This window comes from Panthera uncia (genome assembly GCF_023721935.1).
Source record: "Panthera uncia isolate 11264 chromosome E2 unlocalized genomic scaffold, Puncia_PCG_1.0 HiC_scaffold_19, whole genome shotgun sequence".
Lineage (NCBI taxonomy): Eukaryota > Metazoa > Chordata > Mammalia > Carnivora > Felidae > Panthera > Panthera uncia.
In genome coordinates this window covers 31,639,200-31,692,435 of record NW_026057588.1, presented here as the reverse complement: position 1 = coordinate 31,692,435, position 53,236 = coordinate 31,639,200, and the positions used below count along the sequence as shown (strand labels likewise).

The 53,236-nt window shown below is 55.3% G+C and overlaps 1 protein-coding gene across 2 annotated transcripts; it reads right to left on the bottom strand.

Annotated features, from left to right (window-relative positions):
* Window positions 1-5,024: 5,024 nt before the first annotated feature.
* CPNE2 (copine 2) lies at window positions 5,025-52,240 on the bottom strand. 2 transcript variants are annotated; one of them, XM_049622193.1, is made up of 17 exons: window positions 52,159-52,240; window positions 36,576-36,790; window positions 33,614-33,793; window positions 31,831-31,905; window positions 29,905-29,976; window positions 28,949-29,032; window positions 28,584-28,673; window positions 27,184-27,282; window positions 26,548-26,634; window positions 25,025-25,084; window positions 23,069-23,202; window positions 21,771-21,818; window positions 20,892-20,946; window positions 15,446-15,497; window positions 13,948-14,081; window positions 7,042-7,278; window positions 5,025-5,728 (listed from the first exon to the last, which is right to left on the bottom strand). In XM_049622193.1, the coding sequence occupies exons 2-17, from the start codon at window positions 36,753-36,755 to the stop codon at window positions 5,621-5,623; spliced, it is 1,695 nt and encodes a 564-aa protein (XP_049478150.1). In that variant the 5' UTR covers window positions 36,756-36,790; window positions 52,159-52,240; the 3' UTR covers window positions 5,025-5,620. The 2 variants fall into 2 exon arrangements, with proteins under 2 accessions (XP_049478150.1, XP_049478152.1); XM_049622195.1 differs by lacking the exons at window positions 21,771-21,818; window positions 52,159-52,240 and having other exon boundaries at window positions 36,576-36,795.
* Between the last annotated feature and the right edge of the window lie 996 nt (window positions 52,241-53,236).

The window sequence follows — 53,236 nt, the reverse complement described above, 5'->3', positions numbered from 1 at the left end:
AGGTACTGTCCCACCTCGGTCTCCTAAAGGGAAGCAGGCACTTTCCCTCCAGGATGGAGTCAGATGAGGTATGAAGGCCTTATGGACCGAGGGAGGTATGGGCTTTAAAAAAAAAACAAAAAAACGGCTCCCCACTTCAGGAGAATGAATCTGTACGGTTCTCTCTTCCCCTGGGTTCCTACGTCAATTGTTTCTACTTCTCTGGGTGTGAGACGGAGAGAGACACACAGAGAATGTGTTGACACTGTGATGCTGGCAGGCAGAGAAGCTACTCAGTCTTCGTGTGGGCAGAGAGGCCCCTGGATCTCCTCCAACCCACTCCTTTTCCCCTTCCATTGCAGTGACACTCCGGGCCTGTTAGCAGATGGTGACTTCCCTTCACCCATAAGTGATGCCTTGTGAATTCTTCCTCCTTTTCAGAACCACTCAGTGCTAATTGTTCCCGTCGGTACAGGCGCATCAGCTTCATCCTAACAAACAAGACATTTAGGTAAAACTGTGTAGGCACCTTCTGCTTCTCTGCTTCATTGTTCCTGCGATCGTGCTGTCATTATTACAGTACGTACCCAGAGCAACCTCACCTCATTTCAGGAGGCAGACCAAGGATTCAAAATCACTGTCTTTGTGTGGTTTGACTTTTAGGAAGCCATTACTATAACTTGTGGCCTCTGTTGTTGTTGGAAGTTGACAAAATGTTACAGGGATTAAAACTGCACGTTAACTTGAAAGCTGATACATGTCAGAGAACAAGATCTTGCTTTTCCTGTACCGAATCTTGCACTCCCAGCCCCCTGCGCATTTACCAGCACAGCTAGATTGTGTTGAGAAAGTTGAGGCTCTTCAGATGGAGATTTCTGCTCTTGATGTCACAGGAAAGACTGAGAGTAACCGGTGGCACCTCACTGTGTTCATTGTACCTGTTGGTATAGAGTCCTGGAACAGAGACACACGCCCCATAGAAACTATGACTAGCAGAGCAGGCTCTGGTCTCCCCAGTAGAGGAAGCAGCCTTGGAAAGCATCCAGTGTAGACAGTGTGGTTTAGACCCAAAGAAGGATGGAAAAAACGGGCTGCTTTAATCTACAAAGTACAGCACTCAGGCCTTAATAGATAATTGGGGTTTTATAACTAGGTGACAAGGGATAAAGGCAAAGTGTGTGTATTGGGGGGCAGAGGGTGCTTACATTGTCCTGAGTGGTAGTAGTCTTACAACTCTTGAATCCTTCAAGGGAGAAAGCCTGTCTCTGAGGATCTCTATTGCCAGTTCTCTCTGGATGATCTAGTCTGTGTCACACCGTGCCCTCTCAACCAGTTCTGCTAACTTCTGACCCTGTCATTTGAGTGGGGAGAAAGCATGAAATTCAAAGCATTCATTTTTCCATCTATAAAAAAGCTGGGGAGCTGATGTGACTGGACCTGAGAGGTGGCTGGTGATCTGTTTACATAGGACTTCCCTGATCTCAAGACCCCAGGGGAGAAAAAACCTGGCTTCTCAAATTTAGACTGGGGTGGGGGTGGGGATCTCTAGCTTTCTTGAGACGTATCTTAGACCAGACATTGGAAGTTGGGCCCCTAGCTAGGGATGACCAGTGTCCGCTCTTTGCGTCCTTGTTCTTTCCAGTTTCCACCTTAGGTTCTTCCCTTCTGGCTACCTCCTTTCTACCCAGGACAAGCTGCTTTTGCCTAAGACTTCCCCCACTGCTTCTGCTTCTCCCTGGGAACGATGCCTAGTTCTCTCTTCCCTGGATGTACCATAGTGGTTTTGTGCTCAGAGCCAGACATTTTCTAGCTGGGTCACTGGGACAAGGTCCATAACCTCTCTGGGCCTCAGTTTCCTCCTCGGAAAATAGGAATAATGAGACCAGCTTTCTAGTGACGGTGAAAGATAATCTGGATTAGGTACTTAGTGTGGGATCTGGCACACAGCGCTCAGTAAATGGTAGCCATCTTCAATAGCCCTGTTACTGCTGGCCTCCCCTGTTTCGCGGTGGGCGTCCAGAGCTTCCGTTAGTGCTGATTTATGGCAGGTTTTCCCCATCCTACTGGCAGTACTTGGTTGCAGCTAAAACACTGACATGATGAAGGGTCAGATCTGGTCGTCAAAGCTCCAACCACCAGCTTCTGCTGTATGCTTCCCTCTCAGCTAAATGTTAATTGCTTAGGCACACCCGGTTCCTTGGCTCGGGTGTCCTATTCGTGGGTATATGGCTCAGCTGTTGTCTTAAGCCCCTTCCAGAAAAACAAAAAGGAGAGCTTAGTGGTGGTGCACCATTATTTGGACTTGAGCGTCCAAATCAAGCGTTGTCTTGATTTCCTGGCGTGCCCAGCCTACTTACACGTAACAGTATGGAATGTAAGTTCTACTTGGTGGGAGGCTAGAATCTTGGCAACTTCGTTGTAGTCACAGGGTGAACACAAGAAGCCAGTTGCACATTCGTGCCTTAGTGACGCTGGCAAGAGCTGGCATTTTGCTCCCTTACCTGCTGGAGCTATGGTTTAGGGAGAAGGGGAGTGTCCCAGCAGTGACAGGCAGAATGTGGCCCAGCATTAGCATTTCACAGAGGAGAAGGACAGCAAAACTCAGAGACAGCCACTACTCTGAGCTGTTGGCTGGATTCCACCCTTACTGTTTTAGTAACAGGCATGTCATTATGCCTTGTGTGGATTTGTTTCATTCATTCATTGTATACCGAGAGGCTGCTATGTGTGTGCCAGGCACTGGTTGGGACGTTTGTGGACCATTTTTGTGGACTGTAATATCTTTCATCCTAAAAGTCCCACGAAGCAGCCCTTCTCTACATTTTATAGAGAAAATCGAAATTCGTAGTGGTTCTATGACTTGCCTGTGACTGCACAGTTAGGTGACAGAACCAAAATTTGAATTTGAGCCTTTAACTCTGTGGTGTCAGTGAAAATTTTAAACAAATGCTAGTGCCCAGGCCTCAGCAGTAGTGATTCAAGGGTGGAGCGGTCTTTTAGATTTTGAAGTTCACTTTTTAGCTTGCTATCCATGTACCAAGAATCAAGTACCAGCATCACCGAAGCTCAATTTGTTTTTGAGATATAATTGACATTAGTTTCGGGTGTGCAGTTTATTCAGTACTTGTGTATATTGCTAAATGGTCTTTTTATTTTTCCTTGTGATGAGAGCCTTTAAGATCTAGGCTCTTGGCAACTTTCAGATATAATACAGTATTATCAACTATAGCCACCATGCTTTACGTTACACCCTCAGGACTTATTTATTTTGGCTTGTTTTTTTTTCTTTTTTGTTTTTGTGCGCCTGGTCAGGAGTTCGGGCGCATTCCTTTCCCCTGTGAACTTGAGCCAGCTGGGAGTAGAGGGCTTGCTTGACTGATTTACTCAACCTGGGCAGAGAAGGGGAAAGAAAGCAGAGATGTCAGGGTCTGCTCCCATGTGAAGCCTGGAGGTGAGTGAAGGCTGTGGCCACCATACCTGAGGTAGGTGGTCCATAAGAGTTTGAGCTTTTGAGATGGACCCCAACATAAGGCAGGGATTCTCTCACCAATCTGGTAAATTCTTCCCATGGGGAGGTAGAAGGGAAGGGTCTGCATGAGAAGTGCCCCCCACCCCTTGCAATATACGTGTCCTGTAAGGGCCAAGGAGGGGATGTGGGGCTGGGAGGAAGAAGGCTGCCCCCCTTTAGAGACCTCTGGTCAATGATAAATTGACAGATTAGGGGGTATATCTCAGGGGTAGAGGATTTGACTGCAGGACTTGACAGATTCTTCCAGGCTGGGTGGGTACAAACTTCCCTGGATGTGACATCCAGCTAGACTCATGTCAGCTTCTGAGCAGGTGGGCAAACCAGCAGACTTGTGCTATTTAGCACGCAGTCTTACAGCTGGCATAAGCAGGAGTTAGGCATGACCCAAAGGAGGCCAATACACTAGCCCTGGGATTCCATCCGTGTTGCCAGCTGGCCCCTGGGCCATTGTGCTGTGATTTCCCAAAGGTTCTTTGGGGAGCAGAGCTCCATGCGATCCTGCAGCCCTTTCGGAAGTGAACGTGTCCCTAAAGGATATTTCGACTTTTGGTGGCCACAGAACCAGCAGGGGTAGTGGAAGCTTAGAACGAAGATCTCCTTCACTCGCCCTCACCAGACAGACCTCGGTTCCCGAGCCTACCAGGTACCCAGAGGTAGGAACCTGCCTGGTGTGTGCTCTCAGGTCTAGCGGGGCCCAGGGAGAATGACCTGGGAGAGGAGGTCGAGATAACAGACCTCCCGGTTTCAGTGCAGAGGAAGGACAGGTTCATTAGCAACCGGACCAGACTCCCTTACAGAGTCAAAGGAAGTTGCAGTGGAGTCAGTAGAGGCTTTGGAATTGGCCAGATCCAGATGGAAGTTCTGGCTCTGCCTTTAATAGATTTGATTAGCTTCTCTGCTCATTTCCTCATCTCTGAAATGGTCCTAGGCAGGGGTGATTGGAAGATTCATCAAGATTATGCCTGTAAAGCTCTTAACATGGATCCAGAAACAGCGCTTAGTATAAATGTTGGTTGTTACTGGTTACACAGAAGCCTATGGCAGGGGCTCATGGAAACTCCAAGGCCGGAGGTAGACCAGAGAAAAAGAGGAGGACGCCTGGCTAGCTTCATGAACTTGGGCCTGCGCCAGGGTGTGGCATGCCCTAGAAACCAGTGGCTGCTGTCAGCAGGGACACAAGCAGCCCTGTTTAGCGTCCTGAGGGCAGAGGCTTTCACATAGAGCAGACCACAGCCCATCCCCCGATGCCTGGAGACCAGGAAGAGGAGCTAATGGACATCAGTGACTGCTATCCTGTGTGCCCGTGTGGTGCAACTCAGGACAGAGTGTAGACAGAGGAGGAAGGAGGGGGAGGGGTCAGTGGTAGTGGCTGGGCCTAAGTACCCAGAGACTGGTGTAGGCTCTGTATGGGCTTCAGTTACTGGTGGGGCCGGGCATTGTATCCATCCACAGCTATCTAATGTGCCAAGTTCTGTGCCACTTTAACAGAGGGATTACTGTTTGTGTGGAATGTGTGCCCTGCCCCCCCCCCCCCCCCTTAAGTAGAAATGATTGCACCATCTTGCCGGGCTTGTTGGGAGAAAGAGGTTTTCGTGTTTCCTTTCCCAGATCAGTGAGCCCATCAGGTCCCAGCTGAGGAAGGAGAGGACACAGGAACATCTGAAACTCCTTTATTACCCTGAGTATTACAAATAGAACACAGTCACAGTATAAAAAAACAGAGCAGGAATTAGGTGCAGGCAATGACACAAAGTATGCACTGGGGACACATTCCTTTCAGAGTCTGCAGCTAGTTACTTGGAAAAAGCCAGTTATGATTGTAAAAATTTTCTCTTTAATAACAGTAATTCCACTAAAATTATACAAAGTACATTCAATACTTAAGGGTAGGGAGGAAGCCAGTTTGGCCCGGAAGCATCATCAGTCGACTCCAACAAAGGAAGCCCAGCTGGGCTGGGGGAAGTTGGGGGTGGAGGTCCGGTTGTAAAAAAAAAAAAAAAAAAAAAAAAAATGGTTAAAAAAGCCACCCACAAGGAAGCAGGGTGAGCGTGCACGTTCCTGGAGAGGGCGGGAGGCCCAGCCGGCATGCTGCGGCTGGGCACGGGCTGGCGCTCAGGCAGGCTCCGAGTTGGTGGGGGGCAGGTTTTTATGCTTGAAATACTGCACAACTTGTTGGGGTAGTTCCGCCAGCACAGCTTTGGCCAACGTCTCTTTTGCCGCCTGCGGGGGGGGGGGGGGGGGGGTAAGGTGGAGAGGTGGAGAGGAGAGACAGGGTTACTGGAGGAAAGTCGTGAGGGGCACCAGGCCCAGACAGCTGCTAGAGGGAGAGGGTGTCCCTGGAGGACAAGAGCAGTCTGGAGGGCCAGAGTGGTCTATAACGCGCATCCCTTGTCCCAGCCCAGGCCTGAAACCCCACTGGCTAGCAGCGCTTTCCTTTATATGAAGTCTGATTCTTACCTTGAGCACTTGAGATGCCTGGGAGTAACATTTTAGGATAAATTTGTGTGTAGGAAGCTCCTGGGGAAAGAGATGGTGGAGGCGAGCTGCATAGCCTACTCCCCTGGCAGATATTTCCTGAGCACCTCCTTGGCCACCATAAATGGGCTGGGACTGGCTCACCGCTGAACACCCAGCTGCAGGCCAGGCATAGGGAGTCAGTCAGTGTCCTCAGCCTGAATGGGGAGCCAAGGCCCAGCATCGAGCCTCAGGAAGCTAATGCCCCAGAGGAAGGAGCTGGGCCATCTCAGGCAAACCCAGAGGACACTGGGCAGAGTTGTGAGCACCACTGGGTATAAAATATGCAATCGGTTCATGCTGGGACTAGTTTATAGGATCTGAGCCACAGAACCCCGAGAGGCCTTATGGCCAAGGGAACCTAGGCCCAGAGACATCAGGGACTTGCCCAAGGCCACACAGTGAGCTTCTGGTCAAATAAGAGTTGGGCCCCAGGCTGGCAGTACAGGGGTGGCATCTGAGAGACTGTTCCCTCTGGGATCCTGGTGGGCCCAACTGCCAGAGCAGTGACCTTGTGGGCAGACCTGGGGTCACCTGCAAATAGGCTCAGAGCCACCTCCAGGAACAAGGCGGGGCTACCAGTCCCCCTGTGGAGGCCATCCTAAGATGGGCCTCGTTTCTGCTGGCTGAGGTAAGGTTACCAGGAAAGCCTCTCTCACCTCTGGGCCTTTACTCTCACACCACCACCACCCCCCCACCCCTGCCTGGCTTGGACCCACAGGGATAACTCCCAACTTCTGGTTCAGGACCCAGGTTAGAGGGCAGGGCTTCCATGAAACCCTGCCCTGGAGCCCCAGTCTAGATCAGGCAATACCCCGTGTGTTCCTCGAGCTCAGGGAAGCAAGTGCTCATGTGATCACGGGGCCTCCTCTCGGGGCAGGCCCTCGGGCGGGGCGCAGTCAATGGATCGGAGGGTGGAGGAGCCTCAGGTTAGGCAGACACTCCCCAGACTTTCATCCTCACTAACTGGTTGCTGGGGTCCCGTAAGTGCCCCCTCCCCAGCCCAGACCCACACTCACGTTGCGGAACTCTCGGAAGGGCACGAACTGCACGATATCGCGGGCGGCCTCCTCCCCCGTGTGGGAGCGCAGTGTGCGGCTGTCCCCGTCTAGGAACTCCATGGCAGCGAAGTCGGCATTGCCCACGCCCACGATGATGATGGACATGGGCAGCTTGGAAGCCTGCACCACGGCATGGCGCGTCTCCTCCATGTCACTGATGACGCCGTCGGTGATGATGAGAAGGATGAAGTATTGCTGCGGGAAGGAGACAGCAGGTGCGCTGAGGCCTCTGCCCCCCGCTCCCCAGCCTCCCCCAAACCTTCGGACCCCTGGGAGGAAGGCAGCGCTCCATCGTCAACAGCTGCGTTCTTGGCAGTCAGGACCACGGCTGAGAAGGGAGACCCATGCTGGCCGACGGACTCGGGGGCCAGCCTCCCTGGCTCTGTTCCACCTGCGCAGAAACCCCCGCAGCCCGCTTGTGCCCGATCGGCACGGCTGGCCTCTGAGACGGCGCACTGGTCATGCAGGTGGGCGCTTCTGGCCCTGTGGGACCCTGCTCGTAGTGACTTGGGGTCACACGGCAGACAGCATCAAGCCATGGTGTTAATTCCGCACAGGTCTTTAAATTCCACAAACTGTACCCAGGAGGGAGTCTTGTTTGATTCTAGTGTGCCTTTAACGCCTACCATTTGCAAACCTTCCTTACCAACAGAGAGGCGGGAAGCACAGCCCTTCGGGGGACCATAGTTTCTAGCTAGACTTCACTATCAGGTCCGGTTTGTTGTGTTTATTTTTACAGTTACTCTCTACATATGGCAAGTGTAACTTTTCGCTTAGTTGGGCTACAAAGTTTCTTTATAAAATTACTTAAAAACACTAATTAGCATGGGTGATGTTGGCCATAGCGTGAACTGCAAAGGGCGGGGGTGGGTAGGCGAATGAGATTCAGGAAGGCTCACTGGCTGGTCTGGGCAGAGACCCAGCATTCTAAGCAGGCTGAGACCTCAGTTTCAACTTGGCCCTGACCTTAGCACCCTCTGGCCCCTTTTTGAGGAATGTGGTTTTCCTCCTCTGTAACATAAACAGAAAAGCCCTATGTGGCCCTAATATTCGGAAGCTTTTGCCTCCTAGCCTGATCCTCCGGATTCTCAGGAGAGGAAGTAGGGGGCCCAGACTCGTCCAGGTGATTGAGGGCAGACCCAAGCCAGATCTCAGATCAGGGCCTGGCCACCTTCTCACCCAGCAAAGCCATTTGCTCCCTGGGGAACATACAGAGGCCCCCTTGGATGCCCTGCTCTCCCCCTTGTACCTCACACAGTCGCAGTGGGAGCAAGTGAGCCGTGTGGAGGTGTAGACACACCATCCTAAGCCCCCTGCTTCCTGTGGCTGCCGTGCAGCACAGCCTGCACTGTGCCTTTAAGAGACCAAGCCCTTGGCTGGGGATACCTGTTGCTATGGAGATGACAGCCTAGATCCCTGCAGTGGAGGGCAGCTGCTGCCCTTCCCCCTCCCCTCCCCTGCCCCCCTCCCTGGTTGGGGGCCTTATAACCCCATCTACACCCTTGTTCCCCCCCACAGCCCACCATTGCTCCAGCACCCCTTCCTTAAGTGGCCCTCTGGCCCCCCTTCCATCCTGCAGGATAGTCCAGAGCATTATTTCCCAGGCACCTAACCTGGTGGGAGGGAGGATGCCTGGCCCCCGTCAACAGGTTCACTACTGGGGGCAGGACTGGCCTCCCACCCTCCTTCCAACGACCCTCCTGGCTTTCCCCTTTCAATCGGCCGCACCTCTACACTAGGAGATTGGAGCCTGTGGCCCCCAGGCCTCCTCCTCTAAGGAAGGCCTTAGAGCCTTCTTCCCAGGGAAGTGGGCGCAAATGGGGCCTGGGTTCCCGCAGGACCTCGAGTACCAACTCCCAGGGTGAAGAAGTCCCTGCTCACACGGCAACAGTGCTGGCCCTCCTCACCCTGTGCTTCCCATTTTAGAGATGGGGAGAGGGGCTGAGAGCGGTTCAGTGACTTGCTAAAGGCCTCACAGCTGGGAACGAGCACAGTGTGGGTTCAGACACCAGCCTGGCTGACTCTACAGCTGGGGCTCTTTCCACAGTGTCCTCCTCTACCACCCGCATTTTGTGGCCGAGCTTCTCCAGTAGTGGGCCCTGGCAGGGAGGCGGTTTCTGCACCCCCTCACCCCACACCGTGGGGTCAGACAGCCTTAGTGTCCAAGACAGCAGCCCAGGGAAGAGCCCAGAACCATGGCACTGGACATTAGCCCTTGCTAATGCACCAGCCCGCCATAATGCTCACGACCACGTGCTCGACCGCAGCTTCTGCCCAGCTGGGCAGGCCTTGGCAATGAACGTGCAGCTAACAAGTCCTGGGCTCCTCACCTACCCCAGGCAGAGTCAAGGTTGTCCAGGAGCCTCTTAAGCCACTACAACCCCAGGGGTCCACAGCCCCACCTCCAAGACAGAAGTGGGAGGGGGCTGTGGGAGAGGAGAATGAAGGGCAGAATCAGGAGGAGGGGGGAAGGAGGCTCTGCTGTCCCCACACAGAGCCCAGGTCTCCCCAACCCCAAGCTTTCCTACCTCCATGCCCTTCCTGGTGCCTCTCCTCCTGCCTGGCATACCCTTCCAGCCACAGCTCCAAGATCCATCTGAGCGTCCACACCTCCATCCCAAGCAGATAGAAGGCCCTTCTGGGCCCTGAGTTCTGCTTCCCCTGCCAGCATTACCCCTTGGGGAGGTCTCCTCTGGATGCTTCTCTCTCCCCCCACACTCTGAGGGCTCCATGCTCCAGAAACACACCAGTCAGTGTTCTAACCAAAATTAAAACCCCCACTACGACTCAGGGATGGAGTATCTTTTGCCTTTACCCAGAGATTCTTCAGGCTTCTGGAACTGTAAACAGTCACTTCCCCTAATGCATTTAATATGTGATCTGATTTGTAAAAAATCGACCATGACAGTTCCAGGCAGTCTGGGGAAGCTGCTCCCTGGCTTATTTCTGGAAGTTGGCTACAGAAGCTTCTGGTGGTGGGGGGAAATTCCTAGGATGACTGTGTCCCAGCTCCCCCCGCCACTGGGACAGCAGATACCTAGGTAGCCAACCAGGAATGGGCAAGACCCAGGGTTTATGGGCAGAGGGAAGGATGAAGGTCCCATGATAGGGTCCCACGATAGGGACCCACCTGGCCCCAGCTGAACCTCTTAATACCCTTCAGTGGCTCCCCACAGCCCTCAAGAGAAAATCCAGATTCCTCACTGGCTTCCAAGGCCCTGTGGTAGCTGGCCCTCATCCATCCCCATTCACCCCTCTTACGTCAACACTCCTTCCCTTCAGTTATGTCCAAACACGGCGCCTCCTGGCCTTTGCCTATGCTGTTCCCTCTGTCTGGGGCACTCCACTCATGGCTAACCCTTAAGCATCCTCCAAGCCTGGACATCACTTTTCCAAGAAGCCTTCCCTGAGCCCCCTTAGGTTAGGCGCACCTTTATGATCCTGTACCTCCGTCACCATGGGTTTGATCACCTTGCACCCGCAGCTGGTTTCCAGGCCAGGCTCCCCACTAGACTGCAAGCTCTGGAAGGGCAGAGGCCGTGCATCACAGTCTCCCCAGTGCCGCACAAAAAACATGATCCAGGAAGACAGGCTGTGTGTGTGTGAACGGGAGAGGACAGGCCTGCAGAGAGAGCTGCCTGCCACCACCTGCTCTCGAGTTCCTATACGTGGGTGTGCATACATCTAGGGACGGGGAAGGTGAAGCCACACCACGTATTGCCCCTAAAGCGGCCGTGCAAACGTGTCAGTTAATCCGCAAATTATTTCCGTTTGCCTTGGGTCTAATTGTGCTCAGTGCCATCAAGAGGTGACCCCAGAAGATTCAGCCGCCCACATTTCTTGAGTGCTTACTGTGTGCCAGGCACTGTGCTGAGCAATTTACGTGCCAAACTGGTTGAATTCTCACAGTGTTTCCATGAGGCAGCCACTGTTGCATCACCTCCATGGTACGGGTGAGGAAACAGGTTCAGAGAGCTTCGGCAACCGGCAACCTGCCTTGGGTCACACGGCCAGGCAAGTGGAGCAGCTGGGGTCTGAACGAGGTCGCCGGGCCTCTGGAGCCGGAGGCTGAACCATCAGGCGGCACCACCTTTGGAGCACAGTGAGATGTGGGACAGCAAGGCCAGAGGTGGAGAAGCCTGTCTATGTGGACGCCAGGGTGAGAGGGGCTGAGAGAGGCCCTCTGTCCCACCCCTGCTTAGAAGTGGCCCAAGTCACACCGGGGTGCGGGGTAGTGCTTCCATGAGGGGTGAGGGTGCCAAGAGGAGGCTGCCTCCCCAGGGTGGGAGGCCAGGGATGTGACAAAAGTGCCTGGGGTGTTGAGAAGATCAGGGGCTGGACAGAGAAAAGACCAAGTTTCCCCTCTGGGGAGCCGCCAGCAGTTATTCCCCAGGACACAAAGATCCCCTTCCTGGCCTCGCCCAGGGCCCAAGCCCCTGGCACACCCGGGACCTAGCAGACATAGGCACCTTTCCCCCCAGGACCACACGTCCTGCCCGGTCCTACCCTGGCTGCAGGGTAAGCCTGGCAAGAGCACTGGCTTCGCTCCTGCTACCATTTGCATTTCTTCCTTTTAAACAAGAGTGCGGGCCTGTTTTTCCATCCCTTTGAAAGCTGACTCAGGTGGACAACAGACTGGCGGTGACAACGGCCTGGTTCACAGACGGCAGGCCTCCAGACGGTGCAAGCCCAAGGGCTGCCTCTCGTCTGCCCTCCAACCCATTCCAGCCCTGCACCCCAGGAATGCAAAAGTAGTCCCTCCCAGGCCTTTCCCTGGTTGCGGTCTCATTCAGGTTGCCCCAGATCCTCAGGGCACCCAGGGGGGCTTTATTTCTCCCACCTCATAACGGAGAGAGGCTCAGAGCAGGAAGCGACTGGCCTCAGGGCCTCAGCCGCCAGCGGCCGGGCAGGACTGGCACTAGAGCAGACCATGCCCCCTGAGGAAGATGCCAGGACCGCCTTCCTTCTCCCCTGACCTGCATGCCGACCTCCTTCACGTTGTCCCGGCCTCTGGCGTCCTGTCTGCCTGGCCTTGCTCCTCCTGGGTGCAGGCATCGCATGATGTTGCTAATCCGAACACCACCTCCTCAAAGTAGGTCCTGTTAGTACCCCCATCGTACAAATAAGGAAACAGGCTAAGAGAGGTTACGTGATTTGCCCAAGTCACAACGAGGAAGGAGTGTGAGCGGGATTCTTCAAACCCTGGCAGCCTGATCCCAGAGCCCCCTGTGGCCTTCTGAACAACTAGACCGTGTCCTTCCGTCCTGCCCTCTCCGGGCCAGCCCTGGTGTCCTCTTTCTCGCTCTCATAACCTCCACCTCCTCCATCTTTACCACCACTCCCGAAGCCAACCTCCACCTCCCTAGTGACCAGGTAGGGCCTCACCCTCCCTTTCCCTTTAGGAGAGGCCCTGCTGGGTTCCCTCCTCCTGCCTCTCGAGTCCTGCATAGCGCCCAGTCCGAGGCAGGGCCTAGGACAAATTCATCCCCCCCCCCCCCCCCCCCCCGCCATGATGCTTGAGCGGAGGTGATGGCGGACACAACAGCAGCAGCCCGGGGCCGTGGGGCTGTGAGTCATGGGGAGAGACGCACAACGGACCAGGAAATGGAGACAGCTAAACAGATGCTGCTGCCATCCTCGGAGTCCAAACGAGAATAAACAGAGAAGGTGGGAGAGCAACCTCAGAGGGGTGGTCAAGGCCCGCCACAGTGGGGGCATCTGAGGGGACCCTGAGGAATGGGTGGAACCGGCCGGGCAGAGTGTCACCGGGGCAAAGGCTCTGTGAGGGGAACAAGCTTGTGTGTGAGCAACAGGCATGAGGTTGGTGATAGAATCATAAAGGGAGGAAAGTGTGGGGGAAGGGTAGGAGAGGAGGTCTCCGTGGAAGGGAGGGGCCTGGAGGGGCCAGATCTGACATTTGCTGTTAAAAGGATTCCAGGCCGGAGAATGAATTGTAGGGGTCAGAGGGGTGAGGGTGTGGCTGTGATGTCAGATGACAGAAGACGGTGGCCTTGGCCATGGGAAGAAGTCAAGAGAGAACCTAGGCATGGGTGCAGCTACTCTTTCCAAGGGGGAAGCCCAGAGAAGGGCAGAGGCTCATGAAGGTCCCCCGGGGGGAGTGGCCAGGCAGGAGTCAGACCGAAGTCTCCTGGGTGGCAGCCCAGGCTCCACCCCAGGGCTAGGAGCTGGGTTTCCAGCCGTGGCTTGAGCCTGACCGGTGGGCCTGGAGACAGGGCCTGGGAAGTACTACACAAGACACTGCCCTTGGGGTCGGGGGGGAGAAGACTTCCCACCAGTCAAGTCAGCGCAAATCCTGGTGGGGGAGGGAAGAGTGGACAAGGCGACCCTTGGTGACCCCAACACGGGCATTCGGCCTGAGGCTAGGGAGCAGGGAGAGGACCAGGGATGCAGGTGCCCACGATGGCCATCTGCCATGTACTCCAGATGCCACTGGCAGTGTCCGGCCAGGCCCTTGCCTCACCGCTGGGCCAGACAGTGGCCCAGAGGGTAGCTTTAGGGCCCGCAAGGACCACCATCCCTTGGTGTCCATGTATCCCAGGAATACCAAATACCCCCTGTGATCACAACCTTATTCACCACTAAGCATAAACAGAATCACTGTGTCTTTTTCAAGTCTGTGCTCCAGAAAGCCAGCACCAATCGAGTTGAGCTTGGTCCAACCCCCTTGCCAGACCTGCAGGTAAACTGAGGCACAGAAGGCAGAATATCCAGCTCCCCAGCCCTGTGGGGGCAGGTGGAGTTGGAAAGACAGGCCCCGGTCTGGCCCTCCCTCATGTCAGGCAGGGAGGGCCCAGCCAGTGCCCGCCCTCTCCCACACGTCCACGCCGGTGGCTGCCTACTCACCGTGGCTGTCTGCTGCTGTGTGGCCTGGGCTGCAAACCGAGCCACGTGGTTGACGATGGGTGAGAAGTTGGTGGGGCCGTAGAAGCGGATGTGGGGCAGGCAGGCCGAGTATGCCTGGGCGATGCCATCGACACCTGCCTCGAGGAGAAGACTGTATCAGCAAGGTTGCCCCCCCGGCCCTTCACCTACCCTCATCCCATTTGCAGACCCTACCTCTATTTCATGTTCACCCTAAATGCCCCTATGGTGGCCAGTGTAGGTCCCATGAGACTGGAAGCTCCCAGAGGGCAGGGCCAAGTATAAAGCAAAGAGTCCTGAATATGGAGTCAGGCGGACCTAAGTTCAAATCCTGCCTTGGCCCCTTCTTAGCTGAGGCAAGTTGTTTAATCTTTCTGAGCTCATGTCTTTGTCTGTCAATGGGACTGATAATCTTCACTCTTGGGCAGTTGACAAGAGGGGACCCAGCAGGCTCTTCCCAGAGAAGGAACTTGGCAGCCCAAGTCTTGAGGTCCATTCTGGACATGCTATGGCTTTGGCTGAGGGTTGCCGTGGGGAACTGAGATGCTTGCACGGCCCCTAAGAATATCCCACTGCCTGGTGGTCCTGTCCAGGAGGCCTTTGTCTGGGGAGGAGGTTGACCAACCCAATTTTGGACAAAGTCTCTAGAGACCTGCTCTAAGCGAGGCAGAGTCCAGGAACAGCAGAGGGCTACATTTTTAGCCAACACATAGATGCCCATGGCTTCTGAGTCACAGTATCATTTGCAAGCTGGTGACTTGACACCTTTCCCTTCCAAGTACAAACTGGGCCCAGCTTTGGGAACCCCCAGGGAAGGCAGGTGCTATACCCAAGCCAGATCCTAGGCTGGAAGGTCTCGTGATGGCAGGGACCACCCTCTTCCATACCCACCTGGGGCCCCCTTCCTCCTCCAATAGTTTCTCAAATGATTCTGGAGGCTCAGAAATTCTCTTAGGTCAAGGGGGCAGGGGTGAGCACAGGCACCACACTCACTGCCTGCCCCTTTCTCTCCCCCTCCCCTCTGGCAACCCTCAGTCCTTGGGTGCCAAGGCTCTTTGTGGAAGGCAGGGGGAGCAGGGTGGGGTTAGGGCTGGGTCCTCCCAGCAAGGGCGGGTGGGAGGCGAGAGGCAGGTATATAATTTGCCGCCCTCACCTCGTCCTGTTCTACACAGGGCTTCCTGTCAACGCTTCCCTTAATTCTCACCTGACCACCCAGTGAGGTGAGCTAAGCAGGTATCATACTCCCTGGGGCAGGTGAGGAGGCAGAGGCCCAGAGAGGTGCAGTGATCTCTCCAAGGTCACACAGCCAGGAAAGGGCAGCAGCTGGCCTTGAATCCAGGACCACCTGACTCCAACCTCCAGCTCTTCCCCATCTGTCATTATGAGCAAGCATGAGGGGGAGGGGAAGGGAGAAAAAGACAAAACCTATACTCTGCCCCTCCCTCTGCCCAGCGCAGATGCAGGTGGGCTTAGCACTCACCCGAGCAGAAGGGGTTGGTAGGGTTGAAGTTGATGGCAAACTCATGGGAGACCTGAAGTGCAGAGAAAATGTTGAGCCGGCAGCCTCCTGGCTCCAAGCCCCACCCACTGCTGGGCCAAGTCTCCCTCTGTGGGTACCTGGCTCTTCAAGCCCCATCCCCACCCCAGGTCAAGGCTATTGACACCCCCCTACATCTGCTTCCACCTTCCGGTGCTGGGGTTGAGCCACACAGAGAGGTCTGACTACCTTCACTTTGTAATGGGCACCACATCACCCCCATCTCTGTTGGCCGGGGGGGGGGGGGGGGGTCAGGCTGCTGCCTGTGTCTCCTTGCCCCACCAAGATAGTTCCTGAGTGGGACAGAAAGGCTTCTGAAGGCATCTAGGTGGACTCCAGGAGCATTTGAACTGAGCCTCTGTCACAGGCCATCACTGACGGTCCACTTTGTAGGGCCCTGAGGGCTTTCCCCTGATTTAACAGCAGGAGTGCTAACAAAGGAGCCTGTGTTATGCCAGGGAGCCAAACGGGATTAGCGATTAGCGGACAGCCTGCTCAGAGCTGGACTGGGGATGAGGAAGCATAATGGGACCAGAGGAACGGGGGGGCAGGGACAGCTATCACAGTTCCCCTGGGGCCCGGTCCCATTTCTCTGCCTCCAGACCCAGCCCCCAGCCCTGTGGGTTATTCTGCACACTCCCGATCCAGGAACACAGAGGAACAATAACTAGACCCCATTCGGGGCTGCGGGGGCTGCAGAACCCGGGCCTCTGATGGGGCCCTCCCCACTCTCTGTCCTGCTGCCCTCTCACAAAATCCCCACGCGGCCCCCTTCCCTACCGCATGCCACAACCCACGTTCAGAGTTTTGCAGGCATCCCCTCACTCCTGGCAATGACCCAATGGGGAAAGGCCTGTAATTACCCCATTTTCAGAAGATGAAACAGACACAGAGTGTTCTAGAAAGTTCCCAGGCTCTCACATTTACCGAAGGACAAGGTTGGGACTAGAACCAAGGTTAGGCTGCCTCCTGAACCCACTAACCTCAGAAGGCGTTCCTCTTGGTAGGCGTGCGGACAAGGACTCCATCTTGTGTCTGCACAATGACCTCCCTCGGGGCTACGTGTTCTAGGCCCCAAGGAGGTTAATGTACGCCCACATGGGAATGCAGGAGGGCTTCTTCTGATCTTTATAAAGTGGTGCACGAAGGCCCTACGTTAGCTAACCAGTAGAGAAGGCGCGCACACAGAGGGCCCCACTTTAGATAACTACCCTGTGACCTCACCACCACGCCCCTTGCTCTGTAAAAGCTGCGGCTGAAGGTTCTGCTGGCCCATCAGTAAGTTATCCTGAATTAAGCTGTGGAAACGGTAGGGAGTGGCTTGCTTCGTTTTTCCCTCTTAAAGTGATTTCTCAGTCCGGAGGATACTTTACCGACCCTCCTCTGCCTTCTAACACTCTTCCACCAGTTTTAAATTAGGAAGATGAAGAGGTCTAGGGGAATATCTGCCAGGTGAGAGCTTTAGTCTGGGCACAAACACTCCCAGACGACTCATTAGCTCCAAGACAATTAGCTCTATACAACGTGCATGTTAGAAGGCCCCCACCAAGTCCAATGTACCCATTTCACAAGTAAACAGAGGCCCAGAAAGGGGAAGCCAGGTGCCAAGGCCACACAGCAGAACAGGCCTAAGACCTGAGCCTCTCATGCGTCCAGTGGGAGTTGGAGTCCTGGCCTTGTGAGCCCTCCTGGGCCAAGAGGGGTGAGACTCAGCACGAGGAGTTCACCCCAGGTGGGCCCTGTGGGTGACTGGGTGGCCTGAGAAGACACTTCCCTGTTCTGGGCAACAGCTTTTCTGTTCTTTGCTCCCTCAGCCCTAAAGGCTGGCACGGAGCCAGTCCCCTAATGACCGTCTTGGGTCCTCTCCCTACCCTGGGACCCTCTTCATCCTGACCCCAATCTGGGCTCCTCCAGCTGTGGGGGCTGGAGGTCCTCATTGCCATGGCAACTTCATGAGCCTCTACAGAGATTAAGAGGGGGGCTTGTACCGAGGGGTTGAGAGAGGAAAATCGTTGCCAAGGAAACAGGCCTCTGTGGGCCAATGACTTCCTACAAAATCAGATTTTAGGAGATTTTAGAGACCAAGGGGGAAAGCCCCCTCCCGATAGGAATGGAGTAATATTCTGCTTTCTCGGCCACCCAGACTCTTGATTCTTCACTGCTTCCCCCCTTTCTTTGCAGGAGGGCTTGGTGGTCCAAGTGGATGGGGCTGTGGAGGTCACTCATCTAGCCCAGAGGTCCCTCAGGTCACCTAGACCAGCAGCTCCATTTTACAGGTCAAAAGACTGAGGTTCAGAATGGGTCAGGGCATGCCCAGGTGACACGAATGAGCCACAGCAGAGCTGGGACCAGATCTGGGAGACAAGCCTCAGCAGCCCAGCCCCCTCCTATGCTTGCTGCCCTGGTTTGCCTAAGAAATGCCTGTAAACAGGACAAGTTTCCTGGAGGCCATAAGCCAGATTAGGGGCCCCTGGGGGCCTGTTGGCCACAGGTCTTTGTCCTGGGACTCCCTGCTGCCTTGTGACAATCAGTGGTTCTGTTCACCAAGCCTGGCCCGAAGTCAGTGAGTTACTTAAGAGGCTGCTCCCTGTGGCCCTGGCGGGGGCAGGGCATGGGGGAGGGAGCTGAAGGGACCCCAGAGGGACTGTCCTCTCTGAGCCTCAGTTACCCCATCCTTACAGTGGGGAGAGTCATGGACTGTGCACTTCCCCACCGCAGATCTTCGCGTGCCCTCCTTCCCGCCTCATCCCTCTCTTCATCTGACCGACTCTGGCTCATTTTGAACGTCCAAGCCTTCATGTCATCTCCTCAGGAAAATGCTTCCTGAGTCCCTCCGCCACCATCCAGGGTAGGGGTCTGCTTGGGGCGCAGCTGGCCCAGCCCCAGGGAGGATCGAAGGTCCCAAGTGCACGTTCCTTCGAGCTTCTCACCCTCAGAGAACCAACACTTCTGTCTGCTCAGGCTGCTAGGCCGCCGATTCACTGTCAACAAGTTCTGCACTCCTCATGTGTGCCGGGAGCTGGGACACAGAAAGGAGGAAAGCGGGGGCCCTCCCGGACCGTGAAACCCTGGAGGGAGGCAACAAACAGGCCAACCCACACATACAGAGGCGACCATAAAGTTCTGTGAGGACAGTGCCTCTCACTGGACGAGAGGAGGGCCCCGCATGAGCTTCCTCGGGGAAGACCTCCCAGAGGGAAAGATCTCTTGGCCTCTAAGAGTGGGAAAGAGGTGAACAGGAGCAACAGGCCAGGGGAAGGCCAGGCGCAACGGCCCTGAGGTGGGGAGCAATGAAAGAAGGTTCAAGAGGCTGGGGCAAGGCCAGCTAGAATGAGAGGGAGGGAAGGGGCTGGGAGGGCCAGGCCTGGCATGTGCCCTTGCCCATCCTGGCTCCCACATCCCTCCTGGCGCCGCCGGGCCCTCCAGCCTGGCCAAGCCCGAGCCTCTCCAGAGCTGCCCTGTGACATTTCCAAGGAGGCTTTTGAGCGAGAAAACGTCTCATTCAGCCAGAGTTCTTTCAAAGCTGGCTCGTGTCCTAGCAACGGGCTCTTGCTGGGCCTGGCCGCACCAGCCCGCCCTGCCCCCAGTGGCATCACTGTCTGCCCAGAGGCCCGGCTTTGGTTCTGCAGGATCCTGCCCCCTGCACCCCCACACCGAACAGTGGCCAGGAGGCCACAGAGCCGCTCCCTAAAATCCTAGGTGAAGATGGTCCTCCCTAGAGAGGGTGGGAGGGTAATGCTCACTGGAAGCAGCGTGGGTCACAGCAGGGCAACAAGAGGGGGCACTAGCTGAGACACACGTGCAGGTTAGGAGCCCTCTGTGCCCGCAACAGCCCAGGCTTCTCACTTATGGAGAGGCAGCAGACCCTGAGAACAAATGGAAGCGTCCATTTGCCCAGCTGGAATCCAGGCTCCCTGTTGGGAACACGGCCTTGGGCAAATCACCTGAGCCTCCGTTCTTTCACCTGGAGAATGGACAGCACTCCTTCTCTTCATCCCTCCATCTGGCCCACTCTCACCCTAGCCAGTCCCCACTCAGCAGCCAGAGTGGGCCTTCAAAATGCCAACTGCTCTCTCTCTCTCAAAATAAATAAAAAATGTTTAAAAAAAATCTTTAAAAAGGGGTACCTGGGTGTCTAACTCTTGATGCTGGCTCAGGTCGTGATCTCACCGTTCGTGGGATGGAGCCCCACACTGGGTGCTGTGCTGACAGCACACGGCCTGTTTGGGATCCTCTCTCTCTCTTTCTCTCTCTGCCCCTCCCCCACTCGCTCGAGCCTGCATGCACGCTTTCTCTCTCTCAAAATAAAGACATTTTAACGTTTTTTATTTATTTTTGGGACAGAGAGAGACAGAGCATGAACGGGGGAGGGGCAGAGAGAGAGGGAGACACAGAATCGGAAACAGGCTCCAGGCTCCGAGCCATCAGCCCAGAGCCTGACGCGGGGCTCGAACTCAGCCCAGAGCCTGACGCGGGGATCGAACTCACGAACTGCGAGATCGTGACCTGGCTGAAGTCGGACGCTCAACCGACTGCGCCACCCAGGCGCCCCAAAATAAAGACATTTTAAAAAGTCTTCAAAATGCCACCTGGATTGTAACGCTCTACATGGACCCTCCAGTGGCTGCCCATTGCTGTTTAATTAGCATTTGAGGCCCTGAATGGCCGGCCCCCCACCCTGCTAGCCATGTCTCCCTCCACCCTCCACAAAGAGGCCATCGCGGCCACCTTCTTTCAGTTCCTCCAACTTGCCCTGTCCCCCCTGCCTCCCAGACTTTGCAAAGCTGGTTCTCTCTGCTCTGAACACTCTCTCTGCCCCATCACCAACCCCAATCACTCTGCAAACTCCTTCTTGACTTAGACCATGCCTCTCCAGGAAGCCTTCCCTGCTACCCCCAGGCCAGGCTGGGGCCCTCCTCTAGGCTCCTCCCAGGCCCAAGCTGCCCCATCTCAGCACTGATGACCTTCCAGTCCTGGGGGCTTCCAGAAGTATATAGGATACCCCGTTCAATTTGAATTCCAGATAAACAATGGATAACGTTTCAGGATAAGTATGGCTCAGGCAATATTTAGGACATAGTTATACTTTAAAAATGTGTTTATCTAAAATTCAAACTTACTGGGTATCCTGGATTTTTGTTTGCCAGATCTGGCCTCCTACTTGTCTTCTTAACCTGACCTGAATACCAGGGGTCAGAGACCATAACTGTCCCGCTCATTATAGCCTCCAGCGCCTCCGTGAGGTTCAGGCTGAGGAAAGAGTGTGAGTTTGGGGTAAATGCAGAGAACACAGGGCAGCTGGGTGGGCCTCCAGCAACTTCCAGATTCCAGAAAGGCCAGACACACAAATCCCATCTCGACCAAAAGGAAACAGTCCAGCTCCACTCACCTTCCAGTCTGGGGGTAACTGGGCCCCGAAGCCCAGAGCCGGAAACATCTTATCACTAATCAGAGACAGGAGAAGAAAACTACTGTAAGACATCAGGTCAGAGGGCTCACTGCCCCCACCCACCCCTCCCAGCTCTCACCCAGGGCTGGGCCCACTCTGCCTTGCACACCTCCAAGGACAGAAGGAAAAAGCTCACCACCTCTAGAACGAGCTCTGTGTGAATGATCTACTGAGCTCACACCCACCTCTAAGTACCTGGTGAACGTGAGGCTTGACCCTATCCACACCTGTGGCAGACATGGCTAATCAATCACAGCACTTCTAACCGGTGGGCCTGGATGCAGCTTTTAGGTCCTTCTCAAACTGGGACCTCAGGCATCCGCTAAACCACAGTCGTTACAGAAATATACTGCCTGTCTCTCAACCTCCCATTTCTGTCTGAGAAAAATTCTCCTAAATGAGAACCCTGGCTTAGTGTCAAGGCCCTTCATCATCCAGCCCTAGGACCTACTCTCATCTCCTTCCAGCTGCCCTCCCTCATACCCCACTGGCCCAGCCCTGGCCACTGGCCACTAGCTGTGTCCCAAACACACGGGGCACCTCACGCTCCAATTTCAATCATGTTATATCTCCTTTTGCCCCCAGCCTGTTCCCTGTGGCAAACTCCTACTCATCCACTAAGGCCCAATTCAAATGGCCCCTTCTCTCTGTGGGTTTCCCTGAGGCCTGAGAATGCCTCTCTTTGGTGCTCCCATAGGTCCTGCCTCACATGTAAACCGCTCTCTCGGAACTCCAGGGATTCGTTCCCGGTCTTCCTCCCCGCGTGGGAACTCCCTGAGGGCAGGGATCATGTCTCACCTGTTCATTCACTCAACTTACATATTGAGGAATCCCCTGGCTGTTGTGTGAAGGACAAACTGCCAGGTGCTAGGACAGAAGCAGGGAGACCAGTGAGGAGCCTACTGAAGTGGTCTGAGCGGGAAGGGATGCTGGCTTGAACAGGCTGGTAGCAGTAGGGGTGGGAGAAGGGGCTAGATTCAACTAGGTTTGGAAAGGATTTGCTGAAAGAACACTGGGGGAGATAAGGGAAGGAAAAAGTGAAGGGTTTTGGGTGAGTGGTAGTGCCTCTCACGGAGATGGGGAAGAGGGTGAGAGGGGTAGGGGCTGGGGCAGGTGCCCAGAGCTTACTGGGTCCTTCTTTGCTAAGTCCGAATGCCCATGAGGAGGCTCAGTGAAGGGACTGAGTGGGCAGCTGGATACAGGGGACTCCAGAGCAGCAACAGCAGGCTCCTCCGCCCAACCATGCAGATGGGGACTTTCACCTCCCTTGCCCTGTGGGCTATACCTCTCTTAATGTGGCCAGGGATCACAGCCCCCCACCCCCCACCCCGGACCTGGGAATCAGACACTGGTAGTAAGGCTGTCTCTCTCAAGGAGGCCAAGTGCACACAGGATTCCTGAGCCTGCTGTTGTTCCTGCCAAATCTCTGGCACCTGCACCTTCCTTCCCTGTTCCCTATGTTTTGGCTTCCTAGTCATTCTGCCCTCTGGCCTGGAGGTCCTAACAAGCACCACCTGTGGCAATGATGCCATAACCTTCAAGTGACTTCTGATCCTCCAAGGCCACACCCCCTACACAGCTTTCCTTCACTGACTTTCCACTGCCCCCCTCCTTAGCCCAAAGATCTCCAGGAAGCATGGCCATGGGAAGAGGGCCCACACGTGCTGGCTGCTCCTTCCAAGTTCCCAGGAGGAGTGAGACTATTAGGCCAGTAGGTGCCAGGCCCAGGAATCAGAATGTCTGGGTGCCAGTCCTCCTGCTCTGTGTGACTTCGGATACATTCTCTACCCCCTTCTCAAGCCTACATTTCCCCAGCTCTAAAAGGGAAAGTTGCAGCAATAGCAAACACGTTTCATTTTCCATCTTGATTCCTTTTCTTACTGGCTACTTGGGGTACCATATGGAGAAGGATTCCAGCGTGGATCTGGGCTCCGTAGGTAAGAGGTCAGCAATTGACTAGCGAAGTCTGCCGCAGGTGTGGGAAGGGGCAATAAGGCACGTCATGTGTTGGCCATTCCTAGGTTTGATGATCTTTGGGTCCCTTCCAGCTTTGATAAGCTGAGCTTCCTGGTTGGATGAAGCTGGAGCTGACCTTCATGGTCCCTCCCCAAGTTTACCTGTCATAGTCCTGAATGATCTGCCCGACAGCCCAGATGGCTGACAGATATTCGTTGGTGCCCATGGGGTTGATATAGTGCAAAGAGGAAGGGTCCAGAGGATTCCCATTGGAGGCTGTGAAGTCTATCCCAACCTGTAGCGTGGGGGTAAAAAAAAAAAAAAAGGCCACTCAGGGTGGTCACAGACCCTAGCTCCCTATCGCATCCCCAGGGAACAATGAGCCTGATGGGACATGGGGAGCCCACTCGTCTCCCTGTGCCAACCCACCCTTCCGTAAGATGGTCTGACACCTGGAAACTGTCTGTCATTCCTTTGGTTCCAGTGCCATTTGGTTCTAGTGCCATTTGGCTCCCTATTACTCAAGCATAAAGTCTATTGCCCAGATGTGACACAAAGCCAACTCATAGTCCCAAATTCCTTTCTCCCCCTCACTGTCACTACCCACACACTCATCTGTTTCCATTTCCAGGCCTTTATTCATGAGGTTCCCTCTACCTAAAGAGCCAGGCCATCTTTTCTCCCTAATTCTCCTTCATCATTCAGGCCCAGTTTGGATCTGCTGCCCCGTGGAAGCCTTCCCAGACACCCTCTCCCCTCCCCAAGCCGCCTCCACCAAGAGGCCCCGGGACCTAGGGCTGCCTCGTATGGCAGTGCCCATCTGCCCAGAGTCGGTGCTCACTGTAGGCAAGATACGTGCCCCTGAAGCCAGGTCCGGGACTAGGCACAGAGCACCAGGGAAGATGCTCCACAGGAGCTGGGGCTGATATCTGCTCTCTCAGCCTGCAGAGAACTCCAGCCCAGCCCCCGGAGGGCTAGCAGATGAGTGGGCAAGCCTGCCTGGCAAGGGGGGATTAGGAGAGGGATCCAGGGAGAAAGATGGCCACCTTAGAACTTGGTCATCGTGGGATGGGTTTGGCATAGAGGAGGTGCTCAGTATCCATTTGTTGAATGAACACACACACACACACACGAACAGGAGAGCCCAGCCTATTGGAATGAGAGGGTAGTGGTGACCAGTGGGGTCAGAGATCAACAAGGCCAATCCCATGACCCCATATACTCATGCAGATGACCTCCCGCCCCATGGAATCTAGAGGTGGTGGTGGAGAACAGTGAGGCAAGGCAGGGAGGTGGGCAAGAGCATGGGACCCCAGCAGGACCCCTGGGCCCCAAGGTCCCCTTTGGGTGAGGAGCATAAGACCAGATGGACAGGACAAGTCTGTGGGGCCTACACTCCAGGCCACAGGCAGAGGCACAGTTCATTTACTAAATACCTACTGTGTGCCAGGCACTGAGTGATTTGCTGCGGTTGGTACAGAAACAAAACAAAATCCCTGCACTAAAGGTACTCACAGTCTGCAGAGTGGGACAAACAGGGACAAGAGAAAAAATACTTATATAATTTCAGAGTGGCAAGTGTCCTGAAAATCAAAATAGGAGAAGAGACAAGAAGGAAGCAGGAAGCATCAGGGGAGGCTTCCCTGAGGAGGTGACCTCTACGCCATGGCCTGAAGGGTGGTAGGGCAGCAGCCATGAGAAGGTTCCGGAGTAGCGTTTCAGAAAAAGGAAACAGCATATGCAAAGCCCTAGAACAGAAAGGAGCGTGGCATCTTGGAGGAACAGTGGGGTCCTGTGGGCATGGAACCGAATGAGCAAACAGGAGGGGCAGCAGAGGAGACAGGAAGGCCTTCTGACCATTGAAGAGCTTCTTTTCCTGCTGAAGAGGTGTAACCAGCAATCCTCGGAGGGCTGGGCAACCATGCCCTGATCTCTAGCTACACTCTGACTCAGGCCCAATCACCTATGCCCTCTCCTCTGGGCCAGACACACCCTTTGCCCTGGAGAAGTCATTCCCGAAGTTTACCCCATGTCCCTCCTGCTACAGTGGTGACCCAAGCCCTTAGGGAGGATCCTCACTGGGGTTGGGTGGGGTGGGGTTGGGGGGAGAGACTTACCGTGAACATGAGCTGGCAGCCTCCCAGGATGTAGTCCAGGAAGGAGTAGTCCCGGTTTATCTGGAAGGGATCAGGGGAGTCACTGGGCCCCTGCTCTGCACCTGAGGCCTGGCCCTCTACCTAGTCACAATACCCAAGAATGACCTTTGGAGAGCTGATTGCTCTGTGCCCTGAAACCTTAGTAGAGTCAAGGAGGCCAAGAGAAGACCCGGTCTCATTATAACCAAACTCCAGTCTCTATAACAACACTCAGAGCAACAGTTCCAGTGGGTGAGACTGAGACACACACACACACACACACACACGCACGATGATTCCAGGCAGGGCCCAAGGGCCCAGTGTCAGTTATACCTACCAATTACACGGCAGAGAAAGTCTCAATTTGTTGCTGTTCAGTCCTTAAGCCCTCTTTAGCCCTGACCAAGCTCCGCTCCGAACGGAGACAGACCAGGCCTCCAGCTCAAGGCCTTCTGCTATAAATTAATAAAGCTGCTAAAACAGTGTTGGTTTTGATGGTCTTTGCTCCTTTTAGCAAAGGAGGCTGGCCTTCTAATTTTGGTGGAGTCAAAGGGGGGTTCCTTTCAAAATAAATGTATTTAAGTAAAAAAACAAAAACCAGCCAAAGAAACAAAAAATCGAAGAATGGGAGAAGAAGGGCTGATTACAAAAAGGAGTAAGTAAGGCAGGTGCCAAAAATCATGAAGGGGAATCTGAAGGACAGAAGCGTCAGGCACAAGGACCCAAAATCACGATGCTGTAACCTGACGGATCAGCTTTCACAGAGCACTTCCGCGTTGTGACCTCACTGAACAGTCGTGGAAACCCCAGCCTGTGACAGCGTGGACTCCAGACCGGGACATAGAAGCCTGGGGTCTGGGGTCAGCCAGCTGGCATGGAGAGGGCGCCAGGACTCACTCGGGACCTTCAGGCCCACCGACCAGGGCTCTCGCTGCCCCAGCCCAGGCTGTCTTCCTTAACATCCGGCCTCATTCCAGCAGATGCTTGGCTACCAGACATCCAGGGACAGCCCTGACCACTGCTGGTGTGAACCTCACTCCCCTTCTGGGCCTCAGAGGATCCAGCTCTACCACGGGAGTCACAGTTACCAGAGCCCTCGATGATGTTAGCAGACCCCCACCCGATGTCCCTCTGCCCCCGGGATGCCGAACACGCGGTGGGAAAGCCACCAGCATGGGAAGCAACTTCCCAGTGACCTTCCAACTAGCAGAGGCCCTGGAAGGTCATCTCATGCCCTCTCGGACCTCCTTATATCACAGGAATGTGAGCTGAGACCACCCTTCACATGCTTTACCTAGTTAACATCCCCATTCTACAGATGAGGAGACTGAGGCCCAGAGAGATTAAGCTCAGAAGATCGCAGAGCCAGGATGTGGCAGAACCAGGATTTGAATCCAGGCCTTTCTGGCTCCATCCCCAATGCTCTGTCTATACCTTCTGCGGTGATACCTCCCTGTGTGACCCCAAACCAGGCCCCTGCCCCGTGCCCACCCCTGTTGGCTCACCTTGCAGGAACGCAAGATAATGATGCCCGAGTTCTTATAGTTCTTTTTCTTCCTTTGCTTCTTGGGGTTGATGCACTCGAACTCCAGCTGGGCAACATGGGAAGAGAAAGAAAAGCTCAGCTCAGCGCTTCCGTGGCGACTGACCCTCCCCTGGGCCGCAGGATCCCCTCCACAGTGCCTCTTCCAGGAAGCCTTCCTGGATGCCCACTCCCAGAAAAGGTTCCTGACGCTTCAGGCTCACACCAAGCTGTGCCTGCCCAAGGTAGGAGGATCTGCATTGCTCCCTACCCCAGATGACTCATCTGTGTCATGTCCAGAACTATGTGTATGCCCAGAACCACCCCCCAGGGCCCAGCTTCTTGGGGGGAGTTAAATGGATAATCTTGAGTGCTCCCCACATGCTGGGCACTTTACCTGTATCATCTCATTGAATTCCCACTCTCTTCCTCTGCCCCATTAGACACATGGGGAAACTGAGGCTCAGAGGAACTGGATATTTTGCTTAAGAAGTCCTTCTTGATTTAAGGTCCTACAGCCAGAGAGGTGGGATCTGAGCCCTAGTCTGCCCAAGCCTGTGTCCCTCGCCCAGCCCCCGCTGAGGTTTCAGGGTCACACACACACACGGGCCCATCTCACCGGGACACCATCACGAGCCTCACACATCTGCGACACTGAGGTCTGGAACTCGCCGATGAAGTCATGGCCTCCGTCGTTGTCATAGTCGTAGCACATGACCTGGGATGGGTCCAGCGAGGTCACCCCAGAGCAGCCCCCAAGGATGTGCTCTCCAGCCCTCTCAGCTGCCTTAGCAAACCCCATGTCTTCCTTTTGCTTATGCTTCCCCAAACCCTCCAGCATCTGCCTCGCTGGCCTGGGATGACACTGTTAGCTCCTGGACTGTCTCCTGCAGGAAGCTTTCCATGATTGCCGGCAAAAGGAGCACCCCAGCAATGGAGGCTGTACACTCTGGAGCAGGAAGCTTAACTCCTTATACACCTGTCTCTCTCCGCTCCTCATCTGTCTGGGGCTGTGATCTACCTGTCTTCACAGGCCATGGCCTGAGGCCCTCCCTAGACTCTTACTTTCCCTGACACAGGTACAAAAAAATCCCAGTTTTCTATGCTCTCTAATCTAGCCACCACTCCTAGGAGGAAGGCAGGAATTATCATACCCATGCCACCGACGGGTAAACTGAGGCTTCAAGAGAGAAGCACTTGCCCAAAGTCTCGCAGTGGCAGTAGTAGACCCAGAACTAGGTTTCCTAGTACTGTGTTTCAGAATCCCCGCCCTCGCCTTGCTGGCTTCCTCTCCCCCATCTCAGACATGGTCCCTGAGGGTTTTTAGAGACCGGTATTCATTGTCCTCATCAGTTGTCCACCTCAAAACACCACAGGGACAACACTTGGTCACCTCCAAGGTGTTTCCACAGTTGTTATCCCAGCTGGCAGCAACGCAGCCCTCTGGGAAGAACCAGACAGTCATTCTGTTCCTGTTTCAGAGGAGGGCTCACAGAGACGGGAGCCTTGCCCAGATGGCTCAGAGGGTCAGGCAGACCCGAGACGAGAGCCCAGGTCCCCTGTCTCTCCCCCTATATAGGTTCTCCTTTCTACCTTGATAAGAAAGAGCTTTGGGGGCCCCTGGGGGGCTCAGTCAGTTAAACATCCATCTCTTGATTTCAGCTCAGGTCATGATCTTGTGGGATTGAGCCCACACTGACAGTGCACAGCCTGCTTGAGATTCTCTCTCTCTCCCTCTCTCTCTGACCTTCCCCTGCTTGTGCTCACTCTCTCTCAAAAATAAATAAATAAACTTTAAAAAAAATCCTAAGTTAAGAAAGAACGAAAGAAAGAAGAAAGAAAGAAAGAAAGAAAGAAAGAGAAAGAAAGAAAGAAAGGAAGGAAGGAAGGAAGGAAGGAAGGAAGGAAGGAAAGAAAGAAAAAGAAAAGAGCTTTGCCAAGGCATCCCCAGAAAGCCTCAGATAGACTGGGAGGCTGGAGCTGGCAGGGTGGGGTGCAGGGCTCCCAGCGTCCCCTCACCTGGATGGGCTTCTCCATGTCCCCATCACACAGGGACACCAATGGCACAGTGAATGGTTTCCACACAGGGTCCAGCGTGTACTTGATCACCTGCAGTACGTGAGGGCCAAGGGTGAACTCAGGCCCAGGGCAGCAGTGCTCTGGGGTGGGACCCGATGGGGATGGGGGTGGGGAGACCCACGACCACGCTTCTGGGGATGGAAGTGAGGATCTCTGTGGCGGGGAGGGAACAAATCCTTTGGGCACCGTTGTAGCCTTTCCTGCTCCCTGCATGGCTGCGACCACACAGCCCCATCCTGAGACACTGGGGGTGGCCAGACTAGAGACCCACTGGCTTAGAGACCCCCAGAATCCCACGCACCCACCTCAGTCCTGTGGACCAGCATCCACTTGCCATCATCTCCCGGTTTATAAAACTCGAGAAATGGGTCTGACTTCCCAAAGAGGTCCTGGAGGAGGCAGGAGGATGTGGGTGAGGGAGGCACGACTCTGGCGGATTCAGATGAGAGGTGGGGTGGCCCAGCCGCTGCCCCCAACCCAGGCTCAGGTGCGGGAGCGGTGGGCAGAGCCAGTCGCCTGGGGCCAACCAGCTCCCCCACCATCCTGGTGTTACCAAAGCCTGTGTTCAGAGACCCTGAGACCTGGAGTCCGCAGGAGCTACAACGTAGACCGGCCGGGACTTCCAAAGGGCGATTGTTTCCAGTGCAGGGCGATGCCAATGGGAGGATGTGATTTTAATTTATTTTAGTGGGCATCTGAAAAACTGAAACTATCCCAGCCCATCACAGAAGGGAGATGATGTCCTCTGGAAATCCATTTATTTAAGTTAAAAAAAAAATGTGTCAGGGAACATTCAGGGAAAAGAACTTCCCAGGCAGAGGGAATACCAAGGGCAAAGGTCCTGAGGCCTTTGAGGCCTGAGGAGAGTGCCTGATGTAATCCTGGAACAGTGATGAGGCTGATTTGGCTGAGGCAGAATGAAGGTGGGGAGAGTAGAAAGGGTGAGGTCGGGGGTGGGGGTAGGGGGCTGTGGACAGGGGCAGGGCCCTGTATGTTACTATAAGGATCCTAGCAATTTATACTAAGTGAGACAGGGAGTTCTAAGCAGTGGGTTTCCATCTATGTCTTGAATACCTCTAAATAACGGGAAACTCACTACCTCAGTGGTAAAGAGGTTCTAACTTGGTCCTAAGCTACAGACTTGTTCCTGGATGCGGGTGATAAAGGTGATAGCCAGAAGCACCAGGATTAGGCCGCACACCCCTGGGCTGGGGGAGGGATACTGCTCCCTGATGGAGAAACCCCTCCTTGCCTGCCTTACCTTTTTGTCCAGCTTCCTGCCCGCCAGACTCAGCGTGATGACCTGGTTGTCTGACAGCTCCTGGGCAGCAATCTGTAAAGCCACAGGAATGTGAGGGGTGGGACCTGCCCCTCTGGCTCCCCCTGGCACCCTGCCAGGCAGAGTGAGCACGGGTGCTCAGGAGTCAGTTCTCCAGGGCTGGGAAGGGGAAAAAATAGGAGGGGGAGTACCGGGCCACCCTGGTCATGCCCCTTGTCTTTTCAATGGAGGTTTTCTAAAACCTCCATTGCCATCTTCTGGAAAATGGGGTAACCCATCTGAATATGAGGAACCAGAAGTGACTCTGTGTGGCTAAAGAGAGGAGGCCATGTGAAGCTGTTACCAGACATGAGGGGAGATCTTGAGCCTTGGGGAGAGGTTCTGGGCCAGGGAGCAGCTTGACAGGCCCCCTCATGCCCCACCGCAGACCTCAAAATGCCACGGCATTGGGGGATTCCAGCAACCTAACCGTGCAGCTAGGGAAACTGAGGTCCAGGAGTCACCTGAGCTCCCTCTGCTGTCTTATCAGCTCATGCTGTCATCTGTCTTCCATGCCTTCGCCATTGGCCATGACCCTATGGCCCCAACCCAGCCAGTGATGGACCAGCTGAGTGACCTTGGGGCTACCTTTGCCCTCTCTAGGCCTCTCTCTGTCTCCCCTTCCTCACAGGGTAGCAGGGAATGCCCTTGGGCCAACAGCAACACAGGTGAGCTGGGTCCTCTCTTGGCTAGGGCTTCCTCTCCCCCCACACCTGTAGGACAGCCTTACCTACAAGATACTTGACCTTCCAGAACTACACAGAAGCCAGGCTGGATGCCAGGCTCCCTTTCCTCTCCTCCAGCAGAGACTTGCTCAACCACCTTGCAAGATAGGTCCTATTACTGCCCCCATTTCACAGAGTTAGGAACTGAGGTTTGGAGTGGCACGGTGGAAGTGCTAGGGGTAACAGTTACACCAGCCGGGCTGGTTTCCAGGTAGAGGGGAGCTGGCTGGTGAAGGTATTTAGATAAGGAGGTTCTGAACCCCAAGAGGTTGGGAGGAGACATTCAAGGCGGCAGGAACAGTGGCTAATGGTCTGTGATATGTGTGGTATACTAAGAATTCAGTTTGCCTTGAAGCCAGAGTATGCACACGAAGGCGTAAAACACGGCTGAGGCAGGAAAGCAAGGTGGGGTCCCTCACAGCCTTGAATGCAAAGCGCCACGGGCGTGGGGAGCCAGGGAGGCTCCAGAGCAGGAGGGGTGACTATATATGAGCACATACAGGTTTGGCCCTCCTCCCTCTAGCTGGCCAGTTCCTCTGGCCTCACGCAGTCTCTGAAGGGAGAGAATCTCACTGAGCCTCACCTCCCCAGGGCACTTCCTCTCTGGGCTCCAGGTCCCTCATCTGTAAAACACGTTTCCCAGCCTTCTAGGAGACCTTGAGGACCCAGGACTGTTCCGAGCAGAGAGCCTGCGTAAGGCTGGACTCATTGCGCATCACTAGAATCATTGCACATCCCATGGCTGGAACTATTGCGCATCCCGAGGCTGGAACCGTTGCGCATTGCAGCCGCAAACAGAGCTCCACGGGTCAGGCGCTCCTCAAAGACCCCCTAGGGCAGGCCAGGAGGGGAGGGCCAGCTGGGAGGGCTAGGGTGGACTCGAGGAATGGGTAGGAGCGCCCCTGCCCTGGGAGTAGGAGGCCACAGGGGCCTCTAGCAAGCCCCCTACTCCCAGCTTGGCGGCCCCCAACGCATCATATGTGGAGCCAGGAGCCCGTTGCTAAGAGACCTGTTGCTAAGTTGTAAGTTGGGCCTTTTTACTCCAAACAAAGCTGGTGATTATCTGGCAGGGAAGCAGCCCATTGATGGGGGAGGGCAGCGAGCAAAGGCGGAGGGGTGCGGAGAGCAGGGAGGGGGCTGGTACCGTAATCAGGCCCTTCCCTGCAGGCTTGTCATTCATCAGCAGCAGAGGCCGAGTGATCTTCTTGCTGGAGACGATCTGGGGTGGGGAAGGAGAGAGGAGAGTGGCGCTCCTGAGGGTTGGTGGGGAGGAAAAATGCTCAGCAGTCACCACTCACAGCACGCGCATGCATGCGGCTTCGGCTCGGCACTGGCACTGGCGGGTCGCTGGCTACACCTCCCCATGCAACCAGCAACCATCACTGACTCCAGGGCGCCGCTGAGGAGACAGACGCCCAGAGGGGTTAAGACACTCGCTGGATGTCCCACAGCTGGGGCGCAATCCCTGCAGTCCACTCCCACTGACCCGGTTGCCCCCAGGCAAAGGTTCTTACCAGGCTCACATTCTGGAGGCCCCTGCAGGGAGTCAAGCCCCCTCACTGCCTCCCCCAAAGCCACCTACAGACCCCACCCTCCTCAGGGTGTGATCCTGATGGAGAAGAGCAAATCCTATGTATTTTCACGCTCCGAAGAGAGAGGACATGCACACAGCGCTCGGTCGGCGATCAACACAATAGAGAGAGGAAAAGCAGAACATGTTGTAAAGTCGCCCCTCCGCCATCTCTGTACCCCATCCCCACACTCTTCCTGGGCCACCCTGGTTCTCGGTTTCTTGGGTGGGGGGGGGGGGGGTCAGGGGTTTTTTTTTCTGCCGTGCGCACGTGCTGGTTTTTCTCCCCCGTCCACTCTTGCCCTGGCCCTTCCTACCTGCTCAGAGCACGGTGGCCTTCATCACCCCACGCGCAACCCTGGGCTGTGGGTACAGCCACGGGGGGCGCCAAAAGGCACCAGACGACCAGGAGGAGAGCAAGGCCGAGCGGTGGTTTGGCAGATCTGACGCTCCCACAGCTTCAGCTCTAGTCCAGAGGCCTCCATGCTGTGGCCACATCTCTCACGGGCCCTGGCAACCTGCTGCCTGCCCTGCCCCCTCTCCAGGCTACGGGCGGTCCTGCCTGTGGCAGGTGCTGCCAGCTCACCCTCCAGCTCTCTCCTCAGTTACCCTTTGAGGGCGAGGACTCCAGGCAGAATCCCAGGGACACACCCTGCTTCTCACACAACTGTGGGCCCTTGCGTTTTTTCCATCCCATCTCCTGGAAGGCCCAGGCCATTTTTAATGTGCACTGTTCACCATAGACTGAGCAGTCGTCAGCAGGCCCCAAGTGAAATGGGGGGAGGCTGAGGCCCAGAAGGGGGTGGGGGCTTGCCCAAGGGCACACAGCAAAAAGGGCTGGAACTCCTAACCCTGCGATCTCCAGCCTCGATAACTTCACCAAGGACTGAATTGGATGGGAAAGTGTGGCTCAGAGAGAGAAAGGAAGTTGCCCGAGGTTACACGGTAAGCCAGCCACGGAGAAGGATGCCCATGGGTGCCGTGGTTGCTGGTCAGGTGCTCCTAAGCCAGGAAGTCAAGGCCGCATCTAATCACTTCTGACAAATAGCAGTTCTGGCCACATGGGGTCCCCATTCCTGTGTGGCAACAGCTCACAGGCACCGTGCTCAGTGTTTTCCACCGGGAACTCTTCAGCCTGGCCCCAAACCACCAGGCTGCTTACCCCCTTTCGTGCCTGCTGCCCCCCACGCCTATCCGCATTTGTGATGCTACCTCGAAAGCCAGCCAGGAAAATGGGGCCAGGGAAAGCAGGTGGCAGCAGAGGCTCTTTCCAAGGGACTGCCCTGTCCTTGGGAGCAGGGTGATGCCCAAGGTGAGGACTCCCTTGCCCTCGTCCACCGGGAGGGGCCCGGCTCACCGTGCCCAGGCTGCAGGAGAACTGGCCCAGGAAATCATGCTCATCGAGTTGTGTGCTGGACTTGTCCTGGTCAAACAGGGCGAACTTGAGCTTCTGCACCTCCTCAAAGTGGTAGTCGAGGACGAACTTCTTGGAGAACGCGGGATTGAGGTTGTTGATGGCAGTTTCTGTCCTGTCGTACTAGCAAAGGGGCGGGGAAGCAGGAACCTGAGTCAGGCAGCTGGTTCAACCCTTCTCGGGCTGCCCGAAGTCATTCAAACTTGCAAACACCTACTCTGGCAGGCCCTCGTGGCCAGTTACCTGGGTGGCTGAGGTAGTTATTACTCCCGGCTCACAGATGAGGACACTGATGCACAGAGAGGTTAAGGGACTTACCCAAGATTGAACAGCCAGACGGGCAGTGTCAACATTTGAACCCAGGTCTGGCTCTAGCACGGACAGTCTTAACTCTTCGACTCTGGCTCCACACCAGGTGCCAGGGGAAGAGCTTGAGCCGTGTCTCTGCCTAGGTAAGTGGCAGACAGTAAGTCCCTTTTGCCATCAGAGCCTCTGTTTCCAGTTCGGTGCAACGAAGGGATTTGACTATCAGTGCTTTTTCAGCCTTTTTATCTTGGAAGAACCCTTTTTTCAAACCACATTTCACATGGAAGCTGAGGGAGGGAACAGAAAGAGGGAGGGGTATGTAGGGGCAGGTGGGGGCAGATGTTGGTATGTTGCACAGATTCCTGGAATGTCCAAACTGGGAACTGTACAGACCAAATCCACCCCCCACCCCAACCCCACTGTGGAAACCAAGGCCTGGGTAAAGACAGGGCCTTGTACTGTGGGTCAGCGGTGGGGCTGGGACAAGAACACTGCCTCCTGGCCTCTACACTGAGGCCCCAAACCACGGAGTCTGGGCGATAGTCTATTTTGGGGCCTGGGCTATGTTGATTTTTCCTCCCACCCAGTCCATTTCCGAGGGCTGGAGAAGCAGGGATGGAAGAAGTCTTGGCCCTGGGCTATTTTTAGCCAGGGTGGCCAGCCTGGGTGAGAGACAGATTGTCAGGGGTGGGGGGTGGATGCCACGAGTGGGGGTGTGGTGCGGTGGGGATTACACCATTCCCTGAGGGGTAGGCGGAGGTCCCAGAGACCCGGCAGAGGGAACCAGGGTGCTCCAGACATGCTGGCTTTAGTCCTCGGCTGACCTCATGTTCCACCTCCCGCTTCTGGCTGTATCACCAACGCACTGGGTGACACAGAGGGGCCCCTACCCACTCTGGGCCTGTTTTCCCTCTGTGAAATGGGTCAACAATCTCAGCACCAGTTTTTCTTGGCATCATGAGAAGGAGCCAACATCTGTGGAAACTCTTTGTAAACCACAGTACGTTCATTGGGCTGCCCGCTGTGGCTCAGCTGGATAATTATTAAAAATAGATACGTATTTTGGAAATTTTACATGCACAAAACTATCTCAAAGGCCGGACACCAAACGGTTAACAGTGGGTCTCTCTCTCTCTCTCTCTCTCTCTCTCTCTCTCTGACACACAGGTTTCCCACCTTTGCTGATTACTTTCTTTAGGGCTGTATGTATTTTCTAAATTTACTACAATGAACAGAGACCCCTTCTGAAATAAAAACAAAGCCTCTTTTAAAACTTGAAAGTGCTAACAGTTTGCATTTCTCAATATCCTTCCTCAGGCTGCATCTCTCATCAGCCCACAGGCCAAAGTCTTCCAGTTCAGAAGTCCTGAGCACCATCCACAGCCCCAGGTCTGGGTCTCTGCAAGGTAGGCGGGAGGGAAAATATCCTCATTTTACAGATGAGGAGACAGGCTCAGAGAGGGACAGCCACTTGCCCAAGGCCACACAGCAGGGAGTGACAGACCTAGGTCTTGGCCCAGCTCTGGGACCAAAGACTGAGTTTCCCATTTCTCTGTTTGCTTCTTACTGAATATATGCTCATTTAGGAATAAACATGGCGGGGGGGCGGGGGGGGCGCCTGGGTGGCTCAGTCGGTTAAGTGTCTGACTCTTGATGTCAGCTCAGGTCATGATCGCATAGTTCTTGAGTTTGAGCCCCATGTCGGGCTCTGCACTGACAGTGTGGAGCCTGCTTGGGATCTCTCTCTCCCTCTCTCTCTCTCTGCCCCCCACCCCACTCATACAAGTATACTCTCTATCTCAAAATAAATAAATAAACTTAACAAAAAATAAATGTGGAAGGTTGTTTTAAAAATGGAAGCATTTTGTAAAACCCTAAAATATATTTTAACTATATATTACAGTAATTTAAAATATTATGATATGGGGGGGGGTACACCTGGGTGACTCAGTGGGTTGATTGTCAGACTTTAGTTCAAGTCATGATCTCCTGGTTCATGAGTTTGAGCCCCACATAGGGCTCTGTGCAGACAGTATGGAGTCAGCTTGGGATTTTCTCTCTCCCTCTCTCTCTGCCCCTCCTCTGCTTGCGTGCATGCTCTCTCTCTCTCAAAATACATAGATAAACTTAATAAAATATTATGATATGAAACAATATAATTATAAATCGAAATCTATGAATTATAATAACTTACAAATACAATTATTTGAAATAATGAGTACAATTTTTAAAAATGTTTATTTATTTTGAGAGAGAGAGAAAGAGAGAATGCAAGCAGGAGAGGGACAGAGAGGGAGGGAGAAAGAGAGAATCCCAAGCAGGCTCTGCACTGTCAGCACAGAGCCTAACGCAAGACTCAATCTCATGAACTGTGAGATCAGGACCTGAGCCAAAAGCAAGAGTCAGACACTTGACTGAGCTACCCAGGTGCCCCTAAAATTCCATTTTAAAAGCAACAATCTTCTAAGTAACCCCTGGCCCACCCTCCAATGACCTCCAAGGGTCTATCTAACCTGGAGGTCCCAGGATCCAGTGGGAACCCCTCCCCGGCAACCTAGCCACCCTCCCCCCAGCCAGGGCACACATGGAGGGGCCTCACCTCAATCCACCTGCCATCATTCTCTGTAAAGAGGACACAGAAGGGGTCAGACTTGGAGGTGACATCCCGGTCCAGCAGGTTCTGGCCACTCACTGACAGTTCCACCTTGCACACACAATACTGGGAGCCCATGGGGGCCGCCCCCGCTGCCGGGGCGCCCCCACCAGGGATGTAGGCCATAGGGGTTGTCGGTGCTGGCAGCAGTTCCTGGCAGTCTGGGCGGGGAGAGAGGTGGGGGTCAGAGAGGGCACAGACATCCGCTCTCCCACCCTACCCCGAGGCGGTGTCACCAACCTGACCCTTCCAGATGCAGGTAGAGACGGAAGGAAAGGTGTGTGCATGGGATAACACAAGCAAAAGCTTGACCGAAGGAGAATGAAGAAAAACGGGTCCTTAGCAGGCATGTTTAGTTTGAAGGTATTATCTGTGCTGGTCAATTGTTACACACACAAGTCCAAGGTGCCCCTGCCAAATCAGCGACAGATCACGGTGGACGTGGGCACCTAAAATATTCATTTTTCCAGGAAAACCTAGGCTTCTCCTGAGCAATTAACAGTTTGGAATCGTGTGGCTACCGTGGGGCTTATCATTGCTCAGGTTTCCCTCATTGCTTTGGCCACTAGGAAGCTCACTTCTGATTACTTATCCAAAACTCGACTTTGTTCATTGCAGTCTTGTTCATCTTGTATCCTGGGCCTATGCACAGGGACTGAGGCACAAGGAGGCATTCAGTGTATGCTTGTTGAATAAAAAAGAGGAACGAGTGTCTAAATCAGTGAACGGACAAACCCTCCACATGGCTCAGATTCTGCCTGAGTTGGTCATTATTCCCAACATAGAACTCTTCCGCTTGTACATGACTTCCCCAGATTCCATGCCCAGGGCCTTATGTACCCTTCCACTGTCACAGCTAATTACTGGCATTTGCTTACGTTAAGCAGTTCTGTTTTCCAGCAAGCGCAAAGTGTTCATTTGGAGCAAGGGAAGAGAAACCCATCTCGGGGGTGGAGGGGAGCTTTGGGTTCCGCCCATAACAAGGCCCTGCGGACAAGCCATCTGGCTCTCTGTGCCTCAGTTTCCACTTCTACCCACGAGACATCAAGATACAGCCTTGCCGAACTCCTGTGGTCAGGTCTCTTCCACTGGCTCGTGTGTAGTTAACACAAGCCCTGACCCCATGTGGATGAGGCCTTGACTAATATTTCAGCCCCTCCCTGCTGAGTGAGTAACCAGCCCTGTACTCCCCCAGGGGGGAGAGGTAAGAGAAGGGTGTTCCCTCGGGGGGGACGCAAACCCGACTTACTTACTCACAGTGTTGACCACAAGCTGGGCACATGATCTGCACAATGTTTCTAATTCTCATTCAGTCTTGTGGGTCAGGGACTAATATCACCCTGTTTTCCAGACAAGGACCCCGAGGCTCGTTCATCCACTCTAGAGTGTTTACTGAGCATCTACTAGGTCCCAAGAACCAAGCCAGGACTGGGATCCCGCAGTAAAAAGGCTGCCCAGTCTCAGCCCTCACAGCCTGGCTGACGGCTCGGGGACAGCAGCCAGGTCCTGGGGGTACTGGGGCTTTGTTCTGAGTGATGGAAGTCTCAGAGGGTTTTAAGCAGAGAGGTGACATGACCTGATGTGTGTTTGGAAAAGCTGGCTCCAGCCCCTGTGGGGAGGAGGGGATGTTAGGCTAGGAGAGGCAGCAGGGGGGCTGGCGAGGAGGCTGCTGTCATCCAGGGAGGAGGGACCAAAGCACGCCCACCCGTCTCCCTCTGACCCCAGCCATAGCCCGCTCCCTGAGCCCCAGCCTCTGGCTGGGCAGACAGATGCCCCAGTCTGCGGGAGGCCCAGGCCAATGTGGGGCTGGCACCAGAGGCCCCTCTCCCTCTGCAGACACAGCGAGCCCCGGGCATGCCTGGGAGGATCCGGACAGTGGCAAAGCCAGTCCTCAGCCCTCTCCCTCCCACTGTCTGTCCCGACAACCTCATCATAATCACGCGAGCCCGGAGCGTCAGGGCAGCACTGCAATTTGCCTGCAGGATTTATTCTTGTCGTGTAAAAATTAGTTTCCACTGGAGGGGCCGGAGAACTGCATTCACTCTCCCCGCGTGCAGCTGGGTGGCCTTCCACGTGGGGGCGGGGTGAGCAACTCCTCGACCCAGTCAGGAGGGCGGAGGGGATAGGGACATCCAAAAGGGACACCTTGCCGTGAGGCTGGGAGAACACCTGTTAGTGCTCACAGCCGCCCTGAGGTGGGGTGGGTCACAAGAGTCACCCCCATTTTACAGATGAGGAAGCTGAGGCCCAGAGAACAGAGGTCACCTGCCCAAGGTCTCACAGCCAGGTAACCGCAGAGGCAGGGTATAAGCTGGGTCTCTGGCCTCCCCAGGCCAATCTGCGTGCTTCTGGCCGGGGTAGGGGTGCTGCTGAGCGTGGTAAGGAACTAGGACCTGGGTGGGGACAGAGGGGAGTCGGCCAGGCAGAGGGAACCCAGTTCCTCTGGAGTCGCACTGTCCACACTTCTGGGGTCATCACTGACGGGGTGGGTTCCAGTTTACCCGCCTCCTCTGCACCTCACGGGCCCCCTTCGTGACATGCTGGACGGCCCCACAAGGGCCACCTGTCCCCTGCTGCCAAGTCAGAGGCATCTATTTTCCTCCGGAGGGGTGTCAGGACGCACGCCAAGGCTGACACACTTTCTGTGCATGTACACACGTGTGTGGTCACACACACGCACATGTACGCACGCCCCAGACCAACACAGGCAAAGGCACGTAGGCCTATGAACACCGTGGGGCCGCTTCTCCCCTGCCCTCCCCCAGTCCGAGCCACTGTCGTCACTCCAGTGTCCCTGCGCTGTCCTCCTGCCCCACACCGGCTCCGGCCTGGTGGAGGGCATGGCAGGGAGGGCCAGGTCACAGGGAGGGTCAGGCTGGGCCGAGCTCCTCGGAGTCCACCGTGACTCCACCTGGTCTAGCTGGCAGGCCCTGGCTAGAGCGAGCAAGGGGTGGGCAGGGCAGGGGCACGTCTCCCCCAGCCAGGGCTAGGTTCCCCCGTCCCCAACTCACCCTCTGGCTGGAAGCTTCTGGATCCCCGAAATGGGGAGCACATGATGTCCGGAGTTGGGGCAGGCGAGGGTCAGAGCGGGCCCCTCTGTGCCAGCCCGGCAGCGGGCAGGCGGGCCGGACCCTGAGGCCTGACGCAACGGAAAAAGAAATCACAGCTTATGCTGGGCCAGGCCCCCTCCCCTCCTACTCCAGCAAGAGGGCAGGCGGGCAAGGTGTCATTAAGGGAGGGCTGGGCCTGCCATGCGCATCTGGGCGAAATGGAAACCTCCCTGATGCAGCACCCGCCCCACAGGTCATTTGAGGTTACGGGCTGCACAGGGGGCATGGGGAGCCAGGCAGGGCCTGCTCGCAGATGGTCCCGATTCTTGGCCCAGATGGGCACGGGCCTTCTAGGGCGACCGGATCCCCAGGGAAGGAGCTGGAAGCCGGGGATAATACAAAACTAGTAGCTGCTTTTATGGATGGGTCGGCTGAGGCAAAGAGAAGGCAGGGCTTGGGGATTCCCATTCAGTCATTTCACAAACGTTCCCTGAGTGCCCTGCGATGAAGAGTAACGAATGAACAAGACACAGAGGCCTCGGTCCCCACAGGCTCTAGTGGCCCCAGCTAACACATCTTGCCCTTCGGGGAGGACAGGACAGGATTTGGAGATGCTGGCGCTGAACCATAGATCTAGAACATTATGGTCTTAGCCAGAAACCTAGGAACCCATCATCCTTGACCTCTCTCTTTCCTTCCCCCCGCCCCCCGCCACCACCCATATCCCCCTGCTGTGTAGATTCCACCTCAAGATGCAGCGAGCGATGTCCTTATCACCCCCTCCCCCCCTTCCGCTGCCTTGGCCCAGCCAGACCACCATCATCTCACGCCCAGCCATGCACTGGTCCATGACAGATCTCCCGGAGCAACAAGGAGCCAGAGTGAGTCTTTACACATGCAAATCAGAGGCTACCACAGTTCTACCTAAAAATCTTCCAGTGGCTTCGCCTTCCAGGCCACACCAAACCCAAATTCTCTCCAGGCTTATAGGGCCCTGCTTGACCTGACCCCATCTCATGCCACCTTCCCCCTCCCCCTGTCTGTCCCAGCAACACGGGCTTCCTCCTGCTCTGCAAACAGATCAACCTCTCTTCTACCTCAGGGCCTTTGCATTTGCTATTCCCTCTGCCAGATGTGCTTTTCTTCACAGGATGGGTCTTAGTTGTCAGAGGCCTTCCCTGGTCACTTGAGCTAATGCAATTTCTGTCTCAACACAATCACAACCACACTGTTCCCTTCACAGATCATTGTAATGTGCAGTCACTTTACTTGTCTATTTGCCTGTGTATTGTCTGTCTGGCCCCCTAGAACATAATCTCCACGAGGGAGGGATCATTCCCGCTTCTCTAGCACCTAGGGCGGCCTCTGCACATACCGAGTGCTGAATAAATGCTTGCCAATGAATAAGGGAGGGAGAGAACCCACCATACAGGCTCTTTAATCTCCAGCCCCAGAGAAATCACAACCACGTCTCCCTGACATACATCACGAATATCACAAAGCCATTACTCAAACCCTGGAGCCTCAAGATTACTCTAAGAGGCCAGCAGGAGAGGGCCTCATATCCCACTTCGCAAGAGGAAACTGAGGCCCAAGAAGGGGCAGTGGTTTTTCTAAAATAGGGAAGGATGATGCTGAGATCGAAGGCCACCTTGCCTGACTCTATCCTTTCACCCACTATTGGCTCCAGTGGTTCAGGACCCAGGGGCTGGGCTGTGCGCCTCACTCACTGCAGGGAGGAGATGGTGAGGCCAGAAGGGTTCCCAACTCAGAGATGGGCAGGGACAAGGAGACACTGAGAGGCAGGCACAGGGAGATGGGCAGTAGGGGTGGGGGAGGCAGACAGCTGAGCTGGAGACCTGGAGAGCCAGCTGGGGAAAAGAGGGGATAGAAGGGAAGGGAAGGGAAGGGCTGACCGAGGTGCTCAGGGAGGCAGCAGCCCCCACCCCAGAGTCTCAAGTGGTGGGGACGATGGGGCAAGTGTAACAATGGGACGGCCTATCAGGACTTCTGGTGGGGGGATCACGTGCTGCATGAAAACGCATCTTCAACTTGATATTTAGAAGATGGAAAAGAAATTCTGTTTTTGGTGCCAACTGTGGAACAAAAATGCTCTACAAAGTCTTGTTAGTGGTAGTAACAAGGACAGGGGCTCAGTCCTCTGATCAGTACCCCCAACAGTTAAGAGCACAGACGCTGGACTCAGAATGCCTGACTTTCAATCCCTGGCTCTGCTATTTATCTGCTGTGTGACCCTGAGCAAGTTACGTAACGTCTCTGGTCTCAGTTTCCCCCTCTACAAAATGGCAGACGGTGAGAGTGCTCCCGGGGGGTATTGCAAGGAATAAGTGCAGTAAAGCACTTAGAATGACAGTTTGCAGCTTGTGGTATTATCAGCAATTCTTGATGGCTGGGGGACGCAGGGCAGATCAAAACCCCAGGAGATATGTGAAGTTTGCGGATTATGTAAAGGGGACAAAGAGTTCAAACTGGTTGAGAAATACGGCCCTAGGTTCCCCTTAACTGGAAGACACAGTGCTGGGATACCAGTGGAGAGCAAGGTGGTGGGTGGGGGGCCAGGGAGTGGATAACGGATTCAGACCCCATAAGGTGCGTCCTTCAGGGCCTCTGGGTCCTTATCCATGCAGCAAACCCCACTCAGTGGGGTTTAATCACTGACCACAAAGGCTCCAGAGGCGATGGCCCTAGGCTCTCATGGCTCCCCGTATTTTTCTCAGATGGGCCACTTCAGCATCTCCTGGGAGCTTGGTAGAAATGCAGCATCCTGGGGGTGCCTGAGTGGCTCAATTGGTTGAGTGTTTGACTTTGGCTCAGGTCATGATCTCGGGGTTTGTGAGTTCGAGCCCCACGTCAGGCTCTGTGCTGACAATGCAGAGCCTGGAGCCTGCTTCGGATTCTGTGTCTCCCTCTCTCTCTGCCCTTCCGCTGCTTCCACTCTATCTCTCCCTCAAAAATAAATAAAACATTAAAAAGTTGAAACACATACACACACACACACACACACACACACACACACACACACACATAAAGAAATGCAGCATCCTGGGCCCCACCAGACCTGCTCAGTCAGAATCCCTAGAGTGGCACTTAGCAACCTGTGTTTTAACAGCACTCCTGGTGATTCTGCGGTGGGCTAAAGTACACACAGACACCAGGGGGGTGGCCAGGTGGGCATCTTGCTAAAATGCAGATTCTGATTCAGCAGGTCTGGGGAGAGACCTCCATGTCTGCATTTCTTTTTTTATTTTTATTTTTTTATTTTTTAATGTGTATTCATCTTAGAGAGAGAGAGACAGAGGCAGAGACAGAGAGACAGAGGGTGAGTCGGGAGGGGCAGAGAGAGAGAATTCAAAGCAGGCTCCGGGCTCTGAGCTGTCGGCACAGAGACCAACACGGGGCTCGAACTCACGAACCGTGAAGTCAGACGCTTAACTGACTAAGCCACTCAGGCGCTCCATAATAGCTGCATTTCTAACAAGCTCCCAGGTGATGCTGAGGCCACCCATCTGAGCCTGAGCTCCTAGATCAGAGGTTGCAGTATGGCCACCCAACGGCTGACCATGTGTCAGGGGTGGCTCTGCTTAGCCCACGCTCGGCAGAATAAGGCAGACATTGTATCTGGTCCTCATACAAGGACTGTCAGCCTCACACACGGAGTCTGCAGGCCAGGTGTCTGCAGATCTCTGAGTTTGCGATGTTTGGTCTAGAGGGTGACACTGTGAACTGGAACCCTTGGGTAACCAGATGCCTGGTCCCCACTGGCCCCAATGGCTGCACTGGCTGAACTTCTGGGGTCAGATCATGTCTCAAATATGTCTAGATCTAAGTTGCTCCTTCGCCCCATTTCCTAGATGAGAAGATCCAGAAAGACAGATGGTAGCTGTATTAGGCTTCCCCAAAGAAAACAGAACAAATGGGATATCTATATATATAGAAAGGGATTTCTTTTAAAGAATTGGCTCATGCAACTGTGGGGGCTGGCAAATTCTAAGTCTGTAGGACAAGACGGAAAGCTGGGAATTCAGGTCAGAGGTGATGTGGCAGTCTTGAGTTCAAAATCCACAGGACAGGACAGGACAGGCAGACTAGAAACTAGGCAAGATTTCTATGTTTCAGTATTTTTTTAAAAAATGACTCACCCCCAACATGGGGCTCAAACTCAGAACCCCAAGATCAAGAGTTGCATGCTGGGGCACCTGGGTGGCTCAGCCGGTTAAGCATCCGACTTCGGCTCAGGTCATGATCTCACAGTTCGTGGGTTCAAGCCCCACGTCGGGCTCTGTGCTGACAGCTCAGAGCCTGCAACTTGCTTCGGATTCCGTGTCTCCCTCTCTCTCTGCCCTTCTCCCGCTCACACTCTATCTCTCTCTCTCAAAAATAAACATTAAAACAATTAAAAAAAAAAAAAAAAGAGTTGCATGCTCTACCAATTGAGCCAGGTGCCAGCTGTGTGCCCCTCTATGTTGGAGTCTTGGGGCTGAATTCCTTCTTCTTGGAGAAACTTCTTCTTTACTTTTATAAAAGGCCTTCAATTGATTGAACGAGACCCACCCACATAATGGAGGGTAATCTGCTTTAATAAAAGTCCACTGATTTAAATGTTAATCAGATCTAAAACAATACCTAGACAGCAACATCAGACTGGTGTTTTAACCAAACAACTGGTCACCAGAGCCTAGTCAAGTTGACACATAAAATTAACCATCACTACAAACTTCAGCCTCTGGGAGACCTGCCATGGGGAAGAAAAACAGGGTGCTGGGGCTGGAGTTCTGGGCCAGCCCTTCCTAGATGTAGGAGATGGGTGGGCCTGCTCCCACCCTGTCAGCTGGAAGGGAAGAGAGGAGGTGAGTGTGGCTGTGCTGATGGAGAGATAATAATAAAATGAGAGTAATAATAATGTCCGCCCCAGACCCTGTGCCCAATACCTTATGGGCTTAAACTTCTGCGGCTTCACAGCATCCTTAAGCAAGAGGTTAGGATCACCCCCATTCTCCAGATGAGCAAAATGAGGCTTGGAAGGATCTGCAATCCAGAGCCTCTGCTAAGATGACTGTGGATAAGCTCGGTCCTTCCGAATCTTAGTTTTCTTACCCATCAAACAGAAAGTAAAAAAGGCCTAACACACTGTAAGTGCTGGCTCACAATGAGGAAGACCTCTCCGTGGCTCTGGGCCGTTCTCTGGACGACATCCAAGCCCCTCCCCCGCCCCGACAGAGCCCCTCCCACTTCCGGCTCCAGCTGTGGTGTCCACCACACAGAGGGCCTGGAGCGCCCTTCCCCCTTGTTTACTTTGCTTTTTCATTCTTCCAGCTCAGCTCAGCAAAACCAAAAGCAAGTGATACTGCTGTGCCCCCTCCCACCGCCCCACCGCCCCTCCCGGGATGGCCAAAAGGAAAAAGGCTGACAATACCAAGTGGTGACCAGGGCGTGGAGCACCTGGAACTCTCATGCTGCCAAAGGGTGTGTGCCCGGGACGACCGCCTTGGAGGGACGTTTGGCAGGGTCTACCTAAGCTACGTGACGGAGCCCCTGTGATGAGCCAGCAATGCCCCACAGAAACATGCACCTGTGTTCACCAAAGGACCCCCCCCCCGCCCCCCCCTCCGCCCCGCCCCGCACTGACTTTCACGGCAGCACTATTTACGGTAGCTCCAGACTGGATGCACCCTGAACACCCCTCATCAGGAGAAGGGATAAAGAAATGTGAACACCCACGCAGTAGACTATACTGCTGGGGGCACGAGGGCAGAACGAGGGTGCCAATGATCCGGACGGGTCTCACGAACACGCTGAATGGAGAAGAGCAGACATAAAGGAGCGCATGGTCCTGTCTGATTTCATTTATACGAAGTTAAATGCAGGCCAAACGGATCTGTGCTGCTGGAAGTCAGGAGGGAGGGGTGCTTGTGACCCGAAGGGGGCACCAGGGGGCTTCGGTGATGGTCACATTTCTCTTCCTTGACCGGCTGCTGCTGACAAATACTCTGGTGTGTGGACAGTCACGGAGTTGTACGTGTGGGATATCTGCTCTATTTTGTATGTTTTATAATCTGATAAGATTCGAGGACTCCTCTACAAAGCCCCTCCTGAGCCCCTGGTCTGTGGGGGGGGGGGGGGCACTGACATCGTCACCATATTGTAAGTACTGGCTTAGGAGATGTCACCGTCCTTTGTTGAAAGTGAGGAAGAGCGAAAAGGTGAAGGGGGACTACAGATTCTCAGAATTCCAGGGCTGCTGAAGTCTGGGATTTCAGAATCACCAGTCCCCTGAATCCCTGAGCCGAAAGGCTTTTGGTTTATCTGGTCCCACCTTCCCAGGCATACACCAACCCCAACATCCCACAGCCCCAGTTCTCTGAGTTGGGCGGTGGGGGGCGGGGGGCGGTCCAGCCCCAAGCTGCTCATACCCCTGGGCCCTTCCTGCAAACCCCTGCCAGGGACAGCCCCCAGAGTGGGCGGGGCTGGCTCCGAGGTGCGAGGTGAAGGGGGCATCTCGACACAAATCCACAAATCGCCTCTCTACCTTAGCTAGGCTCCCGGCTGCTGTACTCAGAAGACACCGCACTCCCGACAGGCAGCCGGGCCATTATGGGGATAAATATAGATGCAGACAGCACAGCGTGGAAGCTGCAGCAGGGGTCTGACACCCCTGGGGTCCCCAGCTTCCATCAGACCACACCCAGGGGAGGCTATTCTCTGCAGCCCCCACCTAATCACTAAGCTCTGGCCCCTGGGGAAGGGGGCCTCCCTTGGGACCCCGAGGCCCCTGGTTCAGATCAATCTTGGTCCAAAGGGCTTGGCCCCGTGTCTCCCCAGCCTATCTCTCGAGGGGCTGCTGCCGCAGGCTGCACGGTGGCCTCCAGCCCACCCCCCACCCCTCTGGGAGTCAGGAGTCAAGGCCTGCTTCTGCCACCTCCTCCCTCCTAGGCTTCAGCTCCTTCATCAGCAAAGTGGAGCAGGTGATGGCCTGCCCTCCCACCTCCCAGGAAGCGTGACAGAGGACGGGTGTAGATATACTCTGGGATACAGAAAGTACTTCGGGTACTCGGGAGTGGGTCTGGCCAAGCTCGGAGGGTGGACCAAGCTAATGGAGGGTGGAGGGCATGGTGACAGTGAACACCAGCCAAAGTCATTCCAACCTGGCTTCATTTGTAGGGGGCTGTGCGGCAGCCTGAGGGACAGAAGCCGCCCTGGGCCTTGCCCTGTGGTGCCCATGCCTACCTGGGAACTACCACGGGGAGACTAGAGACAGGGGTGCCCAAAAAGTGTGTTTTTGGAATTCTTCCAAGTTCCTTCCCCTCTCTGTGCCTCAGTTTCCCTGCCTGTGAAGAGCCTGGGCTCCTTTCAGCCTTGAGGAGTCTCTAAATACCCCTCAGTCTTTCCTGGGCTGCTCTGAGCCTCAGCCCCAAGCTCCCACCCAAAATCTCTGAACTGATGGGCCCTGAAAGTCATCAGGGCTCACCCAGTACCGAATCCCCTCGTGGATTCCCGCATGGGGGTTAGATCTCTGCTCACCCCTCCGCATGTGGGGCTCTCCCTACTCTTTGTTAACGGTGTCTTACAGTTCCAGTAGCTTTTATGCTGCCCAGCCCACACCCTGCCACACTGAAGGGGTGCCCCCTGCCCCTCCTCAGCCAGACAGCGCGGAGGGGTGTCTGTGAGCCAGACAGCAGGTGCTACTTCAGGCCCAGGCCCTTCTCAGCAAGTCCTCCTGGTCAAGGACACTGCCATCTGTTCTTCAGCTCTGGGTCCCAGCTCCCAGGAAGTCCTCCCTGAGAAGAAGTAAACAGTAGCATGCACTGGGCGTGCCTGGCCCTGTCCCGAGGTTGACAGCATTCTGTTTAGGCCTCCCTGCAATCCCAGGACATGTGCCCTCTTACTAGCATCCCATTTTACTGATCGGAGAACCGAGGCACAAAGAGGTTATGTAGAGGTTAGAGGTTGAATTATGTTCCCCCCAAAGCTAAGTTGAAATCCTACCCTCCTAATTCCTCAGAATGTGATCTTATCTGGAAATACAGGAGCTGCAGATGTGACTAGTTAAGATGAGGTCATACAGGGGTAGGACGGGCTGTTAATCCAACGCGACTGGTGTCCTTATGAGAGGGACCGTATGAAGACACTGAGGGAAGGAGACAGAGATCGGTGTGATGTCCCCAGAAGCCTGAAGAGGCAAGGAAACACACCTCCCCTAGAACCTTTAGAGGAACATGGCCCTGCCCACACCTTGAATTTGGACTTCTGGCCTCCGAAACAGAATATATTTCTGTGATTTTGAGCCGTCCGGTTTTGGGTTCTTTGTTATAGCAGCGCTAGGAAACGAATACACTGCCCAAGGTCATCCAGCTGGTCCGTGGCAAATCAGAGCGTGACATCAGGCAGCTGGGCTCCCTATGTGCACGCTGCAAAGCGCACCCCTTCCTGAGGGGCCGCGGGGTGACTTGGAAAGATTGCTGGGGCCCAAAGGAGGGAGAGGTTGAATGGCGTCTTCTGCTGGGAGCTGAGCATGCTCTCTCCTGCATCATGGGGAGGGGAGAGCAGGGATACAGTCGGCAAACCAGATGCCCCCAGCTCCCGACAAGAGCCACCGAAAGGAGAAAGAGAGCTGGGTCATAAGGAGAATGGGCTCTTGGAACACACGAAGCATGTTCCCAATGTAAGGCTTTTGCATGTGCTGTTTCCTCTGTCTGGGGCACGCCTCCCTCTTTCATTCAAAAATATCCACTGAGCACCTGCTGGGCACCAGGCACGGCTGGGATACAGCCATGAACCAGAGACTAAGGCCCTGGATTAGCATGCCAGCTCGAATGTCACCACCTCCTGCTCTAGAGGCCTCCCTGAGCCTCACACACTGCACTCCCCCATCATTCACTCTACCTTGCTTTATTCTCTTTGGGGCATTTTCCACTATCTGAAGTCTTTCTGTCTCCTTGTCATTTGCTGGCCTCTCTCTGTCCCCCCCGCCCATTCCACTCTGAGCTCCATAGCCGCGCTCCCAGCTTCAGCACAGCCCCAGGCCCAGAGGAGCTGCTCAGTAAACATTTGTTGAGTGACGACAGGTGGCCACACAATGACTGGAAGGTGGGACCCAAAGCCACAGGTGGAAGAGGAATGACTCCATACACTGCCCTCTTCAGTTTACAAGCCCTTTCAAAGCTGCCTAAAGAACCCCATGAAGAGAGCAGTGGGGGCAGCTCGTGGTCTAAGAGTCCCCATTTCCTAGACAACGAAGCGGAGGTCAGAGGGGTTAAGAGACATGGCCCAGGTCACACGGGGAATGGGGACTCTCCCTAGTACACCTCAGCCCCCTGAGTGGGCAGCCCATGGCAGCAGCTGCCACCTCAGTCTCCTCCAGCCCCGGGTCCTTCAGTGCCAGGCAAATCCCACCTTCTCCAGACTCGTACATTTCCCTCCTCCATCAGCAAGGCCACTGCCCTGTGCCGGTCTCCCAGCACTTAGCAGGGAGAGCAGGGCTCCCTCCAGAGACCCGAGAGGGCAAGCTTATGACTCCTCGGGGCTCCATCAGCCAGCATCACAGAGTCCTTTAACAGGAGGCTACAGTGCGGGGCAGCCCCAGTCATTTATCTTCTCTAAGTGCAGGGAAAGGGCCCTGGACAAGATGGACGCTATCCTCGCCTGTTCGTGGCGCTGACACTCTTTGGGAAGGGGGGCAGATAATAAGGTGATACACGAATGAATAAATAAGATGAGTGTAGAAGGTGGCTAACGCCCGAGAAAAATTAAGCAAGGTGATACATAGTGAGGGAGCAAATAGCAGCTAATTAGCCTCATCTCAGACCCCGAAGGAAGAAGGTGAGGACAGAGCTAGGAGAGAAACACTCCAGGACACTGAAGAGCACAGTCCACTTGACTCCGCCATGGGAGCAGAGGCCGGGTGGCTCAATGAGGGGAGAGGGCACTGGGCTGACAACGAGAAGGCACCTTAGACCCCCACGCAGTTCTGAGGCAGTGCAGGACCTCAGGAAGCCATGACCCCCCTTAGGACCCCATATTCTCCCTCTGGACAGTGGGAGTGGGACATGACTGTCCCCTTCTCCTGTTGTTGGCTGCCAAGATCCTAGGGTGACCCAGCCTCCTGGCTCCCAAGGAGCCCATCCTGTATCCTGCAGGGGGCTGGGCAGGAGGGGAGGGAATCCTGTTCCCTTTCTGAGGCCAATTCTCCAAGGGAGAGGGGGCTGGGTTCTTGAAATGATTGGCCCCGATTCAGCAGCTCCTGTAAGGGTTAGAGGGGGACAGAGGGAAGGAGACTTCAGCAGGCAGACGGGGCCCTGGCTCTGGGCTGGGGGCTTCTCAGTAGGGGACGTTTCCTGCCCCCAATGCTTCCTGCTCTGACAGGAGCTTTTCTGTCACTCCTCAGAGCCCTGTGGGCCAGCCCAAGGTGCACAGGGGGGGAACACTTTTGCATACAGCATCCCTCATGATGTTCTCTTTGGGAGAACCTTCCTACTCAGGACTCTGCACCTTGAACAGTCCAGAAGTCTGACATTTGGCTTCTGAGGCTCCTCTCTCCAGGGAGGAGGTGGGAGAAGGAGGAGCAGGCTGGCCTGAGAAAATCCCAGAAGGAATCCTAAATGCAGCTGCCCTCACCGGGATTATGGATATTCCCAGGAATAACGATGCTCACAGTTACCAGTCACTGAGTGCTTACCACCAGACCAGTCAAAATGCTGGCATGTGAGCCCTTTGTCACCTAATTTAATCCTCACAACTACCTTTAAATAAATACACAACCACCCTAAAAGATCACAAAGCTATACAGCGTATTGTTCTCACTACTTTACAGGTATAGAAACAGAGGCTCTACTCCCAGCCCTCTTATGTACCTGAGTTTTTCATTTTCATGGCCCCTGGGAGGGGAGGGGTCCCTTGAAACACCACACTTGCCATTCATGAAGTGCACCCCACTTTGCAGAACCCCTGTCCCCTGGTTCCAGCCTCCCAGCAGCCCTAGAAATGGGAATGTGTCATAGTTTGCTTCATTTTACAGATGGAAAAAGCCCCAAGCCCAGTGAATGACAAGGCACACAGACAGGAAGTGGCAGAGGGCAAGGAGAACCCAAGTGTCCACATTCCCAGCCCCTGGTTCTTTCCATGGAGAAACCTGCCTGAGTGACCGCGTGCCTGGGGCCAAAGCAGTGCTCACTGGGCCCTGTGCCAGAGGGATTGTAATAAAACCACTCCTTTATGTCTTCATGTTTGCACCCAGCCTCCAGGCACACAGGTCCTTGACAATTAGCCCATTTTACAGATAAGCACCAGGTCAGAGAAGAGGAAGGGCCCCCAGCCCGCCACCGGGTGGGCATTCAGCCCCAGGTCTCCCCAAGCTGGCCACAGACAGGTTGCAACCGCTGAAGGGTACAAAGGGGTTCCCACGTCCGCACCAATTACTGAAGCTGTGGGTGCGCCAAGGAACAGAAAAAGCCCTCCATCCATGGATGACAGCCCACACTCCTAGGCAAGCAAAAACTAAGGGCACACAAAACAAAGGGCAGCTCACATTCTCCCAGATCCCTTGAGGGTGTCACTTCCCAAAATACGCAACAGGGCTGGGAGAATCACAGACATCAGGATGAACCCTCAACTGGCTACCAGAGCCCTGGGTTCCAGTTCCACTTGTGCTCTTGGGCAAATCACAGTCCCCTTTGAAGGAGCCCCTTCCCAAAGGCCTTGTCCAAGGAGGGGGGCAGAGGTCGGGGCTGGGATGGGATGGGATGGGATGGGAAGAGGGGAGTAAGACACCTCTATTCTCAGAAAAACAGGGCTGCGAGAAACGGAAAGGAAGGAGTCTTGCTCTCTCTCCCATGTCCCCCCCACCCACCCCCCTTAACCACACAGGTGCCAGACAGCTTTTGCGAAAAAACTAGTTTGCAAACACACTTCGACTTCTGGGAAGCTGCCCAGCTCCACGCCCTCCCTTCGTAGCCTCTTCCTGGGCTGGGAGCTGGCTCTCCGGCAGTACGCTGGGGCGGGGGCGGGGGGGGGGGGGATGGGGGGTGAGAGCAGGTTACGGGGGGGGGGGGTGGCCAGGGGCCAGGGACGAGCCCGACCTCAAGTCTTCGGCAGCTGGGACTTCGGCAGCGGGGACTCTACCTTTCCGGACGCTCCCAGGCTCCAGGGAGGAGGTAGGAGAGTCCCTACACAGCTGGGCTCGGACACCGAGGGGCACCACCCTCCTCCAGCACCCTTTCCTCTTTCCCCCACGGTGGTCCGGGCGCAGCCGGAGCGCCCCCGCGTGGCCGGGTCGCAGCTGAGTCACCCAAAGGCCAGAGGCTGGGTGCGCGCGGGTGGCGGGGGCTTGGGGTGTCACGGCCCCCGAGGCGGAACCCAGCCTCCTTCCAACCCGCCACCGGCTCCAGAAGCCGAGCCGAAAGGCCGAACTTAGCGTTCGCGCCAGGGCGCCCCGCCCGCCCCTGGCCCGCCCGGGCCCCACTCACCACGGGTCCCGCGGGCGCCGCCGCCCTCACGGCGTGGTCGCCGCTGCCGCTGCCCGCGCTCCGGGCCGCCGGGGCATCCCGGGGCGCTCCTCTGCTTGGCGGGGCCCGCGGGCGCGGGACGGGCTCAGGGCGCTGCCCGCGCGGCCCTGGCCAGCTCGCGTGCGCTCCCAGCCGCCTGGGGTCCAGTGCTCCTCCCGGGCGGGCGGGCGGCGGCGGCGGCGGCTCGGGCTCCTCCCTCCGGCCGAGAGGGGGCGGGGGTGGGGAGGCGAGGCGGGCGCTTCCTGGAGGGGCGAGCGCTCCCCACGGGCGGAGCGGGGGAGCTGTCCCGCCCGCCGTCCGCGGCTCGGATCCCGCGGCTGGCGCGCCCTGGCGCTCTGGGCTCTCGGCGCCGCGGGGGCCGGAACCCGAGGGTCCGAACGCTCGAGGCCGGAATCCGAGGGTCCGAACGTTCCAGGCTGGGACTCCGCGGATCGGAACGCCTCTGGTTCGCACCCTCCCGGGCCGGTGCTGCCGGAGTCGCGGACACCTCCGAGTTCCGAGCACCTTGCGCTCAGGGCCGCGGACGCGGGAACCGAGGGGTGGGCTCAGCCTGGGCCTTCGGGGCCCCAGCTCGCCGCCTGCGGCCTCGACCCCGAGGGCCCCGCGCTGCGCCCTCGGGGGGACACACCACAGGGCTAGGTTCTGGGCCGTACTGAGCAGCACTAGGACCGCAGTGTCGTCTCCCCCGCCCCCCAGTAAAAGAGCTCGGCATTTTCTTGTCGCCAGGCACTGGGAAGATGACACATATTTCTCAGAAAGGATAAGATAAAGAGTTTGAACAGTGCCTGGGGCTAGTTAGCAGGAGGATAATTAAGGGGGGGCTTGAGGCCCTGGCACCGACTCCCCCCTTTCTGCGAAGGCCATCTTTTCCCTAGAAGAAGCACCGATTCTTAAGAAATGCATCTGTCGCCGGGAGCTCCTGCTGCAGGTCACTCAACGGTATTTATGTGCACCCCCCCCCCCCATTCAGTGTCTCAGACAGCTGAGCCTCATTTAACTAGATTGTGGGAGATCTCGGGCCACATCCAAAGCCCTTGGC

Bases quoted from the DNA above. Each gene is read 5' to 3' on its own strand.
- CPNE2 (XM_049622193.1), bottom strand. From the start codon at position 36,755: ATGGCCTACATCCCTGGTGGGGGCGCCCCGGCAGCGGGGGCGGCCCCC. The intron at 27,283-28,583 runs GTGAGGGGACGC...GACCCATCCCAG, and splicing joins ACATGGAGAAGCCCATCCAG to GTCATGTGCTACGACTATGA. The intron at 7,279-13,947 runs GTGAGTAGGCAG...TCCTTCCCGCAG, and splicing joins CACAGCAGCAGACAGCCACG to CAATACTTCATCCTTCTCAT.